Source organism: Phocoena phocoena, chromosome 5 (assembly GCF_963924675.1).
Source record: "Phocoena phocoena chromosome 5, mPhoPho1.1, whole genome shotgun sequence".
Lineage (NCBI taxonomy): Eukaryota > Metazoa > Chordata > Mammalia > Artiodactyla > Phocoenidae > Phocoena > Phocoena phocoena.
Genome location: NC_089223.1, coordinates 118,177,577 through 118,249,665, shown reverse-complemented (window position 1 = coordinate 118,249,665; position 72,089 = coordinate 118,177,577). Strand labels below are relative to the sequence as shown.

The following is a 72,089-nucleotide window of genomic DNA, read 5'->3' as shown; positions in this document are numbered from 1 at the left end:
AGCTTTCTTTTTAATAAAGGTGATATATTAAGTGATTAGTTTCTTCTCTTGGGAGCCTACATCTGTCTCTATATTGGTTCCAGACTCAGGATGGGGAGAAGGGATCAAGTACTTATTGATCCACTCAGACTCCAACATCTTGGTAAATGGGCAAGCAACCTTGAGAAATAAATAAGAAATGGATGAGGGAGGGGACAAAATAGCATGGGAAACCAGTGTTTTGATCAAGGCTGGGGCTTTACTGTGTTAGGCCATGTGGGTTTTCAAGCCTGAGTGGGGCACAGAGTCAGACAGGTAACTTGAGACTCTTTTGACAGCTTTGGCTGACCTTGCAGGTGTAGCTGAGGCAGGGATTAAGTGTTTTTCAGCATTGTTGGGTGGAATAATATTTGCAGCTTTTATTGTGTCTCTGAGCCAATTCTTCAGACCTGCAGTGTGAAGTCCAAGAGTAGATGTATGGCATGGCCTTAAGACGTGGCTACTAGGTAGGCCTTGTCCACTTCCAAGATGTGTCACCTGTTCTGGGACCCTCAGGTCACTGTTCTTGGTGTGAGCCCCACACAGCAACAGAATGGGAGGGAAAGCTCTTTAGAGAGAGGAAAACTGTGTCTTTTCCACATGGTCCATTCGAGTCAAAGAGTCTTTAGTAGCAGATGAAAATGCACCCCAGAGGGTTCTGTTGCCTACACAAAATAAATGAAGAATGTGAGCAAAACAGAGGAAGTTATGAAGAGTTCTTTGACAATGATTATAACTACCTACGGCACTTGAAAGAATCATCTGGGCCCTATGTGCTTAAATTCAAAATACCTTCAGCGTAACAGGAGAGATGAGAAAGAGGAAACTTTAATAATTCTAGGCCATGGATTTACTTTGCCTTAATCAGAGTTTGCATCAGAATTTAAGGAAGGTATTGAACTGGTAAATAAAACAGCTGCTATTTTGGGTCCTCAACTGGATTTGGATCCTGATGTTGTTGCAGCTCTTGGTGATGATTTCGACTTTGTTATCCGGCATCTATGTGAAAATGATTTTATCCTTCAGGGTGATGAGGAACAAGAGAGGAAGAGGGAATAGATGGAAAGAAATCTAAAGCTGAAAATGGCAGTGAGTGGAAAGATATGGACGGGAAGGAAAGTGATAGGGAGGAACGATGACTATGATTTTTTTTTTTTTTTTTTTTTGCGGTACGCGGGCCTCTCACTGTTGTGGCCTCTCCCGTTGCGGAGCACAGGCTCCGGACGCGCAGGCTCAGCGGCCATGGCTCACGGGCCCAGCCGCTCCGCGGCATGTGGGATCTTCCCGGACCGGGGCACGAACCCGTGTCCCCCGTATCGGCAGGCGGCCTCTCAACCACTGCGCCACCAGGGAAACCCGATGACTATGATTTTTAAAGCCCATTCTCAAATGAAGATGATTCGTCTGCCTGTGCAAACCTCATGAAGTCATAGGAAGCCATTTTTTAGGAAGAAGAAATAAAAAGTCACTTCATAGAGAATTCTATTACTTCCTCAGTCGCAAGAAGAAATGAGCAGCTGACCCTACATGAGCAGTTTGAGAAGTTTTACGAGCAATTAAGATGATAACAAGATTGGAGCGCCAGATAATGCCAAATTGGAGGGTTCCATTAATGTATCAATAGATAGCAATCGGTTACATGAAGTTTTAAATGACGAATGCAAAGAGAAGGCAGAGAATTGTATGAAGTTGAATACACTTTAAGACTCTGAGGATGAAGGTCTGCCAGTTAATGATATTGATGAGTCTGAGGAAGAAGAGATGGTTTCTCTAGTTCTAGAAGAAGCAAAAGAGAAGTGGGATTGTGAATTCATTTGTAGCACATGCTCCCATTTATTCAACCATCCTTAGCTTATCAAATATTAACCAAAGCCCAAACAAATCCAAGTATTTAATAGAACAGGAATACCTCTCAATGGCTTACCAAAGAAAGGACTCACAGCAGAACAAGTTAATAAGTGTAGATGATTAATGGCAATGATCTACTTAAGGTATCAACTCAACCACATTCTAAAAATGAAAGCAAAGAAAAGAGCAAGAAAGCAAGTTATAAAAGAAGAGCACAGGGAACAGAGAGCAGAGAAGAAAGCTAACAAATTAGCCTTCAAAGTGAAGAAACAAGAGCAGGAAAATGAGTGCTGCATTTGAAGAATGTTGAGGGTCCGAGTTATAAAAATGGGACATTTAAGAAAAGGCACATCCCCCATTAAGGACTCCTCATTATGTTCAATCATGAATTACAATCTTCAAATGACAAAACTCTGCAATTTTTATTGATAGGTACTGAAAAAACAAGTGTAGTATTTGAACTAATTTTATAGCTCGATTATAAAATAGTTGTAGAACAAGTTTTCCCTGCTGACCATCATGTACATCCTGTCATAGTTTTATTTTAATTGTAATGTCTATTTACGTTGTTTTGAAGGTTTAATTAAATTTAATGTTATGCTGTAAACTTTACATTATCGCTAAAATAAATAATTTCATGAATGTGAAATGTTTGGATAAATTATTAGAAAATATCTTCATGACTTAAATCCAAAGGCAACAAAGTTCCATAAAGGCCATAATACTAATGGGTGGAGTCTTAGTCTTAAATTCCTAGTGCAGGCCCTCGACGGGCAGGTGTAATTCAGCTGCCCTGATAATTTTCCTTCTTATTCTGCTTTAAACTATACTCAGGGCCAAGGAGAAATCTGTGAAAGGGTTCACTTTAGGAGTCATGCAGCTTTGCCTATGGCCTCAAAACTTACCCTCTCACCACTATAACACAGACTGTCTTTAATACACAGATTCTGATGGTAGTTTTAGATATGAGACCCAAACTATTATTTCACCAAGGGAAGAGTGATAGATTTTATCAATGAACAACTAAAAATGGAGGGAGCTGTTATAATAAAAATACTATTTCATCTTCTTTTCTTAAGGTAAAGAAACAATCCTGAAAATAAGGCAACAAAGCCTAAGAAAGTGATTTAACAGGGATGTTTCTGGAACATTCTAAATCTAGAAATCAGATATGCTTTAGAAATTAGGAAGAAATGGGGGACTTTCCTGGTGGTCCAGTGGTTGGGAATCCACCTTCCAATTCAGGGGACATGGGTTCGATCCCTGATGGGGAAATGGGATCCCACATGCTGTGGGGCAACTAAGCACGTGCACCACGCCTACTGAGCATGCAAGCCACAACTAGAGAGCCTGTGCTGCAACTGCAGAGCCCATGCACTCTAGAGCCTGCATGCCACAACTAGAGAGAGAAGCCTGTGCACCGCAGCGAAGAGCCTGCATGCCGCAACTGGGACCCAACACAGCCCAAAATGAAATAAATAAATAAATATTAAAAAATATATAAATTAGGAAGAAATGGGAGTGGTTTGAAAAAGATGCCTGAGTCTTATTCGCAGACTTGGAAAATTTTCAGAATAGTAACAACAAAGAAAAACAGTATCATTAAAATAGAACTAGAAGAAAGTCTGAGATCTTAAAGAGGCAGGTGAGACACAGTGAAAAGGGACATGAAATGATTCCTCTTCAGAGGCCAGGCTAGAAAGACATAAAAAAGGTATGCCCTAACGGCAGTTTTTGAAAACCCCCAAAGCAGCTCCAGATTACAAACTAGCTCTGCTAGCCAGCTTCAAAGATGCCCTCAATGTTCCCAGCCTCATAATATTCACGCTCCTATATAGTTTCCTCCTACTTTGTATCTGGGTTCGTTGGTGTGACCAATGGAATAAGGCAGAAGTGGTAGGTTACTTTCAAGGGTAAGTCATAATAAGATATTGTAACTTTCTTCTTGCTCTCTCCCTTAAATCACGTTCCCTGCTGAAACCAGCTACCATGTTGTGTGAACACTCAGGATGCCCTTTTAGGCCAATATGCAAGGAACCGAAACCTTCTGCCAAAGTCAGTGAGGAACCAAGGGATCCTGCCAAGAACCATGTGAGTAAGCCATCCTGGAAGTGGATCTTCAAGCCCCAGGAAAATGGTCAGATGATTGCAGACACACACACAGAAAAAGACTAAAGAAAATGTCCATCTGTGGGGTGTTGTAACCATGAATGGTTTTTGTTTTCTCTGTAATGTTTATATATTCAAAGTTTTCTAAAACTAGCATTGTTTTAAAATTTAAGATTAGAAGAGGCAATGATACAAGTAATAGGTATGGAGGGGCACGCATGCCAAGAGCGTGGCTTGAACAAAGGCACAGAACCAGACAAGTTAACAGCTGGGTGAGATTGGCGACCCCCCAGGAGAGCCTGAAACTAGGACTCGATGCAACTGATCCAGTACAGAAGTGGAGAGGTGAGACCGAGAAGGGAAGGAAAGCAATACTAATGTGTTCAACAGTAAGATACCAGTGTGGGCAAATGGAACTCAAGTCCATTGGAGACTTCTGGGGGATCCACCCAAAAGAGAAAACAGCTGGGGAATTTAATCACCAACCCTCTTTGTCATTGGTTGATGGCTTTATAGCGATGTACAGCTCTTGCAAACTACCTTATACCTAGACTAAAGGCAATCCTGCAGCCAAGGTGCTCATGGTAAGAAGTGTACAGGAACGCAGAGGATTGGGGAAAGACGGTCACACACACAACGCAGAGTCTGCTAATCTGCCACACAAGCAAAGGATATATGTGGGAGGCACTGGCCAATGACACTGGGAGGATAGACTGCGATTGGCTTGTGGCTTTCTATTCCTAAATAAAGAGTTTGGACTTTATTTTACGAGCACTTAAAGAACTGAAGAGTTGATTTAAAATAATTTTTATTATGCAAAATTTCAAACATATATAAGATTATAAGGAACAGTATAGTGAACCTCCATGTGCCCATCAACTAGTCTGAGTAAGCATCAACTCCAGCCTATCTATCTACACTTCCATCCATGTTTTCTCACTCCATATGAGTTGAATCAAATCCAAGGATCATATCAATTATTCATAAATACTTCAGTATGTATGCATAAAAGATAAGGGCCTCTTTTCCTTTCTAATACAACCTCAAAACCACTATCAGATCTAAAAATAATAATTCCTTGGGACTTCCCTGGTGGTGGAGTGGTTAAGAATCCGCCTGCCACTGCAGGGCACATGGGTTTGAGCCCTGGTCTGGGAAGATCCCACATGCCTCAGAGCAACGAAGCCCGTGCACCACAACTACTGAGCCTGTGCTCCAGAGCCCAAAAGCCACAATTACTGAGCCCACATGCCACAACTACTGAAGCCCACGCACCTAGAGTCCATGCTCACAAGAGAAGCCACTGCAATGAGAAGCCCGTGCACTGCAACGAAGAGTAGCCCCGGCTTGCCGCAACTAGAGAAAGCCAGTGTGCAGCAACACAGCCATAAATAAATAAATAAATTTATTTTAAAATTCCTTAATACCATCAAATGCCCAGGCAATGTTCAAATTATTAATTGAATGAAAGTTTTTAAGAGAAAAATTCTGTGGGAAAAGTTACTCTCATACCAGTATACAAGATGTATTAAAACCAAAAGAACCAGCAAAGAGAAGGGGGAGTATAAATGCTATTACAACAGGACAGACATGAGAAAGCCAAGGTGTGAGCTAATGTGATGGTAACTGGGATGAACACATGGACTCTGAGTGAGATAGAGACCTGACAGGACTCAGTGAAAGCAAAGATAAAGGCGGCACAAACGTAACTGCCGGGACGCAGAGAAGCACAGGAGACAATTGAAGTAGGATGAAAGATGATGAATTTAGTCAGAGATCTATTGGCTTTAAAGATGAATATCTGGTTGGAAATGTAGAGAGACTACCAGGAAGGTGCAAAACCATGGTTTGAGGGAGAGATTGGGATTAGGGATTTAGATTTGAGAATCTCAGAGGTTATGGGTAACCGAGAGAAAGTGTATAAAAGAGAACAATAGTAAAGGGCAAGACAGAACTTCATGCTTGCCTTAAAGAACTAGAAATTAAAACAAAAGCCATGAAGGAAGACAAAAATGGAACAATCAACGAGGTGAGAAAGAAATGAGAACTCAGATTTATCACAAAAGCCAATTTCAAGAAGGATGAAGAATCCCGAAATATAAAAGGTATAGGAAAATACTCTGGGGACTCCAAAGTGCATTAAATGCTCCGAAGTATTCTATCATATATTCTGCAACTCTTAAAGAGTTCCCATCGCGTGCCAAAGACCGTGCTGGAGGTCCTGGGGATGAGATGGAAAATCTGGCTCAGACCTTTCCTTCTTGGAGCTAACAGTATAGTGAGAGAAGCAGTTATTAATCAACTGACTGTGCAAAGAAGTAATTAGCTACTGCAATGAGTGCAATATGGGGAAATCCAAGACTGTAGGAATAAGAGTGCACATTAGGAGAATCTGATCTATTCTGGGAGAGTAGGGAGGATAAAGGATGGCTTCCTTGGAATCTTGAATATATTTGATAGCCACATCTGCAGGTAGTCTCTAGTATTGCTATTGGACTTGTTTGTAAAGAGTGACATCATTGTTTTTGCCATTAAAAAAAGAACATGAAAACATGTCATCCACATTTCCTAGTGAAGTCAACTAGACCTCATTTTGAAAGAAGGAGGACTTTAAGAAGTTTTTATAATAGGTTCCTTGTTGAGACATTTTGTACAAATGTTTACAAAGAAAAGAGACATCATCAAAAGCAATGTGTAGGAACATTCTAAATTACTTTTAATAAGATCTGACATATGAGTGTCATAATGCAAAATGTGTATTTTGCCTTCAATTTCTGGCATAAAAATATCTGTCACAATTGAAACAAATATTTTCTTTTGGAAATCAATATTTTGGTTCTCAGGGCTCAAGCAAAGGTTTTGTTTGGAAATACTTTTGTTCATACTTACAGTGAGGACAGAGCTCTGCAACAGTAGAATACCATGCCAGCAAACACTGATCAGGCCTTTACTGTATTCCTACATGCTCACATCTGATGAATTCATATATGTAAAGTTACCTCCGAAGAGATGAAAAGCAAAGGCTTTAAGACCTCATCTATGCAACAAATAGTAAACTTTAAAGTTGATGTATCTAAGAATAAAGAAATCAAGCTCAGAGATTTGAGTGGTGCTCAAATGTTTTAGAAAACACTTGGATGCAAATTAATCGTTGAAATATCCTTGGAATTCTCTTGGGATTGTTTTATTATTATTGGAATATTATACTTCATTATTTTTAAAATCAAAAGTCAGACTTCTTTCAGAAACCTTCCTTGAGAAATAGGCCAAGCTCAAAAGTATTAAAAGTTTACTGATGTGGTTTCAGATTTCACATTGCAACTAGTCTCTAACAAACTATTACTTGTTGACATTTGGTGTAATATTAAAGAAGAATATCCACAATTAGCTGAAAAAGTTATCCTCTTTCCAACTACATATTTGCATGAAGCCAAGTTTTCTTCATATACTTCAACCTAAATACCATATTGCAACAAATTGAATGCAGAAGCAGATAAAAGAATCCAGCTGTCTTCTATTAAGGCATATATTAAAGACATTTACAAAAATGTAAAACAGTGCCACTTTTCACTACTTCTTGTTGTTATTCTGAAAAATCTATATTATGTATTTTAACACATAATTGGTATTCATTATTATTTTAAGTGAATTAATAAATATTTCAAAGATTTCTCAGATTTAATATCTAATATGATAAATACTCATAGATATAAACTACATAAACAGAAGCTCTCTGGGGGCCTTCAGTAATTTTTCATAGTGTAAAAGGGTTGAGAAATCCTGGATAGATACAATTTCTGTTTACCATGTTTACTGTTTGTTATTTGGGGTCATTCCTGGGATGCTTTAATGTACTCCTTATAGTTTACAGTCATTAAAGTATACCTTCCACTGAGTGGTTTATTTCAACAGTATGGACAAATCAGCAGTGCCAAGGAAAGAACAGGGTATTTGCCCCTACAGGTTTTACATAATTTCAAGAGAAAAGAAAAAGTTATTGTCAAACTATATTATAAAATTATTATCAAGGGACTTCCCTAGCAGTCCAGTGGTTAGGACTTCGCCTTCCAATGCAGGGGGTGAGGGTTGATTCCTGGCTGGGGAGCAAAGATCTCACATGTCTCACAGCCAAAAAACAAAAACATAAAACAGAAGCAATATTGTAACAAATTCAATAAAGACTTTTAAAGTGGTCCACATCAAAAAATAATCTTAAAAAAATATATTGTCAAATTACGTATCACCTATGCTGGAATTGTATGTTTTTTTGAAACTGAAAATATTTATGTTTTTCCTAACTATAAAAGAATCATAAAGCCTATACTATACAGTAAAGAAGATTTAATAAGTCACCTCAAATCTACCCATCACCCAAAGATATACATTTCACTATATTTTCTTTCAGACTCTTTTTTCATACTATAGTGAATGTGTGTGCCTGTCAAGGAAGAAATAATCCATATATAAATTTAGCTACAACAGTTCCATGAAAATGAAGAATTTCAGCTTGGAAATCTCTGGATTCTGAAAATCATTGGGATCTGAGTAAGAAAGCTATTGTATAAACCTAAGTGTTAATTTCATTAAATTAAATGTATACTGCCTGATATGCTATAATAATTAAATTAAGTTTAAAATCTAAAATGTAGCTGAGTAACAGATCTGGACATTAAACTGTCTTCCAGCTAAAAATTTTAATATACAGAAGCTATTCTACTAATCCTATTGAAATGCTGTTACACATTAGAATAAGCATGAGTGAACATCATAGCTCTATTTTGGTATCTGGTATTATTAAGAGTGCCTGTATTCTGGACTTCCCTGGTGGCGCAGTGGTTAAGAATCCACCTGCCGGGCTTCCCTGGTGGCGCAGTGGTTGAGAGTCCGTCTGCCGATGCAGGGAACACGGGTTCGTGCCGCCGGTCTGGGAAGATCCCACATGCCGCGGAGCGGCTGGGCCCGTGAGCCATGGCTGCTGAGCCTGCGCGTCCGGAGCCTGTGCTCCACAATGGGAGAGGCCACAACAGTGAGAGGCCCGCGTACCGCAAAAAAAAAAATAATAAATAAAATCCACATGCCAATGCATGGAACACGGGTTCGATCCCTGGTCCGGGAAGGTCCCACATGACACAGAGCAGCTAAGCCCATGCACCACAACTACTGAGCCTGTGTGCCACAACTACTGAAGCCTGTGCACCTAGAGCCTGTGCTCCACAACAAGAGAAAGCCACCGCAATGAGAAGCCCGCGCACTGCAACGAAGAGTAACCCTGGCTCACAGTAACTAGAGAAAAGCCTGCACGCAGCAACGAAGACCCAATGAAGCCAAAAAATTAATTAATTAATTAATTTAAATGTTGTTGTTTTTAAAAAACTAAGAAGGCCTGTATTTAACAAATCTTGTTTCATTGCATCTCTAGCTTATCTACCAATTTAGCCTTAAAACGTTACTTAAAAAAGTAAGGTTTTAAGGCTAAATTGGTAGATAAGCTAGAGATGCAATGAAACAAGATTTCTTAAATATAATATAATTTATATTATATTTTATAGGATTAATATAATCCTATACATTTACCAACAGTTGTGTGAAAGGTAAGAAGTAATTAGCAATAAATGTTTCTTAAAGACAATCTGCTTTCAATTTTTCCTAAGAGGTTTTTATCAACCTTCACTATAAAAAATATTAACTTTCCACAAATTAAGCATGTTTGAAACAATTTTTAAGAGGGGAGAGAAACTGGTAGAACTGATCATTATACAAAAAAGTTGAATGGTAACAGACAAAATATGTTGGAGAATGCTTTTTTTCTTAACTACCTCGCAAATGTTTCAATGCCAAGCTTTTAATTATGTATCTGCTCTCCTGAAAAAGGCAATAGGTAATTTGGGGCCTCCTGAATTATTTTTGTATCACTTTCAGGCATCATTGATAAGTTCCAGCAATCACATTTTGAACAATGATTATCTAAAATAATTTATTGAAGGCTTAGAATTTGTTTGTTTTACCATATTGAAAAATATCTCGCTACATTTCACTATCTTAGATTAAATGGAGTTGTGAGCAAAATTAAGTCAATTTATAGTTTTAACTTAATACACATTGCTTATAAACTTTAATTTTTAATTATTTCTTCTTGATTTCACAGTTGCCTCACACTGCCCATTTGCATAGAGCATGGATATGAACTGAAAAGGCACCAGACATGAAAAAAGGCATTCACAAACTAATATAAATGCAGTCCAAATAACAAATATGAGAATCATGTTAACTTACTGTATTTTCAGTCTAAAAAAATATTAATCTAATAATTAAGTTATTGTAATTGATGAGCATACTTAATATACATGAGGAGCACCTACTAAAAACATATACACTAGCTTTAGATGTTATCAAAATCACAGTGTAATTCAAATGGGTATTAAAATTTTGGACTTAAAATAGCTCCATTTATATGCATGTAGATGTTCTCACAGGCTGTAGAAAGTCCTCACCATGTTCATTTTAAGATGGATATCTATAGCATTTACTTCAGTTCACAAAGTGTGGGCATAAAACAATCTACAGAAGCTTTTTACAGGGTTTAAAAGAGTTCTAATCACCCATGCCAACTGCACTCCTCTCTCAACACAAAACTGCTTTTGAAACCAAGTATTCATTTGCTAAAACAAGGCATCTGCTGTTAAAGAGATTGATTATCCTGGGGCCTGACCTAATTGGCAGATTAGATATGGTTCCCTACTCTGGATGGCATGGTTTATAGAGAGAGAGAAAAAAAAAAGAACAAACTTCTTTTGAACCCCAGTGCACTTTTACTTAATTCAAATTTTCTTTAAATAGAAAACAAACAGTATTGCAAAGCAGTATTCACCAGTATTGTCAGGTTGGTGAAATTGGTATATTATGAATTATGAATTCACTGAGTTTATCAGGTCATTTTGTTAGTAACAGGTACATATCCACTTTCATCACATAATCAAACACTATCAAAAAAATGACTTTTTTGTCATATCCCACTGAGTTAAGATCACTATATAGTGGATACACACACACACACACACACACACACACACATCTGGCCTTTTACTGATGGTATCATTTCAGTTTTTTCTATAGTCAGTTAGGTATCAGTTTTTCCCCCAAACACAGACATCACCTCATTGCTGTGGCTAATTGCATTTTTCTTCCTAGCCTTTGACAACGAGACCTTTGTTAATGCTATTCACCAATATATCAGACTCGGGTCATCCATCCAAAACATGACAAAAGACCCAGATGCTCATGTAAATTGCACTCCCCAAAAGTACTGCCCTCCTCCTCCATGCAGATGCAGATCCGTGACCCCCTTCCATTTTTGTTCACCCTCTTTGTTTTCACTTCATCTGTCATGGTTGGAAAAAGTATTTATTCATAGACTTTACGAAACAGTATGCTCTGTTTACTCAATAAATCAAATAATCAGATAATTATGAAATTAGATACAATTTTCTATACAAAATTTAACAATAGCTTATTCCAGTTGAACTTCGAAATCAGATCCATTTTCCAGAATAAAGACTTCTTTCTACTCATTTTTCACTCCTTCTTGAACTCTCAAGATAAAACCAAGTTTGTCCTCTTTTACTGAAGGGAAAAGGTTTCAAGCAGAAGAGCAGGACTGAATCATTCATAAATTACCTCAGAATTAAAAAGTTAATTTAACTACTTGACGCTTTCTTATTGCTTTCAGTAAAATTGCATTAAGTATTAATTACTCAGAATTTCTACTTTCTAAAATAATTTCAAGAGACTTAGAAACTATCAATACTATAATGATGCTTTTAAAGGGAGATTATTATGGGTTCAAATGGCATCAGGATCATACTATGTGTGTAGATATATCTATATTACAGGATCCAGACTTCTTTCTATTCATTTTCACCCTTTATATATTTTCATCTCATATATTTTAATATCCACTATGTTTTAGATACTAAGTCACAGTAAGAGAAGGCAGAAATAGATAATTTTTTAAATAAAAAACAATTTATCCAATAGCAATCAACAGCAATATTTTGGTATTTTAAAGAGAGTAAAAAAATCAAATTAAGGTATATGAATTTCTGATCTCAATTTTAAAGGTTTCCAAATTTAATTAAAATTGAGTGAAAACTTAGTAAAATGGTAAGAAACTTCTAGGGTTCCTGGAGCTACTATGCAGTCACAAATACAACCACACTAAATTTACTATGCTCATCTGTTGGTCATGATACCAAAAAGAAAGACAGAAATACTTTATTGAACTTGTTTAATAAAATATTAAACACTAGTAGCCATAGAAAGTTTAGCAAATATTATGGAATATATATGTAACGTTAGGAATTGAGTGACACAGGCCATCAGTTTATTGGCATTCTCTGTGATGAGGCTGAAACGTGCAGGCCTCTCTCTCTGAATCAAGTCAAGACAGAGAGCAGGACAGCTTATACAAAAAGAGCAATGGAAGACAGGGCACACAAAGCCAAGAGGCAGGATAGGAGATTCTTTAAATGACTGAAAATTTGGAGGAGTTAAAGAACCAGAAATCAAAGACACCAAAGATGTCTTTGGAAAGGAAAAAAAGGAGGGAAACTGATGAATCTATGATAATGAGGCAAAACCTGGGATTCTCCTGGTAATTATAGCACTCACCAGACTTTAAACAGTGAAGAAGTACTCGAGTGCTTCTTGCCTTGACTGTTACTATAACTCTGCAATCTGTACATCAGCTACACTAATGTTACTAAAACATCACTCTATGTTGTTCCCAAGTCCAAAAACCTTCAGTGGCTCTCTAATGTCCTGAAACAGTACAAATTTTCCAGCCTGCCACACAAGACTCTCTAGAAGAAAGACCCAGATGTGATCTAATTACATGAGGATTGTGTCCCGGGTAAAGTGAGCTAGTTTGGTGCTTAAACTTTGGGTCTATCGATTTTAAGTTCTGTTCCTGTAATGTCCTATATATGTCTACATCTACTTTTTCTTTATGACTCAAATTGGAGTTAATATTCTTCATTAAACCTTCCCTAACCACCACCCATATCTGCCAGCCAGTTCTAGGCACTCTTTAAGTTCTTTGTCCTCCAAGAAACATTCCATAGTTATCTTTGAATTCATTGTGCATTTGCTGCATACATTCACTTGATTCTCATCTGATACCTCCTATTTGCAGCTATTTTTGTGTATCGGCTCCCCAATTAGATTTGCCTGGCAAAGAAAGGATGTTTTCTTTTCCCTCTTGCAGTCACACAGTACCACATCATGAGATAAATAGTACTCAATAAATATCGAGAAAAAATATCTATTGAGAAAAAATGCTCTGTATTGTTATTTCTCCTTGGTTGACTTTTCTTCCCATTCCCCACAATGGCTGCTCAAAAAAACCTTGTCTGTGTATCTCTGCCCTCCCCCACTTCCCTATCTTGCCTCTTCCTCCACTGAGAACTAAGTTATTGCAATACTGTGATTTATAGAAAATTTATATATTTGGTCATCCAGATGACCAAACATATATGAGAAATATATATATATATATATATACAGGCATACATACACAGTGGCAAAATACATACATATATATAATTATAAATATTTGGTCTTCATCCACAGTTTCTGGCTCACAGCTCCCAAAGCCCTTGAAATTTCCTGATCAATAAAGGCAAAAAAGATAATATTTGGGTTCTTGCCTTCAGTTCCAGAAAAAGCTCCAGGGAAGGTGACTTTTGGGTCCCACCCAAAGAATGGGGGCTGGTCGCCAGGAAAACCAACTCTGTGATTAGAGGGTTAGAACTTTCAGTCCCACCCCCTGATTTCCCGGGGAGAGGGGTTGGAGATTGAATCAATCGCCATTGGCCAATGATTTAGTCAATCATGACTATGTAATGAAGCCTCCATAAAAACCCAAAAGGACAGCTTTTACCCTTTTTCAGGGAGCTTCCATGTAGGGAAACCAGAACACCTCATGTGCCACACTGCCAGGCTCCATGCTCCAAGAGGACAGAAGCTCCTTTGCTCAGGACCTCACCCTATGCATCTCTTCATCTGGATATTTATTCATATCCTTTAATATTCTTTTATAATAATTTTGTAATTAGTGAGTAAATAAGCTTTCCTGAGTTCTATGAGCCGTTTTAGCAAATTATTCAAAACCAAGGAGGAGGATGTGGGAACCTCTGGTTTGTAGCCAGTAGGTCAGCAACACAGGTAACCAACCTGGGCTTGAAACTGGTCTCTGAAGTGGAGGGTGGTCTTGTGGGACTGAGAACTTTACCTGTGGAATCTGATTCTATTTCTGGGTAGGATCAGATTGTGTCAGAATTGACTTGAATTCTCGGACACTGCTGGCATCAGAGAATTGCTTGCTGCTGTACAGAAGCCTACACACACACACACACACACACACACACACACACACACACACGGTGGAATTGGGTCCATGAACCCTTTGCAATTATCCTCAATGTTTCATTAAAAATAAAAATTTCCATACTCTCACCTCTTCTTTCTTGTATATTTTCATTTCCCAAGAAACTGTCTCTCTTTTTTCTTTTTCTTTTTTTTTTTTTTTGCGGTACGTGGGTCTCTCACTGTTGTGGCCTCTCCCGTTGCGGAGCACAGGCTCCGGACGCGCAGGCTCAGCGGCCATGGCTCACGAGCCCAGCCGCTCCACGGCATGTGGGATCTTCCCGGACCGGGGCACGAACCCGTGTTCCCTGCATCGGCAGACGGACTCTCAACCACTGCGCCACCAGGGAAGCCCGAAACTGTCTCTTTTAAGGCTGATTCTCCACTTAGGTCCTCGATGCCACTGTTTTCTGTGGCCTCTGGCTCTATTAGTTATACCTTTCCAACTTCCAACTTCAGTTTTTATATTTCTTCTGGCTCTCTTTCCTCTATATTCCTAAAAATAAAATTCCCAAGATCCAGCAATTGTTCATGTTATTTCCCTCACTCTCCAAGCCTCTAACTCATAAAACTTTCGCTTCTATCTCATTATCCCTCACTTCCAAACTCCTTGAAAAAGACTTCCATCCCCTCTCCATGCCCCAAATTGCCCCAAGTTGCTTCCTCACCAAAGATCTCGAGTGCAAAATCAAATGATGTGGTCTTCCCTGGTGGCACAGTGGTTGAGAGTCCGCCTGCCGATGCAGGAGACGCGGGTTCGTGCCCCGGTCCGGGAAGATCCCACATGCCGCGGAGCGGCTGGGCCCGTGAGCCATGGCCGCTAAGCCTGTGCTTTCGGAGCCTGTGCTCCGCAACGGGAGAGGCCACAACAGTGAGAGGCCCGCGTACCGCAAAAAAAAAAAAAAAAAAAAATCAAATGATGTTTTCCCGGTCATTCTTATTTGTACTGAATTGCATACCAAACTACTAAAATATTTTCCCACCCAACTCAGATTCACTAAGTAGGTTTTTAGGACATTCATTTCATGATTTGCCTCCTACTTCTCCATTTCTTGAGTTTCCTTCATTGTATCTTCTTCCACCATGTGACATTTTATTAGTTACCACCCCCAATTCCTTCCCTGAGTCTTTTCCTGACCCAAACTCACTTGAACTCACCCAAACTCATCTCCATGTATACAATTTCACTATGACCTCTAAGATACCACACTTTATTCTTCAGAGTGCAAACACATGAACACATTTTCAAAATGTCTCTCAGATTTGTCATCCCTTTACATTTTTATTGTCCTGGACATCCTCACTTCCTTTTGTCAGAACTACCCACAGAGTTGGCAAGCTGAGCAGAAGGCTGGATTTCAATCACCAATCTGTTCCTTAGCCAGAGCATTTGTATAGTACACACACACACACACACACACACACACACAAAACCATTTCTGCTGTTGCAGTCCTACTCAGGGTACCCTTTTTAGCTGCCCGCTCTTAACCTGAAGACACAGTACTTCACCCTGGGCCCCACCTCTTGTCTCTCTTCCTCCACTTCTGGCCTCTTGCCCTTGCTCCAACCCCTATCCTAAGCCCAAGGTCTTCTCTCTATGCTGAAACCTATGTTTCCATTAGGTTTCCAGCCATTCGGCTTCATTGTGTTCCATTGCTGGATGAGTTCCAGGAGTTTCACATCAAAAATGGAGGGAAGGACAGGGCATAAGGACCCCTCAAGCTAGATTACTGAAATCTAGTCAGACCTTCCACACTTTCAGGATTCACATCCTGCTATCATCTAGATGGCCTGGACCTTAGATAAATTAATCCAACCTCCTTCTGTAACTTAGTTTCCTCCATTGTAAAAAATGCAGGTAATAATAGTACATAATTCATGCGCTGTGAAGGGGTTAAATACATTGATTCACATAAAGCACTTAGAAGAGTGCCTGGCAGAAAATAAGTGCTCAGTTAAAGGTAGTTAGCACTATTATTACTTCTTCTTTGTCATAATGTTAAGAGAGCATCTGTCCCAATCTCTGCCTTAAATTGCTTTACCTAAGGACTCCTTTAGTTATCCTAGACTAAAGAAGTACCAGGAGAGTTGCATGGGAAAGTGGAGGAAAAGCTACATAAATAATAATAACTAATAATAACAATAATATAACAATAACAAGAATCATATATTAATAGTAAATTAAAACTTCACTTGCATTATCTAATGGAATCCTTACAAAAAATTTATGTGGCAAGTACTATTATTACCTCCATTTTACAGATAAGGGAAAAATTTCTTAGATAATTTTTCTTAAATTGTCCAGATAGTCTGCCTCTAAAAAGTTTCTAGAACATGCTATTTTGGCATCCCTTTCTTGCACATTTGCCTAAGAACTCTGCTTCTGATAGATTGCTTGGAGATTCCTGCTTCTTTAAGCAATGCCATGACACTCCACCTCCATGCTACCAGTAGTAAAGCTCTTTCTCTTGTGATCCAAATGGACGTCTACCACATAAGAATTTGTTGAAACTCTGAAGAGGGTTTTTATTCCATGCCTTCAGCAGACTTAAGAGGAAAATGAATGGGATTCAAAAGCCTGGGGCACTCTTTCCCAATAAAGATAATGTATTTTCCTCATAGGATTGCTCTGGCAGAAGCCAGCAAGGAGAATGACTCAAATTTCTATACAGGCATGCAAGTTGGCCAACCTAGCTATATCCATTCCATGTCTGCCTGGGAGAGGGGACAAGCAAGGACCATGACCATCCCCAACTCCACGTGATATATCCTTCAGCCAACAGGGTTTCTGCATACATTCTCAAAACCAATTATTTCCAGATTGGGATGTGTGCACAAAACAATTCACTGGGGTACAGGAAGAAATGTAGAATTCCCACTTATATTGACTCTTTAAGAAAATAAACTAAGCTGTACTAAAATGTAACAAATGGATTGACACCAACACTCTCACAGTCTGCAGGGCAGAAAGTCACAGGTCACGACTAGTATCCCCAAAGAAATGAAAGTCAACTGTTGCAAATTTAATGGCTCTTTCTCTGTGCAGCTAACAGTTGGTACTGTGCTATCTAACAAGAATTTCAGAAAAATTAACATTCATGTTCTTTCAGAGAAAAAGTGACTTTTAAAATGAACAATTTTTTTCAAGACACTCAAGCTACTGACAGAGCATGTCTGTGTCAATTATTTTTTTAAAAAAACTTCATCTGGACATTGAAAAACTTGGAAACAAGTTTTTCTAATCTATTTATAATATTTCTAAATTACAAATTAGTTCCAAGGGCAATTAAAAGATAAAAACAGGGGCTTCCCTGGTGGCGCAGTGGTTGAGAGTCCACCTGCCGATGCAGGGGACATGAGTTCAAGCCCGGTCCGGGAAGATCCCACATGCCGCGGAGCAGCTGGACCCGTGAGCCATGGTCGCTGAGCCTGCGCGTCCGGAGCCTCTGCTCTGCAGCGGGAGAGGCCACAATGGTGAGAAGCCCGTGTACCGCAAAAAAAAAAAAAAAAAAATGAAATGGACCCAAACTGCTTAAACCTTTGTTTTAGACCCATTTTTCAAAATAATAAAAATACAACACTTTTAAGTTTGTAAGAACATCTAATTGGCACCAGGAAAATGGGGAATTTAATAATAACTTTTCAAGGCTTTGCATAATTGCTAAATACAGGTAAATACAAATAAGAAGTCAACAATGAACTCTCATTAGTATCTTCATATCTTTGTGATGTAACTTTTTTAGCTCTGATGGTGAAAAAACCAAAAACTCAAAAAACAAATTAAAAAATCCAAGTATTAAATTAAGCTGAAGTATCTGACTTTTAAATCACTCTTCACAAATAATTAAACCAAGATTTTTAAGAATAAGGAAGCATATTAACCATGTAAGTCTTAATACAGTTAATATATTTAGTGAAAGTAAAATTATTTTCTAGCAATACAAGAATCATTTTTTAAAATATTTATCTCATCTTTCTTACTTTCCTACATACATATACATACACACACACACACACACATATACACACACTATACTGTGGAAAATGTCTATAATTTAGAGATAAATAAACCTATATTGGCGTGTATTCATTATCTTCTCTGTTACTGATGAGATACACTATTTTAAACAAGATCTTTGAGAAAGAGAAGAGGAAGGTACATTTACACTTCCAGAGTCCTTTGAATAATCTTCCTTCAAGTTCCAGTCTCCCAGAAGGCATAGGCAAGTGTACTTGGGGCCTTAAGTTCTTCCCACACTCCTGATCTTTTTCCTAAGGCAGGCAGCCATCCTAGGGATAGCAACGCATAACTTCTTAATTCACTAAGATGTTCAACTTCTGTGTTAACAATAGCATTTTTGGCTGCTCTTGAGAAGTAAATATCATAATTTCTTATTATTTTAAAGGAGATTAAAGGTAGTTCAAAATTAATAAGTCTTAATGTATAATTCCAAAAACAAAACTATCTTATTAATAATTTTTTAATTATACAAACTCATAACCACATATTACTTTTAATAACAAAATTCTGTGAATAAATTTTAAAAACATCTAAATTTATGTAAACTAAAATGCTACAGTCCATTGTTTCGTATACTAGAGTCTGCAAGAATATTCTCGGAGATATACTAATTAAATGAAACTTGATTTCAAGTTTTCTTTTGTTTTGATAATGGCGTAACACAGGTTTAAAGAGGTATATACTGGATAACCCAAACAATTGCCTTAAAACAAAACTGCAATCTATTTTGGAGTAAAATGTTACCACCTATATTTACAACCATATTGGGACTAAGCAATCATAAAAAGACACGATTTAATATTTAATCCACTTAATCTCCAACATTAAACCAAAAACTGTGGAATTCAGTAACGCTTTTTGCTGTTAGTTGATGTTAAACAGGTTATACACATCATTCAAGAATTAAAAACACTGTCATAGCCAATTTATATGTAGAAAACCTCAGCACAAATAATAGAATTAATGTGCATGACTGATCTGTAAACTGATAAATATGGCTTGACTACTGTATTGTTTGAATGAGCTATAAACACAATGCAAGTTATAAGAAAATTGTTTCCGTTGAAAAAGCCAAGTTTATCTAAATAGAAAAATATAAACGAATTTAAAGTAAAGTGATTCTCATGTTCTCACAAAGCTTTATTTACCCATAAATGTTTTATAAAAAGGTACTAACAAATATTTGAGAAAGACCCAACTTTATGGCTTATTTATTTTGTTTTGTCTATGGAATGTCTCAAAAAATACTTTTCCACTTACTCAAATAACATCTTAGTTGTATTATTAGTTGGTAGATTCAGCAGAACTAATTCACCTATATTTACATATTAAGCAATAGTAAAAATGACTCTCACCTACAAAAGATTCAGAAGCAACAAGCTTAAAATGTACTATAGGCATAAAATATTTAACCAAATTTAATATGTAATTATAAAATCATTTAATGCATTAAATCTGTTTTTATTAATTTAATTGCAACCATGGCTTTTAATTCTTCACAGAGGCTTTGTGCTGTTAGTTTCCATATCAGACACTCTTATGAGCTGTTTTGAATTTCATTTACATTTTAAAATATACTCTGCTGTCAAAGTCAATTGATTGCAGAACCCATTCTTCATATAGATATTACACACACACACACACACACACACACACACATATATATATAAATGTTCCAAACAGTCTCTGAGGATTAAATAGGAATAAGAGTACCTACCTTTCAAGTTATGCCTTTTGGTGCCTAATCATGGTTGAGCTATGGAAGACTTCTAAGTGACTATATATTACTTATCATAATAGAGTTATGATAAAAGACTACAACATGGTAATACTTTCTGATAAGAACAGCCCATGCTTTTCATTACAAGAAATTATGGAATTATTAATAAGTTTTCAATAATTTTTGTACTGAATTTTTACTAAAGATAAAATTTTAATATCCTATGCATGCAACTGGATCATTAAAAATGATGAATTATGCAGGTACAGAGATATATTTGTTAAGTTTATTAAGCCATTGCTTATTAATAAAATTTCATGATTTAAATTTGTTCTATCATTTTGAACATGTGGACCAACAATCAGAGTCCTTATAAGGAAAGTATTTGGGGAAGATGGATCTTTAGGAGATTTACATTACCCAATTTAATTCTTAAGCTTATGAAAAAATGTAAACATTCATTAGATCTACAAAATAAACCTTAAGTAATCAGAGTAGAAAATGTCTGATTTTAATTCTTGCTGTTCACATCAAATGAGAAATTATCTATATAAGAAATAGAATAACTAAGACTTATGACAGCATCCTTTCTCTTAAAGAGAGCAAATTCCCCACACTGACATAAATATCTATGTGCACAGAATTTTTAATCTAAATTTAGTGGATAAATTTAATTTTGTTAAAATTCTCATAAAGATAAGCATTCCTGTTTTACCCATTTTAGAACAAAATGCTCTATTTCAAGATATTGGACTCAAGAATAACACCTGGAAATGTGATGGAAAACTGTCATAAGTCTATCAGAATAATGACTCAACTACTTAAAATGTTTTCTTTTTCCAGGTAAAAACAAATATGCAACTTAAATGTAAATGTAAATAAATATGTTTTCGGGCATGTGTGTATGCATACACGCCATGTGTTTAAAAGAATTGTAACAGTTCTATAATATATTATGATCCAACATTTCATTCTGATGTGTCCCACACATACGAATACCTTAGAAATCACTAAATTCTTTTTTCCTCATTTCACTTTGAACTAAAGCACATATACATGGACTGTTTTTTAAAGTATTATTTTACATGTAAACAGTGCCATCTTGTGGCGTTTGTAACTATTTGCACACTGGCATAAAATTCATTAAGGACTGTAATTGCCATTTTCTTGACAAGTGTACAGGTTATTGAACACCCTTAGTCTAAAATCAGTTAATATTTTAAAAATAAGAGAATTTTACAGCATGTCTTCAAATAGAAATAATTTTAAAAGAAACTAAGTCAAGAACCCAAGATTCTATTACTATAAATCTTCTACTAACCAGATATTGAATCTTAGACTATGTAGTCACTCCGGACCTCAGTTTCCTCATCTCTAAGACTGTCCAGCTAAGTTATTAGTTAATTGCCTAAAATTCCATTTGATTCTAGCTTTGGAAATTTTTATGAGTATTTCTGATTTTAGAATTCTAATATGGAATACAGGTCTGTTTATGACATACGTTTTCATATTCATCTCTTTTATAATTTTTGGTTATTTGATTATGCACTCTGCTTAAATTTTCTTCAGGAATAAATCTTAATTTATACTTCTCCCTGTCCAAATAACCTTCCCCTAACAATACACATTAGAAAGATGTCACTGAATTGTGAATAAAAGTAAATTCAAGTAACTGAAAACAAGTTTTTAAAAAACCTTCTGTAAAGGTAAGGGTGCACGCTTTAGGTAAGATGGGATCAATGTCAAACCAAGTGCCCAAAAGCTAATGGGAAAGAAGTTCCACCAAAGCTTCTAGAATCGTAAGTGTTACAGTGAAACAGAACAGTCTCAGAGTTGAGCAGCTCTACCTAACATCCCGACAGCTCTGACCAACTCTACTGTATATGGCAGGCTTGCCACCTTGGATTCTGTACTACCATTTCATTCTTCCTCCATATCAGTCATCAAAACTCAATTCTTTTTTCAAAACGTCTTGCTCTGATGTATACTTTATTACTTAAACTCTGGCATCCATCTAGTCCAGGAACTCAACCTCCTAGGCCTGCATTACTAAAACTGCCATCATAGTTTACTGCTTTTCAAAAACTGATTTAAGAACTTGCATCAGAATCATTTGGGATGCTGGTTAAATCATGTCATCTCCTAGACTCCAGAAAGTAGACCAGCACTGTCCAATAGAAAGATGACAAAAGTCATCTATGTAATTGTAAATGTTCTGGTAGACAGATTAAAAAACTAAAAAGAAACAAGTGAAATTATTTTAATAATATATTTTATTTAATCCAGTGCATGTATAGTATCATTGTAATATACAACCAGTTACAAAAAAATCAATATACTTTACATTCTTTTTTTTATACGAAGTCTTAGAAATCGTACTTTATACTTGTAGCATGTCTCAATTCACACCAGCACACTTCAAGTTCTTAAGTCACATGTGACTAGTGTCTATGGTACTGAACTGAACCAGACTGAAAGAAGGAGGAACAGAAGCCAGGAATCCACATAGTTTGCAAAATACCCAAGTCATTCTTTCACATGCTCAAGTTTGAGAACCACCACTCTAGATGGTCCACTACACAATCTATTCTACTACCATTACTGAATTTACACTTGAAAAAAAATGCCCCTTTAATTACAACAATCCTAAGAATTTAGAAATCCTTGTACATCTAGTTCAATCAACTCAAATGGGTATTGGTATTCAAAGCTCCCTAAAAGTGGCCTTACCGCCAACCTGCTCTCCAACTAGAAAACATTTTGGGTTCTTCCATGAAGTTTTCCTAGGCAAATATTCAAATATTTATTTAACAAATATTTGTGGGGCACCCAATAAATGTCATTATGAATCCTCTGCCAAAACAGGAAGATACAAAAGATATCTTTAAATAATGATAATGTAATTGTTTTCATTGCAACAGTGAAAGCAGTGCTCTGAAATAGCACTATGGGATGCTATGAGAGTTCTGCATAAGAGCAGAACCTTATACCCTGAGGGGTAAAAGAAAATTTCTTTCATGCAGTAACATTTAAGTTTAAAAAGTATGGATATAATCAGAAATTTGAACAGATAAATCTCAATTTCTGGGCAGAGGAAAGCACCTTACAAAAAGCCCTGAGTTTGAAACATTACTAAAGGAGTAGGCAGGTTAGAATAGTAACCTGAAAGGAGGCTGCCAGGTAGGCAGAAGCCAGATAAGGTCCAATTTATGAGCCTTCAACTGTTTTTTAAGTATGCATATTTAAACAGAACTAGATTACAAATCCTCAAAAAGCACAGACCATGCTTTCTAAGCCTTAATCATTTCTTACACCTCCTCCTAGAACACAAAGAAAGTATTAACAAATACTTCCTCTATATATGGAAATCTCATATATTTTGCCAGCCTTCTAGAATCTCCAAACTTATACTAACGATTATTTGCATCTACTATATTATTGTGAAACTGAAGGAAGTCTTTCCTGAAGTGCTAAGTAGTAAGTTCCTTAGAAAGAGAAACAATTTATACATGAAGTAAGGTGGGCATCATGCTCTACCAGCGTGATGCCAGAATTCTGGCTCTAACCCAAAATCCTGGTGGAAGGAATAAAAAGGTGGCGATTTAAACACACGCATACACACTTGTACCACAGAGACTAAAGAATGTAAGGAAAATATTTCACAGGGTCAAGTCAGCTTATTACCTCTTATACCTGTTTCACTCTTCAAACTGATCAAATTCTGATACCTAACACTGTGACTAGGCAGAGTTCTGAGATGGCCCCCCAAATTTGTGGCTTCTAGGGAGCATATACTATATAATCCCTCCCCTTGAGTGTGACCAGAAATGTAATTATGAGGCAAAACCACTTTGAAGATTAGCTTCAACAAAGAGGAAATTATCTGGCTGGGACTGACCTAATCACGTAAGCCCTTTAAAAGGACCTCCCCGAAGTCAGAGAGACTGGAAGTGGGAGAAGGCCTATGGAAGGGCTACCTGGCAAAAGCACAAGGCTGGCCTCTGGCCAACAGCTAGCAAGCCAATGAGAACCTCAATCTAAGAACAAGGATATTAATTCTGCCAGGAACCAAGGAGGTCAAAAGAGGACCCCAGATTTTAGATGAGATTCCACCTGCAGACAGGTGCCTTTACTTCAAACTTATGAGACTATGTAGAGCACCCAGCTATGCCATGCCCCAGACTCCTGACCTAAAGACTGAGATAACAAATGGGTGTTGTTTTAAACTAATTTATGACAATTTGTTACGCAGCAATAGAAAACGAATACACTCGGGCATTTTTCTCATATAATTAACTGGTGGTTAAGTTTCTCAGACTTCATTTTACGAATAATTTTCCCAACTGCTTTAAGTATAAAATTGTTTCACATCTCACATGAACATTAGCTGTGCACTATCTCCTTAATACTTCTTATCCTAACATTAAAAGTCATTGAATTTGTGAGTCAAAATTCACTGAAAAGCTCTTCAGTGCTGATGGGCCTTTTTGGTGAGGTGACCTTATCCCTGACCAGTCGCCTAGGGGTGGAGGGGTATACAATGCAAGCTGGCCCAGCAGACGCAGCCACCTGCTGCCCCCAGACTCCGCCTCGCAGGGAGGGGGGGCGGGGCATAAACGAGCTGAGCCCAGGACAGACGAGGGATAGAAAAATGCAAGCAGTTCGTCCCTTTAACCCCTAACCCAATTTCTCAAGAAAAGCCGCCCACACAGTAATCCCTCTAAAACTGTGGCTAGGCTGCCGCGCACGCAGTTGCTTTACGAATTCCCAAAGCATCTAGCATGTTCCAACCGCCCACCAAGGATCCCTGGGGCCACTTATGCCGCAGCTGGCGGACAGTTCATATCACTTTAAAAATACCTTTCAAACTAGGGAACTGTGCTCCTTGGTCGCTCTGTCCCCAGACCTAGGGAGCGGCCACTAAAACCTGGACCTACCATCTTCCCCCATGGGCGCCAGGCAGCCCGCCGACCACAACTACCGGTGCCCAACAGGGGTCCTCCCGAGCCTAAACACTGGGAACAGTGTCACCACGCCTACCCACTGCGCCTGCGCGAACGGCCGCTCCTGCGGAGGCCCAGAGATCTTGCAGGACCCAGCTGCGTAGGGCGGGGCCTAACTGCGTAGGGCGGGGCCTAAAAGCTTGTCGCGCCTGCGCGAGGGGCCGACGGCGTCCTGCGTCGTTACTTTTGAAACAAGTGGCGGGGAACTGCTCTGGAAACCCCTGGTGTTGCTGTCTGCCGGGTGGAAGCGCGTGCCTTCATCCGTGGACCTGGCCATGGCGCTGCAGCTCTCCCGGGAGCAAGGCATCACCCTGCGCGGGAGCGCCGAAATCGTGGCCGAGTTCTTCTGTAAGTCCTCGCGCAGGCCGCAGGGCGGGGAGAACGGAGCCCAGGCCGCCCGGCAGGCCCGCGGTTCGGCTTCCGAGGCGGGGGGAAGCCGGGTGGGCCGGAGCGGCCCCGAACCCAAGCCCTCTCAGCCCCGGCCTCCTGCCCGGCAGGAGGAATCTGGGAAGAGGCGGATGCAGGCGCCTCCTCCCGACGCGTTGCTAATGATGGCGGAGGACGCCTAGGTGCTGCTGAGGCCTGCTTTGCGGTACAGCCCCTTCGCCGGGAGTTTCTTTAAAGTGCAGAGCTCACCCCTCACCATCACCCCCGCGAGGTGAAACTGGTCGACGGTGATGGAAGCGCCGTCCTGGACCAGGCCATTTGTACCTTCTGATAGAACCTGGCAGAACTTGTGAGGATAAAAGGAGGAAAGAGAGAGGGGGAGAGGCTTGCCTGGGCTTTGAACTAGTCAGTCGGTTGCCTATTTTGACATCCTCTAACCACACAGTCTGAATTTGGACTTGTTTTACAATGAAATGAAATTTGCCACTGGGAGATTAATGCAGTTTGGCATTTTTCTTTTATTGCCACATAAATGCAGGTATCACTTTCTCTCTTACTTAGAAGCAAGATTTTAAGGATTTTTAATGCCACTTTGTACCTATTCTGCTTTCAGCAAAACACAGAAACACGTGTGTTTAGACATTTACAGCTTTACACCATTAATGAAACCATAGCCACATCTAAATATGCTTTATTTCCCGAAGTTACAAAGTGACAATGACTTTAATATTTCTTGTTTTCAGCATTTGGCATCAACAGCATTTTATATCAGCGTGGCATATATCCATCCGAAACCTTTACTCGAGTGCAGAAATATGGACTCACCTTGCTTGTAACTACTGATCCTGAACTCATAAAATACCTAAATAATGTGGTGGAACAACTGAAAGGTAATTAATTGTAAAACTGAATTCAACCTGTGGGACTAAACTTAAAAAAGAAGAACTACTAAATAACAGAGCGCTCATTAGAATTTTCTTATTTTCACCTATTTCCATTAGTCATTTTTTTTTTTAAATCCTGCCCGAGTCAGTAGCCTTTTCTCTCTGAACACTCATCTTTTCCTTTTCGCTCAAGAAGTTGCAGTATTGTTGGATCAATATTTGTTATCCATCTATTGCTTTTCTTTCTTTTTCTAGAATTCCTATTAGTTTCTCTTTCATGTTTCTCTCCACTTAGGAATCCCATTTCTAATTTTTCTGTGTTGTGGGATATTTTGCCCTATCTACCCATTTGACCTTCCAAATTACTAGTTCTAAAAAATGCTACAGCTCTCATCTTTTTTTTTCCTTTTTAATTTTAAAATTCACGAATCATTTTTGTTGTTGTTTTAAGTAACTTCAGTTTTTAAATTACATCATTGTATTTTCGTAAACTTAAGGGCTAAATCACCCATAGTCATTCATAGGGCTGCACTTGGATTATTTGGTGTGGTACCTCTTAGAACTAAACTCAAACCCTCCCTGACTGAGTCAAATTTTCCTATTTTATGCTTTCATTGTACCATATTTTGCACCTGCATAGCAGTTACAATTTTAATTTCATGTTAATTGGTGCAGTGATTAGGTTAATGTTATCTCCTACACTCTTGCCTTGGATTAGGATGGAAGTACCGAATGTTTACAATCCTATCCTCAGCACCCACTGCTATACCTGGTATAAATACTGAGAATTTGAAAACAGGAGCTAGGTTATTGATGGGGCAAGTTTTCTGTATAATTTGGAGGAGATCCAAAATAGCAGTGGTAGATATTTGCTGAGGATAGGAAGTGGGACACGAGAAAAGAGTTGCTTTGTAATGCAGTGGACCAAAAAAGATGCCTTGTTATGTGTTACAGAATGGTTATGCAAGTGTTCAGTGCAGAAATTGGTGGTAGTCATCTCAAATATTGAAAGTGGTGAGGTCCTTGAAAGATGGCAGTTTGATATTGAGTGTGACAAGACTGCAAAAGATGACAGGTAAGTAGGAATTTAAATTATTTACACTTTCATATGCTTATTCTAAAACTTGTTTTCTTTACAAAATGAGTTCTAATTATATTGAACAAGTTTCATAGAAGGTATAGTTTTTTTCTAGGATGTTTAATTTGATCTTCAGTCTTCTGTGGAAAAGAACTGTGCTTACTTTGGCATGTCACTGACTTGTATAGTATTGCCTTTAGTCTAAATTGGTGAATTTCAAACTGTAGTATTTATGGTGGTATATGCAAAACTCCATACAGTATACTAGGTGGCCCATTTTATGAATTGTTTAAAGGTACTTTTAAGCTTAAGGGATTATCCTAGACTCTCCCAGCTTAAGATGCAGCTCTACTGTATTTCACTTAATGCCACAAATTTCCTAAGACACTTCATAAACTCTGAAGTTTCCAGACTACCTGAATGGGAAATACCCATCATTATATGCTAATGACTAGCATTGTCCTAGGCATCCTTACCTGTAAATTCAGAACCATTTCTCATAATGAAATGTAGTTTGCTTCTGAAGCCTTTGGTCTCTTAGGAAATGTTTAGCTTATAAAAATAATTTGATATACAATTTAATATCTTATTTGAGACAATAGGGAATTAGACATTTAGGCATTACTAAAAATGCCAAAATGATTATACCAATTAAATATTTTAGATACCACTGTTATTTTTTTTTTAAGAGGTACTGAAGTTTTCCTAACTTGAAGCACTTGGCAAATTTTCTGGTCATCTGATACAAAATGACCTGATCCTAAGACCAACCATAAAAAATGATTGGAAGGATAAATGAAATAATAAAAATACATACTATGCCTACTGTGGTATTATGGGTCCTAATGATGTACTCATTTTCTAAAAAGCTCCTTTTTAATGTATTACTTACTTGATTTTGGAATCATTTAATTAGATAAATAATCTTACAGATGTTTTAAATAACTCGTTAAAACTTAAATTAATTGATTTGGTTTCTTTGGTAGTGCACCCAGAGAAAAGTCTCAGAAAGCTATCCAAGATGAAATCCGCTCAGTGATCAGACAGATCACAGCTACAGTGACATTTCTGCCACTGTTGGAAGTTTCCTGTAAGTATTATACAACGTCACATTGCCTTAAATTTGTTGGGGAAAAGACTAAGCTACTATTTTAAGAATTACCCCTTTATTAAATTTTTTCTTAATTATCAACATCATGTAATAAAAATGAGAAAGCATTATAAAGGAAAAGTAATGTTATATGCATTCTGGAAAATTTGGAAATGCTGAAAAGGAAAGGAATGAAAGTATTCCACAACACTCACTCTTGAATGTTTTGATGTAATTTCTTTCATTATCTTCATTTCTTACACACTTTTATGTATTGATATATATTTAAGACTATAGCTATAATTGTGTCTTGCTTTTCTATCTTCCTTATTCCTTCAAACATCAGATATGTCCTGAAAACCTACTATATGTCACACTCTGTTCTAGGCACTAGGATACATCAGTCACAGAACCAAGAAGTTAGCTTTACTGTAGGTTACATTCATGCTATCCCATGTGATTGATTATACACTTTCTACAAATATTTTTAACGGTTTTTTCTTTAAAGAAAAAAAAACTTGAATTTTTCATAAGATAAAGTGAAAGGAGTGTGATATTTTCTGTACTACAGTAAATTTCCATTGAAGAAAAGCAGTGAACTAGTTTTACAGACCAGGCTAAAGTACATTTCTAACACTGTGTGGTTCAAAATGTGAGGGAGACAGGGCAGGTAGTTTTACTTTTGAAAAAATAATGTACCTTATTTTATCCCCAATTTAGGTTCATTTGATCTCCTGATTTATACAGACAAAGATTTGGTTGTACCTGAAAAGTGGGAAGAGTCAGGACCACAGTTCATTACCAATTCTGAAGAAGTTCGTCTTCGTTCATTTACTACTACAATTCACAAAGTAAATAGCATGGTAGCCTACAAAATTCCTGTCAATGACTGAGGATGAGCTAAAGACAGTAATGTACTTGTATCCTCAAATGTGGTTTTCCTGAAACCAAATCAACTTTAGTTGATATATTTCATTGGTTGATTTTTAGATGGGGAAAACTTACATTATACTTTACTGAATCTGTGCATAATTGTTCCATTCCTTGGTACCTGTTTCACTTTCCATAGGGCTGATGTAAGTTATTGCACACTGTTGCAAAGGGAACTAGCAGATTTCATTAGCATTGTAATGTCAGTTCCTTTGAAGGTAGTACTGTAGATGGAAAAACTTTTGCCATAAAGCTAAATGTCTTTCTAAATCAGACCTTTTGGTCAAGAGCTTGACTCAGAATACACAGAAATATTTAAATATAAAATAGAGCAAAAGAAATATGAATATTCAGAATATTTGTTTAGATCCTGAAAGTAACTAATGATAGTCCATAAGTAATAAAATATTGTTCTTATTAGGTCCTTTTGCCATTTCATTTGTATAGTTTCCATATTGAAAAATTTTCCAATTACTTGATTTTAATTTATATAACTTGAACCCATGAAGCTATGGATATTCCTACTGTTCAAATTGCTATGATACCAAACTTTTAAGAATGTCCTTTTATGTTTTATAAAATCAAGCTTTAAATGACAATGATGAAATAAAGTTAACTGTGTATGTTTTAAATTTGTCTTACAATATTTTTATATTGGTGTGGTGTTAATACAGCTAAATAGTTATGATGCATTAAGTACAGCATATTATTTCTTATGCCTACTATGGTTGTAGGGCCTAAGAATTCAAAGTTGAGTAAGTCTTGAGGTACTTTCAATTTAGTGGACAAGCTTTTATTGTACCCCCTTCATCTCATAACAGTAGATTTAAAATAAACATTCTTTTTGTAAAATGATAAATGTCCTTTGTAATTAATTCAGTTTAGCAAATTTTGGATTGTAGAACCTTTCTATACTCTTAGCCTATTGTTTGTCTAATTTTCCATATACAGTTGACCTTTGAACAGTGCAGGGACTGGATCACTGACCCTCCAGGCAGTTGAAAATCCCAGTATAACTTACAGCCAGCCCTCCATATCTGTGGTTACTCCATACCCCTGGATTCAACCAGCTCCGGATCGTGTAGTACTGTAGTATTCATTACAGTACTGAAGCTTGAGATCTTATGAAGGATAGGAAAATATATGGCAAAGGACCATGAAGTAACCAAACAGGTTTACTTCATTATGTATTTGTCTTTATTATTTCACCTGGATAATCTTCTCTCTGATCCAATTGTGTGCTTGTTAAGAATAAAGGAAAATGTCTTACATCCTTTCATCTCTTAGAGCTGCTGGACAAATAGGTGCCAATTTTTGATGATGGGTATCGTGAATGCTGTTGCAAAGGCCAATCTCTAAAGGGTTCTTGAAGCTGTCTAACTGAGGTTCACCCACAAGTCTTCCTGAATAAGAAAGTAGGTACTCAGAAATGGAAATAATGTTTATTTAGGGATGGTCAAGAGTCAACATTTAAATTCTTGAGCTGTTCATAATCTGTTTAACATTTGAAATATGCATTGAGAAGGAAAGCAGAAATAGAGCTTGAGTAAAAATATGGAGAGAGTTGAAAATTATGGTCCTATTTTTAGGAAATATGTTTGAAAGTTTTTATAGAAAGCAGTGACTGCTTCAGGAAACACTGAATGCCCCTTTGTTAAACAATGGGAATAATAAAATGTGGTTCTTGCTCCAAAAAAGCTCACCAGCAGCAACATTATATATTGCTGAAAATACATTTCTGTCATTTATGTTTCTGACAAATTAAGTGATCCTCATATTACTACTTTTGTGATTTATTGTGGTACTTACTTCTCTCTCCTTTAAGAGTTATGTCCAGAAATTAATGCTCTGGATTTGAATGTTACCTTCAATAACAGGAGCTTCTGCCATACAATCTATTGCCTGCAAGTTACTCTATAGTATCAGTTCTGCATCAACTAGGCTCTTCCTTTTTTGAAAACAGAAAAAAATTGGCTTTGAAAAAATTTAATGGAAGAATATTAGCTATGTAAAGAATCAAAGGAAAGGCTGAAAACCAGAGAACTAGGGTAGCCCCAGGGATTTTCAGTGACAAATTTGTGAACTCTACATGTCTTTATGTAATATATGGACCACTGGTGTTACCCAGTGATCTATCCAAATGACTCAGATTGCTGGTTTAAAAAAAGTGACAATGAAAAGCTTTGTTTGCATTTTAACAAGCTGCGATGTAAGACTAAGAATTAGGGGAAACTGCATTTTTAAATACTTTGATCATTTCATCTCAGCCAACATCGTTAACATGGTTAAATTAGACTTCTTACACCATTTTGCATGTTAACTGTTTACTCTTGTGAGGATTCTGAGGAGCCAGTCTTGATCTTTCTCACCTCTTACAGATTATGTATCAATTCAGAAATACACATATTGGAGTTGAATGGGAGCCAGGCTATGAGCTTTACTGATAAAGCTAGATTGGAAAAGCTTTGGCCTAAGGTTCCAGCTGGACCTGTCCCACCCTCCTTCTACACCTTCAGCCTCACCCTGGGAGGAAGATATTTAAACCAATAGATGAAAGAACGGTGACTGACTTCATACCATGTTAAACAGAGAGAAGCTAAGATTCCAAGAGAATCTGGTGGGCTTCTAGACCTGCCTGGGCTCTGACTCCGTTTTGCTCACCATAGGTAGAGGAATGAAACCATGTTCCAGTTGAGCCCATCAAGGTTTGAAGTAGAGCTCCAGAAGGGACTGAACCACACCTGGTCTTCAGGATCCTTCTCTCATTACCATCAATCAGACAAATCAAGCCTCCATGGGAATTTTTACACAGAGGTATAACAATCTCATGTCTCCATTGGCTTTTGTTGTAGAGCAAACAACCATAACATAGCAACAATAAGCATTTTTTCCTCCTTCAAGTCTGCAGGTCAGCTGGGGTGTTGTCTTCATTCTCACCTAAGTCTACAGGTCATGTGTTATTCTACCACTGAAAGGGCAGTGACTAGCCAGAATTCTTGAAGCTTAGTTTCAGAACTTGCACACTGACCCTCTTCCACATTCCACTGGCCAAGGCAAGTCTTACGGCTAAGCCAAACTTCAGTGGGGAAGGGAAGTATACTCCTCCCAAGGAGACGGGGGAGAGGTGTGAAAATACGGTGAAAGGATCTAATAGACCAGGGGTTGGCAAACGTTTTCTGTAAAGGGTCAGATACTAGTTTAGGCTTTGCAGCCATATGGTCTCTTGCACCTACTCAAGTGATTCCGTCATAACTTGAAAGCAGCCTTAGACAACAAGTAAACGAATGAGCATGGCTGTGTTCCAATTACAAAAAACAGACGGTGGCCTATATTTGGCACACAGGTTGTAGTTTGCTGACCCTATAATAGATCTGTTTGCTGTTTTGTTCACAAATATTCAAACCCCTCCCTGGCTCAGAGCAATTGATTTTGTGATATTCAGGGCTCACATTTAAAGCAACATCATTTGTTTTCTCCATCCATGGTATCTCAAATGGGATGGCTCTTTATCCCATATTCTGCAAAACACAACTGGCTATTTAAGGTACTCCTCAGGACACCCCACAGTGAATTTTGATCTGAAAACTGGGAAGGGAGGTTCTTTGGCGCATGATGCGTACGAAGAGATTCAAAATAGCATAAAGGCTACACGCCTCCATTTTTAATCACTACATAAACATGCATGCTGAATAAATGTTACTATTAGAATGCATTCAAGTCTCTTAGGTTCATTAACCTCCTATATATTTTAGCATATGAACTCCAAAATCATAAGCATAATAAAGTAGGTATCCACATAGACATTTAATTTTTCTTTACCTTCTGTTTCCATTTAATTGCTTAGTCTGTAAAATTTATCTTAATTTTATTTTCTGTGAAAGATCAGAATAGCTATGATGTTACATTGTAATGCCTGTATTTTCCACCAGGTGTCACTAATGTTGTAATACTTAAAGTGAATTTCTTCTGACTCTAAATTAGACTAATATTCTGCTTTTCTTATTGGAAGTTAACATTGGGATTTCTATCTACAAAAATATGAAGGAATCAGAGGGAAAAACACAGCATCTGTCTTTTGCTAGGCACTTTACATGAACTATTTCATTTAATTCTCAGGCTTTAGTGCACAAGCGGAATCGTGGGGTCAATGGGCATGCAGATGGCACTATGTTTTTAAAGTTTAGATGGCCTCTTTTGACCTCAGCCAAGGAAGCTCATTTGACTCCACAACAAGCACATCAAAAGCAATTCTTCACCCTCTTCTTAATGGTTCTTACCTTCTACATCCTTTTAGCAATTGAGTGTCTAGACCAAATTACTTTTCCTTTACTGGGCTTTGAGTTTCATTGGTGAGTTTGTATTTACACTTTCCTCAGGTGACTTTGACCATGAATGGAAGGAACCAAAACAGAGAGGACTTTATCCTATGCCTTATCTATATTGTTTATAGAATAAATCAAGTGTGAATTTTCAAGCATCTGTGAAACAGTTTTCCAACTAATCAGAAGAATTGTTCATTTAACTACCTCGGTTACTCCTTGGGGAATTAATTTTTGGCTTAACTTGTAAATAACATTTTCTCATTCATTTCTTACTCAGTGTATGAAATTATATTTCAAGTTATTTTGTTCAATGTGACCATGATAAAGCTTTGTGTTGGAACAACTATGGAATAGAACCAGTCTGCTAAACTTCACATTTTACTAGTTATATTTTCTAAAAACAGATCTTTAGCCATCTTTCCATTCTTGAATATGGATTTGAAAGTCAGCAGTATTAACCTATGCTTATTTAAAAAAAAAAAATCTAGCTGGGAAAGCTACTTAATCTCCATTAGAGTTGACAGTCCTGTTCTAATCTGGCAAAAACATTGTAGCCCTAGCAACAAAACTATTAGAAAAGGCCTAGAGAGAAAAATGTCAGAGTTGACCCTCTGATTTCACAAGTCAGTTTATGTTACCATTTCACCTATTTTTGTCTTCCTACCATCTGATCTATTTTTATACTAGAGAAACATAATATAGTTTCATTTGTTTGTGTAAAGTCCATTTTCATCAACATTTATCTGCATCATTTTGCTATGTAAGCTTGTTTGCACAAAGGAACTTACATCAGATCAAAAGCTTCATTGTCTTGGAATTTTATGTGTGGAAAAGGCTTCCGAGTATAAGCAGGCCAACCATATTCCATTTCCATGCAAGGGAAAGCTCTCAAACGTCTTTAAAAACTATATAGATACAGACATATTGAGTGGATGCCTAGACATGAATATGATTTCTATCTAAATGGCAGTCTCACTGTCTAAGTGCAAAAGTTAGTGGTTTTAAAGATTGAGTCAGTGATACCCAAAATATTTCATGTCTAAAATACAGTTCTTGTATCACTGTAGTCAATCATAATAGTCAATACAGCTCTTTAGAAACCAGTTCAAAGGTTCCAGATCTAAGAAAGGAAATTTATGGGCAATGATCATCTACCATGTGCCAAGTACTAGTTAGGTACTTTACACCTGTTCAGCCTCATTCCTTCTAGGTGCATAGAGGCTGGGGCTGGTGGAGAAGTGGGAGACTTGGGCTACAGCCTGTGGTCTTGGAAACTGGTGATGGGACATGGGGAGAGCCATGAAGCAAAGAAAATGATGAAGTCTGAGTCCCAAATGACAAGTCCTCTGGAGTAAGAAATAGCTCCGAAACCTCAATTCAGGCTGTGAGGGAAGAACAGTGTGGAAAGAGAAGGACTGGATCCAAAATGAACGTTTTATAACTGCTGACGCCCAGTGAGTCCCAGAGGATAACCGTGAAGGAGCACTGCGTAGGGAGGAAGAATCCTTCATAGAGTACCTTAGGCTCAACTTGTGGGCAGGGAGGGGATTCGTCATCAAATTAGTACCTTACATGCATTATCTCAATCCTCACAACCCAATGAGAGTTACTATCCCCATTTTACACCTGTAAAAAGTGAGATTCGGGAAGGTTAAGTAATTTGCTCAGCTTCAAACATCCAGAATACATTCCCAGGCCTGACTCCAAAGCCTGTATTCTTACTGTATCTCATTGCCTCTCAGAGACTAGGGAACAAGGAAGGGTCCCCCTGTTCCAGGATGCAGACTCAGCCAAGGAGACTACTACACCACCTGCATCTAACTCCAGCTGGAGAAGTGAAAACTCACGGCCACAATGTTTGAGCGTCAAGGTACACTAACTTTTTAAAAAACTCTTTTTCATAAGAAGCTGTCACTAAATGTTTATTAACACAGAGCCTTTCTGCTGTGTAACAGGAGCATTCATTTTCTTGCATCAACATTTTCTTCTCTCATTCCTTTCACTTGTTTTTGTAACTAATGCTGTGTTGGAATTTGGGCTTCTGCTTTATGGGCTTTAACCAGTTTGAGAAATAGACACAGAAAACAGATTGAAATGTATGTATTATCATCTATATTACGGGGTTTCCTAGTAAAGCTGAGTAGGAGCAAGAGGCTTGCACCTAAAGCAGAAATAGGTTTGCTACTACTCCCCCATAAATGAAATGTGGAACAGTCAGACAACTTCGGTCTTCCTCACTCAAGCCCAACTCCAGCATGGGAGTAAGAAGTGCCGCTCCCTGAACGCCAAAGCCAGAGTTAGAAAGCACTGTACCTGAGCTCCAGCAAGCCTTGGAAAGAGTTCTTTGTTGCTTGGGATGGTGTGAGAGAGAAGGTGGAGAGAGGGGCCCCCAATATTTCTCCAGTACCACTTTCCATCATCAGGATCAGAGCAGAAACCTGAAGAGTGGAGTAACATGCATCCCTCCCAGTATTTGCCAGGTTTTTTTTTTAATATAAATTTATTTATTTTATTTATTTATTTTTGGCTGCGTTGGGTCTTCGTTGCTGCGCACGGGCTTTCTCTAGTTGTGGCGAGCAGAGGCTACTCTTCATTGTGGTGCATGGGCTTCTCATTGCAGTGGCTTCTCTTGTTGTGAAGCACAGGCTCTACGCGCGCGGGCTTCAGTAGTTGTGGCACGTGGGCTCAGTAGTTGTGGCTCACAGGCTCTAGAGCGCAGGCTCAGTAGTTGTGGTGCATGGGCTTAGTTGCTCCACGGCATGTGGGATCTTCCCGGACCAGGGCTCGAACCCATGTCCCCTGCATTGGCAGGCGGATTCTTAACCACTGTGCCACCAGGGAAGCCCATTTGCCAGGTTTTTAATCTTTTAGCATATTACGATGCAAGTGTGTTCCACTGGCATTATGCCAGTTGATTTTAGGTAGCAGGGTGATGGTAACAGGAATTTTAAAAAAATGTTAGTAATTGTGTATTTTAATCTGTATTCAGAAAAATATATAACATATTTTAACATATCATGAGCTAAAGATTTTTAAAGTATACACCTTATTTTTTTTTAATGTATCAGTATTGGGATGGGTGATATGCAAATAAAAATCACGAAGGCAGCACATATATGAAGGAAGGCCGGGAAATGATGTTATAAGACACTGTACTTAAGTCAGAAGTAAGCCAGGGCGGGCTGCATGCTCAGAGTGCTGCTGTGCTCTTACCATCCTACACTCCACTTCTTTCTACACAACGTTCCCCTCTGGAACTGCTGATGGGCATTTCACTTTTTGTCCACAAAAGACTCTAACAACATGAGTCAGACAGGATTCCACGCAGCACCCTAAGCTCAAAATTCACTCCCTATTCTATTCTTATCACTAATTATGTCCTGTCACATTGTCCAAAATAGATCATCAGACTTTATGAAACGAACACAAAGACTGGATCAACAACATAAAAATGTCCCAAATTTGAACAATAGGAAACTCTTATTTTTCAGCTTCCTCAAAACGAAATCCCCTTGTAAATAAAAGCCCATGGAAATTAAAGTCCAAATGCCTTCATTCCCTATTTTATACAACTGGCTCAGTCTCAGCCGGAGGGTCTTAGTTGCCTGGATTCCTATATCTGCAGCTGTGTCCTAGGCTGTCTTTCATAGGAATATAGCTTCTTCACCCTCTTTAAATTCAAATCTCTAGTTAGCTCTACTCTCCAAGGGGAGGGTAGCCACAAAAGAAACTGCAGCTCCACTACAGAAGTTATCACAAACAAAATTATGATCCCCAAATTAAGTGAATGGTATCATGTGGCTTGACATTGCCTTTCTCAGCCAAAGAGCATGGCAGATAACTTAGTGGTACCTGCACTGGAGACAGTGAGGACCTGAGAACACCTGGTTTCAGTCCCATGGCAGGTCAGCCAGCTGCACCAGTGTCGATCGAGTCCACAGCCTGGGAACCTGTGTTTACTGACCAGTAACTGCCCAACAGTTGTGCTTCTACATGTATAATATATTTGTGTATTTCTTCGTGTTTTTTCTTGTTTTGTTTTGTTTGGGTGATGCTTGTGGGGATCTCCCCATATATATTGCCTACTTTCTCTCAGAGAGTGACATTTGAGACATTATTGCCTTCTTAGAAAATTTAGATATTCTGGTTTCTTCATTTCCTCCTGTCTATTGTCTCATGCAAGATTGTGGTCTAGAGGAAACCTCTACTCCCAAATTCTTCCAAGTGTGTTCTCTGTAGGGGAGAAGTATACTCTTCTCTGTGAAAACATGAGGGATGGGGTAGAGACCATCACCCTACTTCTTAGCACTATGTTTAAATAATATACACTGTTTTATTTATTATGATAATAGTGATTGTCATCACTCTTCCATAAATTTTTTCCTTCCTACCTAGGCAGGTTGAGTTGGACCCAGCTAGGCAGTAGGTGACTAGAGTCAAAATTAAATTAAAAAAAAAAACAATTAAAACACCAGGATCACAGTAAAGGCCAGTGAGTCAGGATTACTCTTGTACATGGTCGGTGGGAATGTAAACTGGTTCAGCCACTGTGGAAAACAGTATGGAAATTCCTCAAAAAATTAAGAATAGAACTTCTAAATGATTCAACAATTCTACTTGTGGGTATTTATCTGAAGAAAACAAAAACACTAGTTCGAAAAGATATATTCACCCCTATGTTCACTGCAGGATTATTACAACAGCCAAGATATGGAAACAACCTAAATGTACAAGGATGGATGAATGGATAAAGAAGATTTAATGTGTGTGTGTACATATATATATATATATATATATATATATATATATACACACACAACAGAATACTATGTAGCCATAAGAGAAGGAAATCTTGCCATTTGCTACGACATGGATGGACCTTGAGGGTATTATGCTAAGTGAAATAAGTCAGATGAAGAAAGACAAATACCATATAATTTCCCTTTTATGTTGAATATAAAAAACAAAGCAAACAAACAAAAGAAAAACAAACTCACAGATTGAGAGAACAGATTGGTAGGTTACCAGAAGGGAAGGGATTGGAAGAAGGGTGAAGTGAGTGAAGGGGATCAACTGTATGGTGATGGATGGTAACTAGACTTACAGGGCTGGTTACTTTGTAATGTATACAAATAGCAATTTATAATGCTGTATACCTGAAATGTGTATAAATGTTATACACCAATTTTACCTCAATTAAAAAAAAAAGAGGGCTTCCCTGGTGGCGCAGTGGTTGAGAGTCCGCCTGCCGATGCAGGGGACACGGCTTCGTGCCCCGGTCTGGGAAGATCCCACATGCTGCGGAGCAGCTGGGCCTGTGAGCCATGGCCGCTGAGCCTGCGCATCCGGAGCCTGTGCTCCACAACGGGAGAGGCCACAGCAGTGAGAGGCCCGTGAACCGCCAAAAAAAAAAGAAAAGAAAAAAAAGTAACAGAAGGATACCGAAGTTTAGCAAAACTTTAAGGAGATTCCAAATGTCACAGATTAAAGTACTCAAAAGTTAGTATTCCAAAAGGTGGGGCCATTGAAAACATGGAACACAAGCACAAACAAAAAATACCTAAACCTAAACTTCAGGGCAGAAACTTTTCTGTTCTTACGCCTTCCTGTCTCAGTAGGATCTGACCATTAGTGTAAGGAGAGAGACTGCAGCTGTGGAGGAAAATGGTGCCAAGAACTGCAGCTGCAGAAATTTTTTTGTTTTTTTTTTCACTTTTTAGTTTTGACATGTAAAATTAATACATACACAAGTTAAAAAACATCAAACAGTACAGAGTGGTGCTAAATGAAAAGTAAGTTTACCTCATTCTCCCCATTTCTAATCCAGCTTCCTTGGAGTATAGTTGCTTTACAATGTTGTGTTAGTTTCTGCTGTACAGCAAAGTGAATCAGCTATACATATACATATATCCCCTCTTTTTGGGATTTCCTTCCCATTTAGGTCACCACAGAGCATTGAGTAGAGTTCCCTGTGCTATACAGTAGGTTCTCATTAGTTATCTATTTTATACATAGTATCAATAGTGTATATGTGTCTATCCCAATCTCCCAATTCATCCCACCCCCCCCACCAGCTCCCTATTTTTTTTTTTTTTTTTGGTACGTGGGCCTCTCACTGTTGTGGCCTCTCCTGTTTCAGAGCACAGGCTCCGGACGCGCAGGCTCAGCGGCCATGGCTCACGGGCCCAGCCGCTCCACGGCATGCGGGATCTTCCCGGACCAGGGCATGAACCCATTTCCCCTGCATTGGCAGGCAGACTCTCAACCATGGCGCCACCAGGGAAGCCCCCCACCTCCCTATTTTTAAACATTTTTTATTCTGCTGCTGGTTATTACCATACCTCTGAAACTTATGTTAATTCCTCCATTTCTCGTTCATCAACTTTAGATAGTATCTATTAAAAGATGATAAATTTAGTTCATATTTCTTTATCCACTACTAAGTTTTTCCAGTTAAAGTATTTTGGTTCTTCTGATGTTTATCCATAATTTTAAAGAATATGCTTAAACCCCATATTTTGTTACATAAATTTTAGATAGTATATCTTGATTCCTTACTAGATAAGGTGAGAAAAATCTGTCTGACATTACTTTCCACATCTCTCTGCTGCCTTAACAGACTTCCGTTTTTTTTTACATTATCAATGTTAATATTAGATTCTCTTTTATAGTTACTATTGTCTTCCAAGTTTTGTTTATATGTTGATTCTACAAACTGAAATAGCATTTACATTATTCCAATTATTAAATTACTCCTTACTGAAAGACTGAATAGCTCTACCTATTGAGGAAAAAAAGGTAATCTATATCATCAAAATGGAAAGATGAACGTTCCAAGTGTCAGGCTCAAATGGGATTCCTTAAACCCAATCTTCAAGAATTTCTATTAAATTATTCATTTAGCCAATGATACCTTTAATTTACAAGAAATCTTTTTTCTTTGATTATTCTTGTTACCCAGCCACCTATTCTTTGGCTTCTTGACTCTGAAGATGTTAGGGTTTGGGGTTTTTTTTTAATCATTTCTTTTTCAGTTCTCTTAATTAACTGTTTTCTTCAGGAGTCAACTGTTACATCTGTTCCGCTTGCACCTTCTCATTTTTGCTGTTGGTTTCTTCTAAATTTTCTGGTTTTGTTTTGTTTTGTTTTTTTCCATACACATGCATGATTAAAAAGATTGATCAATACTGGTAGCATGATTTTCAACTGTGCTATTATAGACCTGTCCCTTGAATGAAAAGATGAATGGTAGAGTCTATGTACATATAAGCTAGTACAGTCAGCTCTATGCATCCGTAAGTTCCACATCCACAGATTCAACCAACTTAAGATCCAAAATATTCCAAAAATATTCCAGAAAGTTCCAAAATGCAATACTTAAATTGGCTGTGCGCTGGCAACTATGTACCTAGCATTTACATTGTATTAGGTATTATAAGTAATCTATAGATGATGTAAAGCATACAGAAGGATGTGCATAGGTTATATGCAAATACTGTGCCATTTTATATAACAGACTCGAACATCTGTGGATTGTGGTATCCACAGGGCATCCTGGAACTGATTGCCCACAGATACTGAGGGATGACTGTATTCTTTAAGGGTACGTTTAGATATTTTGTTAATCATGTATTTTTTTTTGAAATTTGAAATGCATTTTTAATGTATTTTTTTGAAATTTGACTTTTAAAAAAATAAATGAAAGTATCATTTATTTTATTTACTTAGTTTTTTGTGTGCCAGAATTCACTCACTCACTCTATTACGAATACACCTTGGACCGAGGGCCTGAAGGTTAAACATAATTTCCAGGTATGGTCAGCAGAGGGTAGTAGAACAAGTGCTCACTGCCCAGGCCTGGGCATCCCTCTCTTTTACATTTTTGTGGAGGTAAAAATCAATTAGCAGGTAGTAGAAGGTCCAGAGTGCCAGAATCAGGAGAGAAATTACTCACAGGGACAGTGACCTAGAATGGGGATTAGGCTGAGGAGGCAGTGGAAAGGTTTAGCCACAATTCACAGCCTGGTATCTGTCACAAAGATGTGGACAGCTAGACATCAGGAGGTGAATCATCAATTAGAGCACTTTCACAGTTCTGACTGCTACTCCCAGCCTGTCTAAAACCCAAGGTCTGGCTCCTTAAAGTAACAGGAGTTAACTCTCCACCTTGGGAACTGATACAAACTTCCTGTCTGAGCGTTGGTCCGCGCTGCCAACATTGGCTAAGGACTCCTCAGCCAGCCATTTTGAGGAGGAGAGAGTGGGGTATGGGCACCAAATGCAAATGCTGACAGTTAATGTAAACACTCAGATACATTCCAATTAAATAATTTGGGAGTCAACCTAAACATGATGTGGCTTAAATATCTTTTCTTCCCTCCTCCAGAGGGGAAACGTTGTTTAGTTGTGGAAACACTATATGACTTTGAAATGAGACAAATGTGACTCTATGAATTGTTAGGTATATGGCTCTCAGTTACTTAACTCTACTGAGCCTCAGTTTCTCTATCTGTAAAACTATAAATAATGATTCTTACCTCACAAATCTGCAAAGAAATGAGATGATGTACATAAACTGCGTGGCAAGGAGCTTGGCAACTTGTAGTCAGTCAACACTGGTACCTGTTCTGTCTCCCTGTCTTTATCTTGGAAGAAGATCCATGATACTACTTGCTATCTTTGAATACAAAGTCTCGCTGTCTCCTAAGAGCATACTAACATTAATTGAGGGATTACTGTGTTAGGTACCATAGTAAGTTTTCTGAAGTGCTACCTCACTTAATTTTCATAACCAGGCTATAAGGAGTGTACTTTTATCATCATCTCCATTTTACAAATGAGGACATTGTAAACTGGTTTACCTAGTCTTCTCACATAGGGAGTAAAGAACAAGGAGGGATTCAAAACAGGTAATTGGATTCCAGAACTCATGCTCTTGGCAATACACAATCTGTTTTCCAATACAGACATTTAATCAAAGATTTACAAATCTAAGGGAAAAAATAGAATTAAGAAAATAGTCTTGTATTTGCAGTGTGTTTAAATGTTGGTACTACTGGCATAGGATCACCTCTTCTATTTGATATTTAGGGCAAAAGTTCAGTGTTCAATGAAATAAATGAAAACACTTTCTTGCAGACTTAGAGAACAGACATGTGGACACAGCGGGGGAAGGGGAGGGTGGGATGAATTGGGAGATTAGGATTGACATATACACTACCATGTGTAAAACAGAGAGCTAGTGGGAACCTGCTGTAAAGCACAGGGAGCTCAGTTTGGTGCTCTGTGATGACCTAGATGGGTGGGATGGGGCGGGGTGGGAGGGAGGTCCGGGAGGGAGGGGATATGTGTATACATATAGCTGATTCACTTCACTGTATAGCAGAAACTAACACAACATTGTAAAGTAATTATACTCCAATAAAAAAATACATGAATAATTTTTTTTTCAAAAAAAGAAATCACCTTGTCACTGTTATTCCATTTAGAGTTCTTTCATAAAATTAAAAGAACTAACAACGGTATTTGGAAGACATTCAGCTTTAGCTATTACATTTAAAGATAACTATTACATGACTAAGGAAAGCTTCCTTGATCTTTCTGAGAAAAGGTTTTCTCTCTTTTGCTTCACTACAAGGGAAAGATGGTACAAAAACACTTCTTTCTCAATGGATGCCTAGAAAACAATCACAGTCCTGGTTACATGTAAGAATCATGCAAAACGCTTTTTATAAATACAGGTTTTCTGGATCTGGTGACTCAAAACCTCTGGGAGAGTACAGCCTAAAAAGCTCCTCAAAGCAATTCTGATTCATATCAGAACTGATTACCAGTGACTAGATTCTAGAAGGGGAGAAGTCTTCCTGGCCTCTAACCTCTCCAAAAGGGAGAGGCAGAGAATTGAGATAATTTGGGAATTGGGGAAGGTGCAGAGATACGTCTGCCTACATTTCTTGCCTTACATAGATTCTGCCAAATGCTTGATGGGAGGCCAAAAAGTGTTGCCCAATGAGTCTCCATGGTTCTAAACACAGTCAAGCATGTCCAGACTAGCACTGTCCCTTTAAAAGTGGTGAGCAGTCTCTGGAGGCCACTGTCTACATGCTGCATCTGTGCTAGTTTGGTTTTAAGAGGAGAGGCCTTAACAAGGTCACAGAGGACTAAAAAGACCTGTGCTTCTGGTTTCCACCCACCTTTTCAGACTTACTTCACCTTCCTGTACCTTCTGTTAGTGTCTCCAATTTAGCAAACTCTTTCATGTCTCTGAAATTTCATATACTCAAATTGTATCCCTTCAGCATGAAATATGAAACATCCTCTCCCGGACTTCCCTGGTGGCACAGTGGTTAAGAATCCACATACCAGTGCTAGGGGACATGGGTTTGATCTCTGGTCCAGGAAGTTCCCACATGCCGCGGACTGACTAAGCCCGTGCGCCACAACTACTGAGCCTGCGCTCTAGAGCCCACGAGCCACAACTACTGAGCCCATGTGCCTAGAGCCCATGCTCACAAGAGAAGCCATCACAATGAGAAGCCCGCGTACCGCAACGAAGAGTAGCCCCTGCTTGCTGCAACTGGAGAAAGCCCACGCACAGCAACAAAGACCCAACGCAGCAAGCAAGCAAGCAAGCAAGAAATAAATAAATTTATTTATTTAAAAAAAGAAACATCCTCTCCCAACACATATTCTTTTCTCTTCTCTTCTACTTCTCTTTCCCTTTCTCTCTCTCTCTCCCCCTGTCTCTCCCCCTCCTTCCCTCCATACCTCTTTCCCTCTCTCCCTTCCTCCCCTCCTCCCCCCCAATTAATTCCAAATAATCTTTTAAAGCTCATTTCAAAGGAGCTTTTCAAAGAAGCCTTCCTTGCCTGCCCTCTCCACAATCACAAGTCAGGTGTCCGGTCCCTCTTGTTTGCTCATCTCACTCTAATTTTTCTTTGTAGTACCTACCAGAGTCTGGCATTAAGAGTTATTGGTGAGACTCTGTTTAATTTCTGCCTCCCCAGTTTAAATCTAGGATTTGTGAGAGAGCTGGGCCAGAGTCCCTTTTGCTCCCTGCTGCCCAGACCTAACCAAGTGCCTTTCTTTCAGTACAGGTTCAAACACTCTGTTAAATGAATGAAGTAAAAGAGAGACTCTTTTAGATTATTCCTTTCTTCCTTCATCCACAGCAGAAAATTATTTCATAAAATGTTTTGAATTCCTCCAATGTGCCAATGCCTGTGAGAATTAAATGATAAATCAAAAATAGACTCATTCCTTGAGATTCTTAGAGACTAGTGGGGAATAAAAGATATGTATTCAGATAACTATTACAGGAGCCTTACAAGGGAAACCACAAACTTCATTATGTGATCAAAGTTCAGTCCTCCACCGTTGTCAAAGGAAAGAGACCGTCCCTGTGAGAAGAGGTTAGGGGGCCTCACTGCTCAGAGGCTGGGAGTCAGCTGGATTTGAATCCTTTCGTTGCACTGTGGCTGCTTGGTTTCACAGTACCTAAACTATCTGTGCATCAGCCTCCTCAACTGTACAGTGGTCAGTTTTCAAGTGGAAAGAGAAAGGTGTCTTTACGTAAAATGTTTGTGGCAGATTACTGTAGGTTCCCTAACACTGAAGAAGATATACAGATGGCAAATAAGCACATGAAAAGATGTTCGGCATCATTAAGTATTAGGGAAATGCAAATTAAATCCACAGTGAGATGGCACTACACAGCTATCAGAATGCCTAAGATAAAAAAATGACACCACCAAATGCTTGTGTGAACTTGGAGAAACAATCACTCATACAGTGCTGGTGAGAATGTGAAATGGTACAGCCACTCCGGAAAACAATCTGACAGTTTCTTAAAAAACAAAAGATACAACTACCATACAACCAGACGTTTGCACTCCTGGGCATTTAGCCTAGAGAAATGGATACTTATGTTGACACAAAAATGTGTACACAAATGTTTGTTGCAGCTTTATCTGTAATAGCCCAACACTGAAGACAACCTGGGCCTTCCTTAACAGTTGGTTAAGCAAACTGTGACACATCATGGACTACTACCAAGAGTTACAAAGAAATGAACTATTAATACCTGCAACAATCCGGATGAATCTCCCATTATGCTGAGTGGAAAAGAGCGAATCCCAAAGTGTTACATACTGTATGATCCCGTTGATATAACATTCGTGAAAATGGCAAAATTAAAGAAATGGAGAAAGATTAATGGTTGCCAGGGATTAAAGAGGTGGTAGAAGCGGGAGGGAAGTCTATGTGGCTGTAAACTGGTAATATAAAGGCTCCCTGAGGTGATGGAAATGTGCCGTATCTTGACTGTTTCAATGTTAATATACTAGTTATGGTATTGTACTATAGTTTAGAGAGATATTACCATTGGGGGAACCTGGGTAAAAGGTTATAGACTCTCTCTGTATTATTTCTTATAGCTACATGGGAATCTACAGTTATTTCAAAATAAAAAAATTAATTAAAAGAAAGCAAAGATGGAGGCAAAGTCAGGGAAACAAGTATGGCCGTTTGTCAGTTACGGCACGGCCTCAGAATTGACATCATGATGGCCAGTGATCTGACTACTACAGAATCCTCAGCTTCATGGATTTGTTCACCGTACTGTGCCAAGTGCTGCAGACATCCTCAAGTTTCAGTGCCAAGAACTGGAGAAAAAAGGATGTTTATGTCAATCAAAGAGCACTTGGAGCTTTCTGGTGGTCATTCAAGGCTTCACCGCATCAGGTAGCCCTTTAATATACTATTTTTGACCATCAGAACAGACTGGTGGTCACAGGAGGTGTTTTGTTTTATTTCCTCTGAGACATGTGAACTAATATTTAACTTCAGCACTGGTTTCCTGAAAAGCTGCCGGTGTCCATAAGCTTCAGTGCTTCTGAACACAGGTGAGCAGCTTTACGTTCTCGGGGCAGAGGGGGTGTGGGGGGAACACTTTTTTGGCTCCACAGGGGAGAATTTTCTGTAGACCTATGAAAACTTCTGCTCTATCTATCAGAGTCTTTATGTTCTTTTCAGTTTAGTTGTTTTATCTATTATGACCAGAGTTCTGTTAGAGCTTAGTTACAGCTCAACCAAATAATAGCTAAGCACTGCTTTGTATTTAGAAACTTTTTGATGTTTCCAGTATTATTTGCCGATCTTTGAGAATTTTCCCCAAACTCTGAATATGGATTTAGATAAGATTGGGGTCAATTTTCCAGAATCCTCCATTATGTAAATTTTTATGTTAACATTACACCAAATTGTAGTTACGTCTTTGCGAATCTCCATATCATTGTATTTTATCTATATTAGGCCACAAATTGTCCTATTTTGGGTGGTGGTTGGTTTTTTGTTGCTGTTGTTGGTTTTTACCATCTTGTAATGCTCTCCACCTTTGGCCTCTTAGTTCTCCTCTTCCTAACGGTTCGTGACCAGCTTTGCCGCTTTCCCCTTTTCCCCACCTCTAAGAGTCCACATGCGCCAGGGCTTTGTTTCTGAAACTGTTCTCTGTCCATACCAACTCCCTAAGTAACCTGATTTCTTTCAATAACTTTCAATAACTTACTGACTCCTGAATTTGAGCTGTGAAGCCCTATTTGGGAGATTGAGCCCAATTTTTAGAGTTGTATGAACCTTGATATTTAACATAAACTCCATCATATATCTGACCAGCGACTAGCTGTTCTGTGGTGCTTGATGTTTTGCAGGAGAAGCCCTTCCGTTGAGGTGGCCACCCACAGTGAAAACACTACATCAGCTGAGGGAGGCAATCATACCCTGCTGATCCAGAGCCCCGTAGAACTCAAAAGAGGCTGGAGAAGGCAGAAGCGGCACCTCTTCTTATCCAGTGAATTGATACCTGTGTCTAATACCAAGTGCATATACATTACATGCTCTCCCGCTTATCATACAGTTCCACGTTTACTAACCCTTACTGTAAGAAAATATGACAGGCAGTGTCTGTCTTGCCTGGAGCTTACAAGACAGGTGATAAAAATAAGAGGGGGAAATTACAGATTGTGCTTCTGATACAAAGTAGCTAGGGTACCATGTAGAAGATGGGACCATATTACAGAGGGGTTGTCCAGGAGGACGTCTCAAGGTGGCAGCCTCTAAGCTGGACCTGTGGGGTGAGAAGCAGCCACCATTTCTAGCCAAGGTGGCTGGGCCTTCTAGGCTGAGGGAGCAGCAGGCGTAAGTGGATGCAGCTTAGCCCCCTGGAGGGAGGAGTTCAGGGAAAGCCAGTGTGACTGGAGCCTAAAGTGGGGGGCACGATATTAGATATGATACTGGAGTCAGGGGTGCAGCCACACAGGGTCTCCACAGGCCTTAGTAAGGGGCTGAAATACTATGCTGAAGGGTGTTTTAACTAGGACAGTAACCATGTCTGGTTTATATTTTTAGCAAAATTTTCTGACTATTGGTAGATGATGGATTTTTGGGTAAGCAAGAGTGGAAGCAGGGTGACTAGTTAGGGGAGGCAACAGTCCCGATGAATAGTAACAAGGGCTCCATTTGGGGGTGGGCAGTGAAAATGAAAGATTCAGCCAGACAGATTTGGAATATATGTTGGAGACAGAATCAACTGGCTGCACTTTCCTCTCAACCCTGAATACAAATGCAACCAATACCATAGACTTGGTGGCTTAAACAACAGAAATGTATTTCCTTATAGTTCTGGAGGCTGGAAATCCGAGATCAGGTACCAGTATGGTGAGGTTCTAGTGAGAGCTCTCTTCCTGGCTTGCAGATGGATGTCTTCTCACCGTATGTTCACGTGGCATTTCCTAACTGCGTGAATGTGGGGAGAGAGAAAGAAATCTCTCTCCCTCCTCAAACAAGCCCACCAAACCTACTGGATTAGAATCTTACCCTTATGACCTCATAAGCCTTAATTACATCCTAAAAGCTCTATCTCCAAATACAGTCGTATTGGCAGTGAGGGCTTCCGTGTACGAAGGTGTCAGCAGGGAGAGGGGGAGACACAGTTCTTCCACTGCAATGACTAGCAGTACTGAGTGCTGCCACCTTGTATGAGTTTTCACCACAATTTTTAGAAAACCACCTACAAGATCATTCCCATAATAACATTGAGGTATATTCAAGATTATTATTAATATGAAAAATTTGTTTTTTTTTTTCCAGAAAGAGACAACAATTGAAAAGAAATAGCCTCCTGTGATATCTCTTCTCTGTCATGCCTCATCCTTGATGGAGGATTGTGTTATGCCCTGAATCAGTCTGTGCAAATTAATAAGCTGAGTTTAGCACCTAGTTTTTCCACTTAGCCATAAAAAGGGGCGGGGGGACTGAAGTTCCCTTTTACCTCAGTTCATCTTCAGACTTCAGTTGAAAACTCATCTTTAGGTTGATGCTATAGAAATCAACACAAATGGAATAGTTGACTAACTGCTACCTATGTATTTGGTCAGAATAAGTAAATTTTAGCTTGTATGGAGTAATAAGCGTAAATGTTTATTTCTTGCCAAAGAAATTATATTCCTCCAGTTGTGTGGGATGTTAATATTCAGTGAAAATTACTGAGATTTTTGTCATTTTCTTTTGTACTACATACATTAGAAACTTCTGTTCTCAAGAATTAAACTCAGATGAAACCTTCACTATCACTTGATATTCATTAGAATGCTTATTAGTAAGTTATTTTTCAAGTAAAATTATTACTTTTGTTTCTTAGAACAGGATCTGCTTTATAAATGTTAAGAAATTAATACTAGTAGAGGCCCATGAAGAATTTACAAATGGAAAGGGACTGTACTTAGTCCACTGTCTTTAGACATCACTATCCTCATATTTAGTTATTGAAGAATACAGAAACAGTGAAAAATGAATTTTATTTAGATAAAAGATGACGATTACTATTAACTTATCAGTGAGATGACACAGAATATACCACAACCCCTCCTCCTAAGCATCCAAGGCAACACCCCAGTGTTAGAATAGGAGAAATCTCCCTAGAATCCTATAAATTTCACAAACCATTGGGGCTTACCCCCTAGTATAAGGCTGAGGTAAAGGAAAGGAGAGGGGGATCCATAGTAAGGGATACACAATAGAAATGAAAACTGCAGCCCTCCTCTCCTTTCTCCTCAAGTCAGTTTACATTAGGTTCGTTCTTTCTTCCACTGAGAAAATCTCACTCAGTTGTGACTGAGTGTGAAGAAACACAATGAGACCCTAGGAGAATCCACTGTAGCATAAAGCTTTGTTGTGATACAGTTTGAACATTTCCAAGCTAGCATGTAGCTTTGTTGGTGTAATATCATAAGATTTATCATCTCACTCCACAAATAAAAGAATAATCCCATCAGAAAGCCTGGTGGCTCTGGGGGAAGAGATGAAGCTCAGGATAGGAAAGAGGAGGAGGGTTCAGGGAGCTACAGGTCAACACCCATGGAGGCCAAGTGGTTACGAGCACAGGCTCATGAGTTAGGTTGTCTGAGTTCAAACCCTGTTTCTGTTGCTCTTGGCAACAGAAAACTGTGAGTTTCCTCATCTGTAAAATGGGGCTAATAAAGACTACCTGATGTAGTTTACAATTAAATGAAATAATGTTTATAAAATATTTAGAACAGTGCTTGGCATATGGTAAGTGCTCAATGTTACAGGAGAGTCAAAACTATGCTCTGGACTTTTGGATAACTCCTTGGTTTGGTTTCAAGGGAGTGGATAATCTTGGCACTGTATTTCACTAAGAAGAGAATTATTCAAATGACTTTTTCCAGGTCAGTGTATTTGGAAGTTTCTGCACAGTACTTTGGGTGTCAATACACATAGATAACTATACCAGAAAAAAAAATCTATAAAATCCAGCAGATATGTATCTATCTTTCCCATTGGCCATATAGTTTTAGCTTGATAATGCCTTTAGAACTACTATGTAGAAAAATAATTTTATCTGATAATTGTGTTTCAAATACACAGACATAGGGGAAAATGTTGAAATTAACTGACTACATAATTGCAAAGAAATAAAGCCATACTATAAAAACACAACTCAGGAAGAGAGAAGAGAGTCCAGTTCCTTCTTTTTAAACTATCCCTCCTCCATTATGGAAAAAGCGCTAAGGTGCTGATGACCATCTCATTTGCCCTCTCAGAATTCTCAGTCTATCTCTTTCTTGCTTGAGCTGTTATACATATATATATATATATATAATTATTATTTTTTTTTTTGGCTGCGCTGGGTCTTCATTGCTGCGCCCGGGCTTTCTCTAGTTGCAGCGCTACTCTTCGCTGCGGTGTGTGGGCTTATCATTGTGGTGGCTTCTCTTGTTGCGGAGCACGGGGTCTAGGCGCACAGGCTTCAGTAGTTGTGGCACGCAGCTCAGTAGTTGTGGCACGCAGGCTCAGTAGTTGTGGTGCACAGGCTTAGTTGCTACGTGGCATGTGGGATCTTCCCAGACCAGGGCTCGAACCTGTGTCCCCTGCATTGGCAGGCAGAGTTTTAACCCCTGCACCACCAGGGAAGTCCCAAGCTGTTATATTTTGTGTGCCAACAAATCCTTTCTGTTTTACTGAAATGCTTTCTACTAACTTCATGTTATATAAAGGAATGGAAAACTATAATTAGGGGTTTGTGTTCTACATGTGCTTTACTTTGTCATTACCTGAATACAAGCTTTGCCTTTAGAATATGGATAATAATTTAACAATAATTACTTACCTGTTTAAATTTTTTTAATTTATAGCAATTTTTCTTGCTTCTTTTTTGCAGTCTGTAACTATAACAGTAAGAAATTCAGACACAGTGAATGATGTTATTAACATGTCACTTTCAAAGCTAGGAATAACTGTAAGTTACCTGCAAGTTATTTTTAGTTAAAAACCAGCTTTGATTTTTGAGATTCGTGTGTTTGTGTGTGTGTGTGTGATGTACCTACCATCATAAGACAGCTAATTATTACAGATATGTAAGTCATATTTGGTGCCCCTAAGTTCAGAAGTTTAAGGCAGCAAAGCTATGTTATTAGCCTATACATGAGTGTTGTATTTCCATTTTAAATTCTGTGTGAATTGTAAGTCATAGCATAATGAAATCGGGCTATAATTTTAGAGTGCTATGAAAACATGCACTTTACTGTATACATTATATACCTAGACAATAAAATATAAGATTCTAAAGATTTCCTCCTCTATTGGACCTTGCTTTCTGTATCTTCTTTCCTGATTCCTCCCATCCCATCCCCATTTACCCTGATTGCCATCTGAGGACTCAATCTCAGCATGAGAAATCCTAAATGTATCTTTTGTTGTAAATTTGACATAAAGACCACCTGGCTAGAAGCTACATCCCCTTGTTGCAGGTCCTGAGAATGAGACAGCTAATGCCTCTTGTGAACTGGTAAAGAAGACAAGTTCTGAAGAAAACCATGGATCTGGGGGCATTTGTGTACACATTACTTTCATCTTGTTTTGCTTTCAAGTGTCTGTTCTCCTTTATGTTTTGATAGGACTGTTATGGCTTGTTGAAATTTTTTTGGTGAAAGACATGGCTATGTTTGGGGATGAGGGTGCATAAGGGAAAAGAGAGGGCAAGGGGCATTCAGATGGACAGAACTGAAGAAAGCACTTGTAAAGCATGGTTCCCTATATAAAATTATATATAAATATATAAAAGTTATATATATAAGTAGATATATATGTGAATATATATATTTATAAATGTGAAAATGTCTTGATATTGTGATATGACATAATGACAATATTTGTATTTAAGTTTTGTCTGACTCAATGGTATAATAAAGCCCCTTAAAAACTCAGGTCAGCCAGAATTTGATATAAGAAATCAATGATTTCTGTAAAAATTGAATTTAATAATACATTTTAAATAAAATTGAATCTATATGCACTGAGTAAAGCACCCCTCTGCATTGACTTCTAACCTATTTGATATATATGTCCTGAATAAGAATTAAATCTTAGAAGAGAGTGGTTTTAGGGATAAGGTTGGTGAGATTAATGTTAGAGCTCATTTTATTTCATTTTGTAATTTTCCTTTGCTTAAAGTGATCAATCTCACCAGACAAGAAAAAATTTCTATTTTAATGAAGAATTGGGGTTATATGCCTATACACGTATTCCTGATTTAAGGGATTCCAACATAGTTTTTCCAATCTTTACCGTAAAAGAAAAGATTTTGGGCTTCCCTGGTGGCGCAGTGGTTGAGAGTCCGCCTGCCGATGCAGGGGACACGGGTTCGTGCCCCGGTCTGGGAAGATCCCACATGCCGTGGAGTGGCTGGGCCCGTGAGCCATGGCCACTGAGCCTGCGCGTCGGGAGCCTGTGCTCCGCAACGGGAGAGGCCACGACAGTGAGAGGCCCGCGTACCGCAAGGAAAAAAAAAAAAGAAAAGATTTTTATTAGCTCTCACTTCTTATTTGCAATACAATTTTGAGCAGATTTAGCCGTGTGTGTGTGTGTGTGTGTGTGTGTGTGTGTGTGTGTGTGTCTGTGAGTGATACTGCTTCCATACCAGGACCCTGCCTCCTTTCACAGCAAGGCCATGATTTCTAATCAGGAGTCAAGGGCAAGCATACATAGTACCTATCACCAACAACTCTATTTCAAACATTTCCTCTCCTCTTTAATTCAGCAGTCTTTATAATTTAGACTTATTTCAAATGGGATATCCAGTATTCCTAGGCAGTGATTCTGCTGGGAGTTAATTGTTTTCTGCATCTGACTTAATCTCTAGGTTAGAGTCCTTGTCCCTTCTTTCCCTTGAGTGGCTTGTCTACATCAAAGCGAGTGGGCTGAATTTACTCTGCCATCTACTCAAGGCCTCTTGGGCATTTGTCTCCTTTTGCTCATGGTTGCTGAGCTAATGATGCCTTTTTTTTTTTAATATTTATTTATTGATTTGCCTGCACTGGGTCTTAGTTACAGCACGTGGGATCTTTGGTGCAGCATGAGGGATCTTTAGTTGCAGCACGCGGGATCTTTTCAGTTGCGGCATGTGGGAATCTTACTTGCAGCATGCAGGCTCTTAGTTGCAGCATGTGGGATCCAGTTCCCTGTCTAGGGATCGAACCTGGGCCCCCTGCATTAGAAGCACAGAGTGCTAACCACTGGACCACCAGGGAAGTCCCTAATGATGCCTTTCAAGTTTTAATTTGCTCAGAAATAGTCATGGCAGAGTATGTGACTCTCTGGACAACATGCTTGCCTGGGCAGGGACATTTGAAGGCAAAAGCCAACAGTCTCCAAGGAGTCTGTTGAAGAATTTTAGCAGCAGAGACAGCAGAAAGCAGGACTCCTCCAGCGTGAAGAAGCATTACCATGATTTTTTTATGCCATGGGCCGCCCACAAAGTGAGGGGCTGATTGCATGTGGTTCCATAGATCCCCACCCTTTATCAAAAAGGACAAGAATCTCAGACGGTCCATTGGAGGCTGCGAGAGGGACAGGGGTTACTGAAATCAGCACTATTAACTCAAAAAATTGTAGCCACCCCTATGGACCAAATAGCATTTATACTAGCCCAAATTCTTTTTTTTGGAAGTACAGAAATGCTAAGGAAATGTGTTCTTCAAGTACCTACTGGGAAGATTAGCTGTGACACATAGTTCTTTTTGTCTCCAAGGGCTCTGAGAAAGATTACCAGCTGTGGGTCAGTTCTGGCAAGAAAGAGGCCTCATACCTACTCACTGGTTAAGTGTCAGGGAAAACCTAAGATGGGGGTGATTGGGTTCAAAATTGTGACCCTAAAGTCTCAAAGTAATGGTTGATCAGTATTAAGCTTAAATACCCTTAAAAGTGAAAATGCCATGCAATATTTATTCATGGATTTATTAAATAATTCCAAGCACTTACTCTATCCCGAGCACTGATAACATCTTTTCATTCAGCAATTGGTCTAGTTAGGGAGAGAAATGTGAATTTTTCTTCTTTGCTTTCTTCACTTGACAAACAGAGTTATCTTGAAGATATTTATTTACTTACTCTTTACTTACTTACTTAGGTATGAAAGCAACACAAAACTGGAACTTCTTTTTCTCATACACTATTTTTCATAATCCAGTCTTGAAGTCCTCTGTTCCATTTCCTAAGTACTAAATAGTCTCCGTTTTGTGAGAATCTTCTAAAATCCAGCCATGCCTCTGAACCCAAGTACATTTATTTAATACCTGCTCTGTGCCCACAACTTTTCTCAGCATCATAAAGAAAATGAGATAATCACACTCAGACTCTTCAAGTCTTCACTGACTAAACCACCTGTACTTTGCTGTTTCTCAAGCTGAGTTTACCAGCATTGCTCTTGAGGTTTTTGATAAACAGATTACACCTTTCCTAAAATAGTTACTGTAGCAAGTTAGCTAGAAAGAATAATACATACTCTTGGATTAGCAAAACTGTTCAGTGTAGTCAGTGAAAAAAGAGGGATTAAAACAAGGGAAAGGGGCTTCCCTGGTGGCACAGTGGTTGAGAGTCCGCCTGCTGGTGCAGGGGACACGGGTTCGTGCCCCGGTCTGGGAAGATCCCACATGCCGCGGAGCGGCTGGGCCCGTGAGCCATGGCCGCTGAGCCTGCGCGTCAGGAGCCTGTGCTCCGCAACGGGAAAAAGAACAAAATCTGTAGCAGAACTTGCAATATAGTAAAGGTGACAATGATTTCTGCTAGAAATCTTAGAGCATTCCCTCTTACATGCAGTATCTTTTTTTCTTTTTTAATCTTGCAATAATCCTGTGAGGCTATTACTCTTTCAAGTGATCTGAAGAACGTTTTCAAGTGATCTGGAAAATCCAATCAACTGAGTTTTTTCTACGATATGTACAGTCCTGGTCTTAGAATACACTGAGTCACCAAGTACATAGCTGAGGACAAAATCCCCTCACCCATTTCATGTGTTTTTCTTTTTTAATGTTGACATCTTTGTAAGAGTCAGTCAGCAATAAAGTGAAAAAAATTGAATACTTAAATATATTTATTTTAATAAAATGCATTAATTTAAACAAAACCACATAGATGACAACTTTTAGGCTTCAAACAGCTTCACTCACCATGGCTGGCTCTAAGGACTCCTAAGAGCCTGTCATTCATGATGATACCTTAGCAGTCATTCTGAATGCATTTAACATGCTCTCAATTCACAGTTATGGATTAGCTCCTGGTTATCCTGGTGATTTGGTTGTATTTTATTGCTGTCATGGAAGTTTCTTTTGCTTTAAAGGATGTAAGTCGCTGTGATTCTGGTTCTGAACAAAGCACTGACATTGCATTTATGCCAGATGAAAAGCAAAAGCAAGAGCTCCCCAAGTTACATTCAATAATAAATCAGGGGACTTCCCTGGTGGCACAGTGGTTAAGAATCTGCCTGCTAATGCAGGGGACATGAGTTCGAGCCCTGGTCTGGGAAGATCCCACATGCCGCGGAGCAACTAAGCCCGTGCGCCACAACTACTGAGCTTGCGCTCTAGAGCCTACGAGCCACAACTACTGAAGACCATGTGCCTAGAGCCAGTGGTCTGCAACAAGAGAAGCCACCACAATGAGAAGCCCACGCACTGCAATGAAGAGTAGCCCCTGCTCGCCACAGCAATGAAGACACAATGCAGCCAAAAATAAATAAATAATAAATCAGAAATGAAAGAAAAGGAACTTTCATTCTATTCTTAAAAAATGAACTCCATGTCACAGCACAGGGTCTTTGAGAGTTCTATGGTGAGGAAGCAATTTAAAGCCTGAAAGAGTAAAACAAATCACTTGGCAGGTAACTCCCCAGGATTTCTAGTGTGGTTTTCCACTCCGTAAACACTGTTTTGCACTTCGCTTCTGGGTTTCCACCACCATGCAGCCTTGCCTCTGATCACTGCCTCGCAGGACCCCCCTCAGAGGGAAGGCAGCCGTGGGAGGCAAACATAAAGGCAAACAACCCCACTGCTCTGGAATAGCTACGGCTATTGAACTGACAAAAGGAAATGAAAAATCTGTTTGTTAAACTGACGTGTGAGAGAACAGTGATCATAGCAATTTTTAACATATATAGTCCAATTATTTTTAAAATATTAAGCACCAGCGTTTATTAATATACTTACTTTTATCCTTATGAGTCTATGTGAGGGTAAGCATTTCAAAGGAGGAACGTAAGGCAAGTACTTTGCCTAAGATGTACAATCTAGTGAGTGTCAAGGCAGAAACTAGAAGGCCTTCAATATTCTCAGATGGAAACATAATGAAAGTCAACATTGTGCAATGCACTGATGGATGTATACAATCCAAGCCAAGCAACTCTTTTGCTTGGGCACCTGCTTTCTGTAGGGTGTCCCCCATGACAGTGCACATCATGCTCACTCAGGAGGCACAGCCTTCTCCACCCAGAAGGCCCAGGAGAACGGCAGCCACACCAGTGTGGTGCACTTACTCACGGTAAGGTAGGTTTGATCGCGCCCATCACCATCAGCAGAATCTACATTTAGGTTTTTCTCCATACAGGGCATGAACATCCCCATGGAATTAAGATGAGCCACTTCCAGCTACTGTGCTCCTGCAGCGGGGACTGGAGGACTCCACCTCTCCTTCCGCCCTTCGGGAGGCCTGCCTCCTGAAGCAGGAGTCCCAAGAGATTCAAGCCCGGTGAAACCCAAGCACTCAGCCAGGATCCAAGCCAGGAATCAGTGGGGAAAGGTATGCCCCTTCCCTTCCTGCAAGTGTCTTCTCTTGGTTCTCGTCTCTACTGCTGAAAGCAAACTCATGACATACAGCCGATTCTCCATGTGGGTCGGGGGGCAATATAGGCAGGCACCAACACCCACCCAGAATCAAGCTCAGAGAAACCCCAAAGGTCTGAAATCAAGACCCAACTCACTTCTAGGAAAGTTGTTTGGTTTTTTTTTTAATTCCTCTAGGTAGACATCTCCCTTCTCTGTATCCCCAGAGCACTCCCCACATATAATTATGTCTGTACACATCTGTGTGTCTTATTAGAACATGAGCTTCTTATGGGCTCGGAACACATCTTCCCCATCCTAGGGTTTCGCCTAGCACCTCATGCCCTCACAGGAGGTGGTTAGATGACTGTATGGCTTAGATAAGACCTGGAATCTGTTCTGGGCTTAGGCTGAAGTGGGCTTGGGGGTTCTGGTTAGAACTGAACTCTCAGTTCTACCCCCATAGCAACCTCACTTTCCACGTATGCTTCAGACCCAGGTGGCGACTGGAACTGGACTGAATATTTTCGGTTGAGGTTTTTTAAAATCTTCCCTCTTGCAATTTTTTTCCCCTACCATTCCGATATTGTCCCATCAATATTTCTTTCCCTGAATAAAATGTGTTATTCATTTGGGAAGTATTGGGGCCAGAACAGAATTTCTACTTAAAGTATTTTTATTGTTATGATTATTATTCTATAAGCACAAAGTTTCAAAAATTTTATTTTTTAATATTCAAACCCTAATTTGAGCATGAGGAAACACTAACCTAAATCTTACCAGGACTGTTTAAGAAAGATGAGGTTATAAAGTTAGCTTGTTTAACAGTCCCCATATTTTTTCATGGCTATAGCATATACTTTTAATGGTCACAGAGGCAACATGAACTCTAATATCAAACAATGTACATTATGAAAGGTCCAACTAAGCCTGAAACTATCTTTGAGAAAGTACAGGACTCAATGTCTATTTTGCTTTCTGTCTATGCTCATGGAGTAGCTGGATATATAGCTTTGTAGCAAGGGACAGAGCACTCTTTTTAAGAGCATTCTTATTAAAGCTGAACAATGAATGAATACATTTGTATAGTTTTAGAAATAATACAATCAGGTTAAGAGTAGGGAAACCAGGTTGCACAAAACAACTCAACCTATATAAACATGTGTCTTAAACATTTGTACATGTTAATGTAGAAGAATCTCCTCCTGGATTTAAGAATGTATTTGCTTTCTTCATTCTCTCCTTCTAAAATGATGGAGGTATGCATGTCAGGGCCGGAAAAGCCTAAGGTAGAGTGGTGGCATTCCTTCATGACTGCATATCTTCTGGAGGCTGCAAAATCAAATGGAGAATGGGAGTGGGGTCTGCTTTGGGGGGAGGAGACCGATGTCTAGGCTGCCGTAGGCCCTCTGAGGGGGGAAATTACCTCCATCAAGGCTGCTATGGGCCATGTCTGTGTTGAGTAGTACATTACATTATGTAGTCCAATGAGGTGTAGGTAGCATCATTTTTGTTAAATTTGAGAAATCAAAGCTCAAAGAGTTTTCAGTAACCTAGCCAGCTAAGTGGCAGAACAGGAGCCTTCTGGTTCTCTCATCCAGCACAAGTGTTTCGCCCACATGAGTGGACACGGTGACGTACTCACTATGTCTCAGAAAAGACAAGTGGATGGGCGTTTAAGGATATTTGGTAAAATGTTGCTCATCTGTTTATTCTTCTACAACTTGGCTCCTCTGTTGACTTTTTTTAGCTGGTTATTTAAGCAGGTTTTTTAAGCAAATGTTAAATGGGTTACTTAAGCAAATATCAGGAAAAGATTCATAGCTAGGCAGTAGAAACTTTGCACTTAGCTTTTCATTGCTGATCACTTTTTTCTGAAAAGCCGTTTGTCAGTATTCCTTTGACAGGGGCTGTTGGGTAGTTAAAAATCATCTCGGGTAGCTGGGTAGGGTGTTACAGGAAGATGGCCACCTGGCATCTTACCATATAGCCAGCATTTAATGACTACTTCCCAAGGACCCTGACTGCAGAAAGTCATCTATGGAGCTGCCTGAGGGTTGTGGCCTACCAGAGGAGAGGTCTAGAGGATGGCTGAAAAGTGGGGTCAGGCAGGATGTGTCATGAAGGGCAGATCCTTTTGATGGGAGAATAGTTGACCACGGTCGGGTACTCAGAAAGCCAAACAGGAAATCTAAGAGTGGGAAGACGCCTACTACAAAAGTAAATGATTACCAAACTCTGCTTGATTTGAATACCAAATCTTTTTGGCTTTTAAAATGAGATTTGACACCTGAATCCACTGATAATACTTAACATCAGGAAACTTGTATAATACAGGTTAAGTGACTCATGACACAGTGCAGAGGCAGTAGATAGCACTGTCTGGGGAATACTGTCACTCAGAGAATCAGCCCTGAGTCTAATCAAGCCTCTAGGTTTAACTACTGGTTTGCAGGATATGGTGAAGAAGAATACATTAACACCACAGGATGCAATTAGCCAATTTCAGAATGTGGGAAATTCTATACAAGAAGTGACTCAGTTTCTCTCTCTTCCAGCCACTGCAATGAACATGCTGTAAAAGGTAAGTGGTGGAAATCAGGTTAAATGAACTAAACTACTATTAGTAATAATCTTTCTTCTTCCTTAGATTCAGGCCAGAAGACACTTAAGAGGAGTTCAGTCAAAAACTGGGCCTTGGGCTTCCCTGGTGGCGCAGTGGTTGAGAGTCCACCTGCCGATGCAGGGGACGCGGGTTCGTGCCCCGGTCCGGGAAGATCCCACATGCACGGAGCGGCTGGGCCCGTGAGCCATGGCCGCTGAGCCTGCACGTCCAAAGCCTGTTGCTCCGCAACAGGAGAGGCCACAACAGTGAGAGGCCCGTGTACCGGGAAAAAAAAAACGAAAAACAACTGGGCCTTTTGGCGGAGCTCCAGCACTCGTGAGGACAAACAGGGCCCAGCTCTACCACCCACAAAGCCAAATCAGCTCTTCGGAGCTTCTCTAGAGGACGTGGGAGATAATGACCGCCCGCCCGCCCCAATTCTGCTAGGTCTCATCTTGGTCTTCTGTAGCCCTCCTGAGGAGGGAAGCTCTGAGAGCGCAAGTGTTCTCATCCAACTCTATCCTCAAGCGGAGAAGTCATTAGACAGCCCCTGGCTTTGACTGAGTTTTGTTAGTATTAATTCAAAGAATAAGATCTGATTTAGGTACTGCAGAGTCATGAGGCAAATACAACAGGAAAAGATACTCTTGTACATTCCACTGGTTTCAGCAAAGACCCACCTGCACCTGCTCAGATCAGTGAAAATGGGCTCTGTGGGTATGAATCTGAGAGTCTACCTCATCCTCATATTCTCTCATCTCCTTCCTTGAACTCCACACTCAGTCTCAAGTCTCCTTCAGCTGAGTTTACTCAATCTTATGACTCAAAATATCTCACATGGATTTCATTTGTAATTCAGTGCTTAAGCATAAAGACTCATCCCCTGGCAAGTATGAGTCATTTAATCCTGACAGACTGCATCAGAAGAAAGTCAGAGTTTGACCTGTGTTATATCAAATTAGCATACTGAATTGTCAGCGCTCTCCAAGCACTATACCACATGCAGGGAATCTTATGCTATATGTGAAGAAATTTATCACACTTTTGATAGTTACATGCTAGCTACTACCCCAATTCTTGCACTTTTCACAGCAAATTTAGGGGGTAACTATGATTATCATCTTCCCCACTTCATAAATGAAAAACAAAAAAGCCTCAGTAAAGTGTGTGCTGTGCCCGAAGTCATATAGCAGATGAGTAGCGTAACAGATTCCAGATTCCTTGGATTACCTGACTCCAATATCTGTTACCTCTCTACTCTGTAAGCAGAGGACATGAAGACACAACAAAAGGAAATGAAAGACAGATGAGAAGGGAATATGATCAGAGAAGGAGGAGAGGGGTTTTGAGCCTGTCTTAAAAGAGGGGAGGAAATACAGGAAGTAGAAATGGGGTATACAGTCACTGAAAGGAGAATAAACAAATGGGAAATTAGTATGGCAAAAAGATTTCTACACTTAGTAAAGAGCATCTATAATAGGGAATAATGAGAAAGGAACAGTGAAGGAGGAGAGGGTGATTCTACAAAGGCCTCAAAGCAGAGAAGTTTGATTTAACAGTGTAAATTTACTAAAAAGGAAAATCTGATTAAACAAGTGTTTAAAATGTTTCAGTGTATGAATGTAAAATGGATTGTTGGGTAGAAAATATATTTGGAAACACTGAAAAAAAATTTCAAATGGACTTCAGTCCTTCCAGCTCTAGCACTGTACCCTCATACACCCCAGCTCTATCAAAAAGGGGGCAAGCTTGTGCTCCGGGCTTGCAGATAGGAAATGCCACATAGCTTTCTTTTCTTCCCTATAGCATATGCTTTCCTTTATCAATCAAAAAGGGCCTCTCACAGAAGGCATCTTCAGAAAATCAGCCAGTATAAAATCATGCAGAGCCCTAAAGGAGAAACGAAACTCTGGGGACAAAGTGAACTTGGATGATGAATCCGTTCTTATGGTAGCATCCATCTTAAAGGTAGGGAACGTTCTAGCATTATCCACACACAGAGTAACTCTGAAGCTATATGACTGGTCCTTCATCATGACTGCCCAAGAACCGTAATAGGCATAATATAAAAACACTTGACAAAGTCAAAATTGAAGGAAGCTACTTTGGGTGTTAAAAGCCCCACAATGTTAGATATACTTTCCTTTTTCATCACACAACACCCTCCCCATCTTCATGCCTGAACACTCCATGCAAAAGAATAAAAATAATAAATTTCAAAACACACACACATACAGAGTGTTTACCAAAACAAGCTTCCTGCTTTTGATGACTTCCTCGCCACCTTCCTAATGAAGGCAAAGTTCATATTAAAGAAAATTCATATTAAGCTTTTGGAAATAGTTACACAAGTTTACCACAGTAAGTAAACATTTGCCTTACAATGAATCAAAAAATGCTCAGTGAGGACACCTGATCCCCTCATCATCCTTCCTTCCCCTGTCTCTTAATGCCTTTTACTTTAAAATTAGTGTAGGGATGACTCCACCCTTTGTTCCTCCTTTTTCCTCCTTTTACCACCTTTGGCATCCTTTGTTGATATTTGTAGTTTAACCCACCACCCGTGGTTATAGTTACATGGTAACCAGCTCCTACCACATGCCTCTTCTTATAAATCTGACTTTTAAAGTGGGTGCAGCAGTCAAAATCAGTTTGGAATTCTGAAAATTCAATAGATTTATACAAAAATAGATTGAGTTTGAAATGATAGAGCTAAATCACAAGTGTCTAGTTACATTTCTACCAGGGGAATAACAGAACAGAAAAATTTAATCAATCCATGTTGGTACTTGTTAGCAGCTCTGAACAAAAATATGTTAATGTAGTAACGACTGTAAACAGGTTATTAAAATTATCTTAGAAACTCAGTAACATCTGGTCTTTCCTTGTCCCCTATTAATGTTTGATTGTAATTCGACTATATGATAAATAGCAACAGTTCAGAAATGACTTAGAGTTGACCCCTACTACACTAGCACCATAGTAACGCACACTAGGTATGCAAATAGCAAGATGAGTATTGCCCTCCGTAGGGTGCACACATGGAACCGACGTGATTTTCTAGCAAAAGTTAGTAGGCTCTTGCCTATTTCCATGTTATAAGCACAGACTAGCAAGAGGGTAGCTACTCACGGCTACAGTTCTTAGACATTCACAACGTTTTCTCTTCCTAAAGTTGACTGATCTTGGTGGGGAATCAAACTTTGCAACCTTGGCTTTGATAATACCATGTGTCAAACTAACCAGAGAGTTGGTCTAAATCAGAAATGAATATATCATCAGTACCACATTGAGTTTGCCATTAAACTATCTATAAACAGAGGTCCACGAGCAGATACCCCTGGCATATTCTGCACGTCATGTTCTGGCTTAACCACACTCAGCCTCACCAATGGACTCTACAGAACAGGGTCCAGGAAAGAGAGGAGACACACACTCCAAATGCATGTAGTTTGGTACACATGAGGCAAAGGCCCTGCTGCACCCTCCCAGGCTCCCAGAACCAGCCAAAGCTGGAGTGCTTCCTCTCTCCACATATATTGGGGCCACTCCTTAGGAAACAGTGAAAAACCTAATGATCGTGAGTGGGTATTGTATACCAATAACACAGTAAAAGTACGAGAGGACAGAGACTTTGTCCATTGTCTCCACTGCTCTGTTCCCAGGACTCAAAAGAGTGCCTGGCACAAACAGCAGCTCAATAAAAGTAACACTTAACTGGATTATAACCATGACAGTTGCCTAGAAGCATCTCCTGAGCAAGCTACTATTAAGAGAAGTCAGGCTACATATTAAGACCAGTGGAAGCAAGGTGTGCTTTTGAAACTAGCAAGGCAATGCACTAATTTCCCCTCAGTCTTACACAGAAGATTACGACTTCATAAATTTTAATAGGCCCAATTCTATGATATTAAGACTTGCTCATCAGCCCTCTAAAGTTATGAATTTTCCAGGCCTCCACTTAGGAAGCTTACATTTGCATATCTCTAGCCCTGATACTCAGAAGTTGCAATATATCCAAATTTTCAATTTCCTTTTTTGGGAGGACGTGTTCCATTCAAGGAGTTGTAAGGGGTAACATGTAGTTACCCACTGGGGATTTTGATATATTTCTAACACCTACTGCTTAAAAGTCTGCAGAACTGAACTTTTATATAGTTAAAAAAAGGAAGACTGAAGCTATTATTAGAGTAGTTTTTTTCCCAAGGAGCATACATACATACCTCAAGTCAGAAAGCCCAGTTCTCTCTCAATATGTGTGCAAGAGCATGTTGGAGGTGTGTTTTTTGGTTATTTTTTTGTTTCAGAACTTTTGTTGCTTGAATTAAGAGCAAACATTGTGTCTAAAGTACAAGCAAAATGGGTATGTCCATTTCTTTTCAAGAAACTAATAGGATTTAGGATGAGTCACCAGACCTTGTCAGTTTGTACTAGTGTGCTAACATGAGTAGGTTCCAGGTGATAGAAGGGGCTTTAGCGTCATTCTCACTACAGCCCAGCGTCTACTTTTATGCTTCTAATTTTACGCTTCTAATTTTAGTTAGAGAAAATCCAAGCAATGCTTCTGGATGTGCAAGTCAGTGGATAACCAGAGCCAAGCTCTGTGTGGATCACAGTTTGTGTAGTTGAGAAGGAAGTGGGGACTGAACTGAATTTTCCAACTAAATGTTTTCTCTGTAATTTCTCCAACATATTTACCATAAAAATAATATACATTTTTTATCTGTGTAAGGATTTTCTTCGAAATATCCACAGAAGTGTATTTTCAGCCAGTCTCTATGATAAGTAGCTTGGTGTTATTGATCAAGGGAATGAGGAGGAGAAAATAACTGCAACCCAGAGGTAATGATGCAATACTCTTAGGAAAATATTAGCTTATAATTTACAGCTTTGTCCACTAAAATAATGACCAATGTCAGAGGGTTTCACTTGATCATACCCAGGAAGCCAGTTTAAAAATAGATGCATGCCTTACTGTTGATATTGAATTCGTGTTTTTCTCCTCATCTTATTAATATGGAATCCTTGACCATTTTACACCTTCTGAATACATGAAACTGCTGGAGATGAAATCCATTGGTCTAAAAAGAGATGCTAAAGGATCACTCTGCCAGTGGTATGATCTTAACTTTGTCAAACACATAACTAACCAGAGAAGTTCTTACCTGGTTCAGGAATTAAGTTCAATGAAACATTTTTGTATGCATTGATTCCTGGAACTCTGAGAGTGGACTGTGTACATGGTATACAAAGAAGTACTCCGTTCTCTTTGTCTTTCCACTTCCTAAGCAAAATGACTTGCTTGGTTTAGAAGTACATTTTTCTGTCTTTAGTCTTTTAGACCAGCTGCTAAAAGCAATGTAGTTCTCTTGTGATACCTTTTTGGAGTGTTATGCAACATTCCTCATCCAATCAGATGACAGTTTACACTTTATCAGTGTGTACAGCCCCAAGCATTCTTTGCCCGTCTAATTCTGGCAGCTCAGAATTAGAAAACAACTTCACAAAAAAAGGTAATGAGGTCTCTCATTTTTATGCCTTGTGGGGCAGAGTCCCCACATTGAACCTGAAGTTTGCGGTGTTAACTCTGATGGACCAGTTTTTTAAAGTGCGCGTTTTAATTGCATTCCCCTGGAGTGGCAGAGTCCTACTCTGGTGGGGTATGGGAAGGTGGGTTGTTAAGCTGGAAATGAAGAGCAGCTGAGTCACTTCTCCTTTCTCATCCAGGAGACTAAAGAATAGAGAGATGAGAGTAGGATGATATTGTGGGGCCTTTAGGGACTTTCCACCCCCTCACTTGTTCCCGTAAACCAACCTCTTGCGCCACTCCTTCTCCCTATGGAAACCAATTCTTCTCCCTATCGTGCGCCACTCCTTCTCCCTATCGAAACCAATTCTTGGAGTTTTTCAGTTGACGGAGACTTTCCAGCCAGCGGGTAATTTTCCAGTTGCCCATAACAGGTATACGCCCTAACCGCCACAATGAACAAACAACTGTAACGGCCAGAAGGTGGGGCAAAAGTTCCTAAGCCAATGAATTCAAAAGTCACCACATTTACCCAATCATTGTGAGAATATACCCGCCCTATGAGTAAATAAACCTATAAAAAGTATGTGATTCCGCTTTTAGGGGTTCCCCATCGGCCTCCTGCGTGAGGTTCAGGGAACCCTGGTGCATCGGCTCCTAATAAACCTCTTGTGTGTTGCAGCGGCTCTCGACTCTTGGCGGTTCTTGGGCGAGTTGGAATCCCTCGTAGACCGTTTGGGTCTAACATCATCATAGAAAAGAACCTTGGGCTTTGACGTCTGAGAGCCAAGGTTCAACTCTCAGCCTAATCACTAAGGGATGTGTAAACTTGGGCAAGGTTTCCAAGCCACGGTTTCATCACTGCACAGTGATGACAACACCTAGCTGCTCTGGTCACTGCTGGCACATCCTAGGTGGTTTGGGCAATATGAGCACCCATGGCTCCACACATACTGGCCTCGCTCTGCCAGTTGTGGCTCATTCAGAAAATTACTTGGCTACTATTTTGCCTCCACTGCAGGATGAAGAAACTAGTAAAAGATTTCAGAACATCCTAATAGAGCCACAACATGCCTAATAAGAACGCAGCTCTTCCCCAAGCTTACCCAGAGCAAGCATGAGGCAAGGCAACGCAGTCAGAAAAACACATCACATGTTTTCTCTCCAGCTGCTTCCTTCCACAGAAATCTCTGCTTCCCACATTTCAGATATTTCTTAAGTGAATTTCACAAGTTTTTGTGTATTGGATACTTTATAAATTTTAATAAGATGCTATAATAAATTATATCTCAATAAAACTGGAAAAGTTCTTAAATAAAAATAAATAAATAAAATTTAATAAGAGAATATACACCTTTGCCCCAAATATCCTATGTGGGTTACTTGAAAATTATCCTAGTTTTAAAGATGTAACCATCATTACAAAAATGTTAGCTACTTAAATTAGGCCACAAATTATAATTTTAGCCCACTGATTAAAAGAATTTTAAAATCTGTGCCCAAAGTACTCTTGAAAGTATCAGTTATTTCGTAGAGAAAACTAGTGTGTGTGTGTGTGTGTGTGTGTATATATATACTTATTTATTTATTTTAATCAAGTCTGAATTTTTCTCAGAATTATTCTGCATTTTTGTTAGAGCCAAGATTCACATATGAAATGTGATTTATAACTATGCCATAAAATAACACCCTGTTTTTTGCCCTTTTGTGTTACAGATTTCTTTTGTACAGTTTCTCACTGAAAACTGCCTCAAGATATTTGGAGAAGATATCACTTCCCTCTTTGAAGAGAGCTCAATGAGTTGTAATAACAGTGATATCACTGATAACAGTGAGAAGGCTGCAGGTACTGTGAATACTTAATTGGCTTTGATGACAAAGACAGCAAGGCTACCAGGGGGTCATGGGAGGTCCTTAGACTGTGCTGTCCTGGAGCCCAAAGCACATCCCAAGGGCAATGATTTCCATCTGCTCCAGGTCAGGGGAGGTTTCACACTGTTGTGAAACCAAGGAAAGGATAAGACAGGTCTGACTTCAAGAAGTTGCTAGTACAGCATTAGGAGACATCACGGTATAATACAGCATTTGAGAATTTTTTCAAACAAAACTTTAAATGGGATTCATATATATCACATGTGCTCTGGCTGAAACTAGAGTGAGGGGCCCAGAGTACTGCCTGGTTTATTCCCCTCTCTCTCCTTTTTCTGGTCAGTGGTCCCTGAGGCACCACAGGTTCCCAGTGCCTTTGAAATAGGTTGAAAAGAACCAGCATCATTAAGAAAACAAGGACTTAATGTCAAACAGCCTTTCCAGACTATAACCTCATGTGCCTCTATTTACCAACTGCATTAAGTTCGGCCAGTTATTCTAGCTCAGTTTCAGTTTCTTCATCTCTAAAATGTGAATAAAAATAATGTCTAAATCTAAGAATTGTTGTAAAGATTAAATAAGATAATGGATGTAAAATAAATTTGTAAAAAAGCAATTAATAGGGCTAGTAGAAGTTCCCAAGAGATTAGAGCGAGTACTGTTTGAGCCTATCTAATCAAGCTAACTGGTAGCAGTCCATTTTATAAGGCAGCATTTAGATTCAGAACCTGAGGACACGTATCATGAGTCCCTTCATATTTTTAACATTTCTTGGTTTTATGACATTTACCTCATTGCTTTGAGGAAATCTTTAGGAAAATCCATTTAATCAGGAATTTAGATGAGCCTAATATCTGAGAATATGCTTATACTAAGACAACTTTGTTTTTTATTTCATCGGTGACAACAAAACAACCTCTTGAATCCAAGCCAGTGAGAGTGATAGTGATTTACAAAAAGGCACAACTGCAGGATGATGCCAAGGCCCCACCTAGCACGGGTCCACCCAGCTACCTGTCTACAATTTTCTAAGTCACTGAAGATTAGAATCTCCATAGTCACACCGGACCCTTCCTTTTTCTTTATTTCCTGTAATATCTCACTTGAGAACTCTTTTTACCCAACATTTGCATGATTTTGTTGAGTCTGGATTAAATCCTCAGATCTTATCGAGAAATAAATTAATTTCCTGGCAGAAGAATGAACATGAGGCACCTTAAACCAAGAAAGCCACTTTAGATCACTGAATGAAAAATAAGACCTTCCAAGGTCCCAGCTCATCCCATTTGACTTTTTCTTTTTCTTGATTCCATATATGCCTGTTTGAGAAAATCTACCCACAATGTATCTCTTCTATCTTCTATTTCTACCATATTATACTATATTTTTTGTATTGTATTGTACATTTTTATATTGATACAATAAAAATGGGTTCGACAACCATTTTATTTGCTTATGATTCATATTAACACTTTGGTGGAGGCTCATCTGGCAGTTTGGGTGTCCACTAAGATCACTTATGCACCGGCAGTCAGTTGGCAGCTCACCTGGAGCTAACTTACGTGTCTGCTGGTTGCTGTTGGCTCTGGGTTGATCCCCATGTCTTCAACAAGCTGGCCAGTCTTCTTCATATGGTGGAAGAAGGGCTCCCAATAGCACGAGAGGATTTTCAAGAGGCAATGTAGGAGAGTACTCCACAAAAGACTACAAAGACAATGAGTTATTCATTATTTACTGAGGGCTATTACTGTAATCTACCACACATGAAAATCATGACTCAGGACAGCATTACTACCACACACATCATTTTATTCATCAGCTTTTAACCGTCCATTCTTTAGACCAGCACTTCCCAAGGGGTATCAGGAAGTGTGGTAGAAAATATCTTTGAAATAATAATTGACTTTTTCCTCAGATATTTCTTGCCTTTACCCTTCTCCCTGTCTTAAGCTGTCTCAGGAGACAGATCATTTCCTCAGGGAACAGAAGTTACAGAAGAATTTGAGGAAAAGAGAGCTCTTTGTTGCTTATCAGTTTTGAAAATTTAGTTTCCTAGGAAACAAAAACAATTCATGGCACAGAGTAAAAATTTAGGTGGAAACCTCATGGGAAAAGCCCAAAACCATTAGGTGTACGGAACACGTGCCGCATTTCCTGAGTAGAAACCAAGAGGAATCAGGAAGCCCTCACAGAACTAAATGACATATCTAAGAAAGATGGGGCATTGTACATTCATACGAAATTTCTAGTACCTCAACACAGAACAGATCAGTGAAGTTATTCCCATCAATCTGCGAATGGTATGGAAGGAACAAAGAGAGCCACTGGATTTGAATGACATGTCTCAGCAACAGTTGTACAGACCAATTCCCTGGGACCAGATAGCAATCAGGACATCTCAGCAGATGCCCAGCATACATAGATGACACAGAGGATCAGTTAAGTGTCATCCCCCCACTCCATAACCACCTAACTCCTTGGCACTAGAAGACTCCAGAACATGGCCACACTCACTCAGATCCTGAATTTCTGCCAATCTGGGAACAAAGGATTAAACTAGAAACCAAATGAATTATTTAAAAATATAGAACAGTACATATCTTACATATATCCGTTTGTAGACTGAAATTGGTACCAATACATATAGAATACTTGACCCATGCATTTTTTTTTCTAGAAAGGGTTCCATGGTCAAATAGGTTTGGGGAATGCTGTATTTTCATTTTGGAAATCAAAATGCCCATTAACATGTTAATGTCTTAGAGAAGACCCACAGTAAAGAAACCCAGTATTTTCCACATTTATTTCACCTGGGAGATCCTTTTGAAGGAACCCTGTTAATGAATGATCCTAGGAACATATATTAATAAACATTGCTCTAAATTTATCTTCTTAGGTCATAGAAGATCCTCCACAATGCAACCTGCTCCAGTAATCAGTTTTCTCTTCACTACTTCCCAGTGCAGATCCTTTTCTTTAGATAGGTCAGACACTTCACTGTTTCCTGAACAAGATACACTCATGTTTCTAAGTAATTATCAACTCCCCTTGGTCTCTATATATCCAAAAACTAGATAGCCACTTGGGTTCTACTCTCCCAGAAATTTCACAAAGCCATCCTTGACCATTCCAGCTCAAATTAATTGTTCTTTTATAATGCACGAGCATTTGACCCCATTAGACATTGGTTCATATGCTGCTTTGCACCATCAGGAATTAAGCTGGTATGTTTATACATTGCTCAACAAATCCAAATTCCTGTGGTAAATGATTATATCTTGTGTTAGTTTTATATCACTTTTAATGCCTGGCTAAATATCTACTAAAATATATGAATGAATTTGTGAACTTTTCTAAGAGTATAGAAATTTTACATAGATTGGTAACGACTGCAAATTTTAAAACTGAGGAGGTAGAATACAGCACAAATGGAATTTCAGTGGGTGGCAATGACATCAGCTTGACTAAAGTTTTTTAGATATGACTTCACAGTCTTTACTATTCACAAGTTTTGGGATATACTATTTTTATTCATCTTGCAAAAAATGGGATATTCGTATGATATATTTGGGGATAATTGCATGCTTTTGTGAATTTTCTTTTAAATAGCAACAATTTCATAATAAAAAGGGGTAAAAAACCGTTGGGCAGTGCATCTGTGAGTTTTTGAGCCAAGAAAGATGTACAAAAGTCCCTCAAATTTGAAAAAGAGAAATAATAGGAGGTAAAGAAAAGCTGAAAACAACTAATTTGTCAATTGTAACTCACAGAGGAAATTCTTGCCACGTGGAAATGGTCAATAATGTTAGTTTTTCCCTCAGGATATTCAAGCATAATGTATCATTGAGAAAGTCAATTTATTAATTTTTAGAAAAGATCCTAGGAACTGATAAACTATGAAAGGATCAATTATCTAAGGCAGAATGAACAAAAGGCAATTGGACTCTCTGATATTGGTCTTTACCGTTGCTGGTAAGATTTGTGTAATCATCAATCAACCTGCACTTAGCATGTAATTAAGGTTAAACGTTTTCAAAAGTAAAGCAAAACAAGACGTCCCTGGTGGTCCAGTGGGTAAGGCTCCGTCCCAGTGCAGTGGGCCCAGGTTCAATCCCTGATGGGGGAACTAGATCTCGTATGCATGCCACAACTAAGAGTCCACATGCCTCAACTAAGAAGTCCGCATGCTGCAACAAAGAGCCTGTGTGCCACAACTAAGACCCGACGCAGACAAAATAAATAAATAAACAAAAAATTAATTATTTTTTTTAAAGAAAGTAAAGCAAAGATGCTGAGGATGAAAATCTTATTTTATTCCAGAAAGAAAGCTATTCATAGGCTACCTTTATGAGAAAACTAAATCTCTTTATGGTGATTAATTACTATGATATATTGAATGGAATACACACACACACACACACACACACACACACACACACACACACACACATATATTCAATTCTTTACTCCACAAAAGCAACATGTAAGAATTTGGGGGATGAAGTATATATTTGTATAAAAAAACATCTTTTTTCAAAAAGCATTGGGCGATGCCTTTCATATTTCTCTATTTCCTTCCGTGCTAGTCA

The 72,089-nt window shown here is 39.0% G+C and overlaps 1 protein-coding gene and 1 pseudogene across 1 annotated transcript; both read left to right on the top strand.

The window, feature by feature from the left end:
* Nucleotides 1-507: 507 nt before the first annotated feature.
* On the top strand, nt 508-2,166 carry LOC136123251 (protein LTV1 homolog pseudogene; annotated as a pseudogene).
* Nucleotides 2,167-25,283: 23,117 nt separating this feature from the next.
* On the top strand, nt 25,284-30,143 carry MAD2L1 (mitotic arrest deficient 2 like 1). The gene is made up of 5 exons (XM_065877685.1): nt 25,284-25,490; nt 26,273-26,419; nt 27,368-27,488; nt 28,478-28,581; nt 29,302-30,143. The coding sequence occupies exons 1-5, from the start codon at nt 25,418-25,420 to the stop codon at nt 29,472-29,474; spliced, it is 618 nt and encodes a 205-aa protein (XP_065733757.1). The 5' UTR covers nt 25,284-25,417; the 3' UTR covers nt 29,475-30,143.
* Nucleotides 30,144-72,089: the final 41,946 nt, after the last annotated feature.

Excerpts from the sequence above, each read along its gene's own strand:
- MAD2L1 (XM_065877685.1), top strand. The coding sequence starts at position 25,418 with ATGGCGCTGCAGCTCTCCCGGGAGCAAGGCATCACCCTGCGCGGGAGC. Across the intron at positions 25,491-26,272 it reads AATCGTGGCCGAGTTCTTCT|CATTTGGCATCAACAGCATT; the intron begins GTAAGTCCTCGC and ends TCTTGTTTTCAG. Across the intron at positions 27,489-28,477 it reads AAGACTGCAAAAGATGACAG|TGCACCCAGAGAAAAGTCTC; the intron begins GTAAGTAGGAAT and ends TTTCTTTGGTAG.